A 61032-nucleotide genomic window follows, 5' to 3' on the forward strand; every position below is an offset into this window, starting at 1 on the left:
TTAGGCTTTCTTTGCTTTCAAGTCTTAGATGTCTTTTCATTTTCCTTTAAGGCTGCCATTCAAGTCATCTGTGTCCCATTAGTTGTTATCATATCTCACAGAAGTGTAGCCAGAAACAGAGCCACAGCAACACAGAGCTGTAGCCTGCAGCTGCCAACCCAGTGCCAGTTCTGTGCAGCCATGTTGCCTTCAGCTCTGGCCAGCAGTTCCTCCGATCCTGGAGGCTCTCTGCCTCTTGTTATATTTGCCAAATATTCTAAATTGCTTGGAATAGCTCAGTGAAGAAAGTCAGCACTACGCCCCATTTGGTGAATGTAAACTCAGGAAGGTTGTACACTTTTTATTTTATTATTTATTTGTTTGTTTATTTGATGGGGTCTTACTGTGTCAGCCAGGCTGGAGTGCAGTGGCACATTCATAGCTCATTACAGCCTCTAACTCCTGGGCTCAAGTGATCCTCCCACCTCAACCTCCCAAGTAGCTAGGACTACAGGTGTGTACCACCACGCCTAGCTAATTTTGTAAAAATTATTTTCTGCAAAGACAGGGTCTCACTATGTTGCCCAGGCTGGTCTCAAATTCCTGGCCTCAAGCGATCTTCCCACCTTGGCCTCCCCAAGTGCTGGATTATAGGCGTGAGTCACTGCACCTAGCCTATATAATTTTTAAATTCAAAATTCCATCAATAATAAATACAGTTAATTGCCTAAGTGCCTATATGATGTTATAATTGTGTGTGTGTGTGTGTGTGTGTGTGTGCGTGCATGTGCCATATAAAGACTAAATTAACACATTCTCTGCAAGTTACAGGGGGAAAAGGCCATATTAAATGACCCCACAATGAAATAATCAGACAAATCCTGAATGTAAGACATTATATAATTCAAACAGTTAGCCTGGTCTCTTTAGAAAGTCAATGTCATGAAAATAAAAAGGTGGGAAAACTGTCCTAAAAGCAACTGTATTCATAACAACCAAATGCAGTGTATGAATTCTTTCTATCCTGGAAAAAGAAATCTGGGGACAACTTGAAATGTTTGCTTTGCATACTTTGCATACTTTGCATACTTTGTGTACTTTCACAAAGTCTAAAGTTGTTCACCTCCTTAGAACATTTCCGCTCTTACCACTCTTCTGTCATATGCTATTTTACCTGTCCAAGATTTAAGTTCTACCTTTTAATTTTTTTCAAAATGCCACAAATTAAACACTCCTCTGCGGTGAGACCTTTGATGTGAGTTAAGGGCCTCACCCTGATGTTCTGGAGCATGATCATGAGGCATCTTGATGGGCATTACATTTTTTTATCCTACGTAGGATTCACTGGGCTTCATGAATCTCTGGTGGGAAATGTTGAGCTGTTGTACTTTAAGTGTTTCTCTGTCCCAGTCTTTCTTCTCCTTCCAGAATTCTAGGTAAGCATATATTAGACTTTATTGTCCTACATAGCTTATTTATATATCTTAAATTTTTTCCTGGTTTTTGCTTCTTATCTCTCTGTGCAATGTGCCACATAATTTTTTCTGACATATCTTTGCGTTCATCAAATCTCTCCTTAGCGGTGTCTCATCCACTTTTAAATCCATCCACTTAATTTTTAATTTCTATTATTGCTATGTGTAGAAGTTCCATTTTAGATTATTCTAATAATCTGTATTAATCAATTTTCACTCCATGTTCTTTTTATTTTCTGCTTTATCTATCAAAAATGGAGAAATGAGTACAGATATCTCCATCATGATGGTAGATATATCAATTTATCCATGTAATCCATGAAGAAATCAATTTGTTGTTTTTTTGAAGCTATTTTATGAACGGTAATTTTTTTAAATGTTATAGCTTTCTGGTGATAGATGTCCTTTCTATCACTAATGATATTTTTTTGGCTTTCTTTTGGATAGCATTTTCCTAATATATTCTTTTCATCATTTTACTGTAAATGTTGCCGTGAGCTTATGTTTGGTATATCTCTTGTCAATAGCATGTAACTGTATGTGTGAATTTTTTATTCCAGTCATTACAGTCTCTGTCTTTCATATGGTCCATTGAATCCATTTACATTTATTGTAATTACTGATACATTTGAACTGATATTTCTCCTGTCTTACTTTGTGCTTTATATTTGTCCTGAATTTTTAATAACTCTTTTCTCCTTTTTTTGCTTTCATCAAACTATGCAGGAATATATTGCAGTTAGAATTCTCTGACTATTATATGAATACATACATATAAATGAATTGAAACACTTTTGGAATCATCTATCAAAGCTTAAAATACATACACACTATGTTTCAGCCTTTCTACACATAGACATGCTTGCTCATGTGTACCAGAACACATGTACCAGAATGTTCCAAGCAGCATTTTTCATAATATCCAAAAGCTAAATAATCCAAATATCTATCAATAGTAAAATGGTTAAATAATTTGTAGTTACATAAGAAATACAATACACTGGCCAAGTAAAAACTATAGCTGCAGTATCAACTTAGATGAAACAACAACAAACAAAACATAATGTAAGGCAAAAGAAGTCAGACATCAAAGAATAGCCACTCTATTTTTTCACAATATGAAGTTCAAACACGGGCAAAATTAAGTATAGTGTTTAGGGATTCATGCTTAAGTGGTAAGACCACACAAAAAAGCAAAGAAAGGACTGTCGGCATAGTGGATACTTTTTCAGGGAGAAAGCTAGGATCTGAAAGACACAAGGAGATGATAATTTGTTGAGGTATAGTTTTTTTATGTGTAATTTTCTCTATGTGTATTTCATTATGAAAAGTAAAAAAGAAAAAAATTTAATATAGTTGATATCTTTTTGAGTACTCATTAACATCATTTTCCAAATTTCTCTATTCTCTAACAATATTAATATCCTTAAGTCATCTAGTCTTTATTTAGAAATTACTGTATATCTATATCAGCCTGGGTGTGTAAAGACACAGAGGAAGTTGAAAGCACACACAGTCCTGGCATGGGAAGGGGCTTAGCCAGGAAGAAGGGTCCTCCCTTAACCCCTCCATTATAACAGAAGGGAAAAAGGATGGGTCATGTTTCTGGGTACATTTGACAGAGTGGATTTGTTATAACTTAGGTCTGAGTGCCACACTACTACCTTGTAAGAGGTAAAGGAATGAATGGTGTGATGAGGAACCGAGGTAAGGAATGTGGACCACACAGTTGTCTAAAGATTGATAGTAAGCAGATCTAGAAGGTTTTAAAGATGCTTCTAGTGGAACCTGAGAATGTCGTTAGGCAAACAGCAAGAGAGAGAGAGAGGAAGAAGGGAAGGGAAAGGAAAGGAAAAGAAAAGCCATCAGCAATGTCAGGGAGAGAGGCATGACTGACGGGAGGGATGCTGAAGGCCCAGGAGGGAGTGGGAGCCCACACTCAAGGTGACTGGACAGAAGGGAGAATCTCAGGTAGAGGCCCAGCCTGGGGATAGTTCCCTTAGCCATCTGGGGGATTCCCAAGACCTTTATTATGTCATCAGCGGGTTGAGGAGTATGGAAAGAAAAGTTTGAGGCATATGGAGAAGATCAGGAACCCTGCCCCAGGGCCACAAGAAAGAACCACAGCCAGACGTGGATCACAAAGAAGTAAGCAACAGCAAGGCCCTGCCGAGGCCTCACAATCTATGCTTGCAGAAGATACAGTCATAGCTTTGTGAGACTTTCCAGAAGTCCCTAGCAGCAGTCTGGGGAGCCCAGAAATCCTCAAGTTTGGGTGGCACAGGGCTGAGAAACAGCAAAAGGAACAGAGGGCAAAGATGAATGAGAGGGAGATATGTGGACTTGACCAACCAGGAAGGCCAGGCCAGAGAGGGAGGCATTGGGAAAACAGGGAGGGCCAGAGACAGGGGACCAGTGGGGCAAAGAGCACATTCTGGGGCCCAGGAGACTGAAAGGCAGCAGGAAAGGTAGGGACTGGGGTCCAAAAGATAGTATTAGAGTTTCCCATCTTGCAGCTGAAGTAGCTTGTGGAGCTGGAGCCACTTTCAGCACAGCTGGCCTCCTGCCAGGAGATGATGCCCTGGTCAGCATTGTGAGAGGCAGAGGAGAGGACAGAAGGAAGGTCCCATCTTTCCTTCTCTGAGAACAAAGGGACAGTGTGAGGGACATTACTTTATCCCAAGCAGCTGCCCACAGTCCAGGCCCAGAATGCAAGAGACTGTGGCAAGCATTATTACCAAATTCTTCTCCCAGCTTCCACAAGTCAGAACTGTCCAATGGAACTTTCTGCAGTGATGGAAATGTTCTATGTAAGTGCTGTCCCGACAGTAGCCACTAACCACATGTGGCTATTGTGCTCTTGAAATGTGACTGAGGAACTGAATTTTTAATTGTACTTCATTTTAATTCAAGTTAAGTAAAGATATGTGGCTAGTGGCTACCATATCAGACAGCAAACTCCAGGGCTTCTCTAAAACAAATGTATGGGCTCAGCAGCGGGTTTCTGATAGTTTTGGACCTTAACTTTTTGTCAAATAAAATTCCACACAGAAACACAATACAGGATATCAAGATATGGTGGTGGGGCTACTCTGGTTGGATTCCCACCACCCTGTCCGAGCCTTGGGCACAGTCCTACAGGCACATTCATGAAATTCTAGGGCTCTGTGGCACAGTTCGTGGGCAAGGTCTGTGGTGCCCAATATGGGACATCTGCCACTGGGAGTACCTAAGGTGTTTTGAGGCAGCACCAGACATAGACATTTAAACTTTTTAAATTTTTGTCAATTTATCTTAAATGAATTTAAAAAACACTAGCTTTACGTGTATGCTAGTGATGTAAAATTTTGTTTTTAAATGTATTTAAGTGAAAAGTGAATTAATTTAAAGAAAAATGATAAATAAATAACAGTCCACATGGTTCACAAACATGATAACTATGGCTATTGGCAAAAATGGCAAACATGGTTGGAGAACTGGAGTATCGATGGGTCTGATTTGGAATGAGGGCCTTGGACCAGCAGCACCACCATTCCTTGGGGGCTTGTGGGAAATGCGGAATCGCAGGTGACGTCCCGGACCTACTGAGCCAGGATCTGCATTGGACCAAGACCCCCAGGGGATTCGCTGATGTTTGAGGAGCACTGCTTCAAGGAGCTTGGCAGCTCTGAGACACGGGGGCTCTGAGGCCAGAAGCTCCACTCGCAGCCAAGAGAGTCCCAGGACTCAGGGAAGAGTTGGGGCATTCCCACCTCCTTGGCACCACATACATAGACATACACGCACACATGTGTGCACGTGCACACACAGGTTCTCCTTCACCACCTGAGCTAGGCAAGTCCCCACAGCAGCCCCAGCATTTCCTTTACAGAATCTCCTCCTGGTGGCTTCTACACTCCTATTTGTACTGTGTGAGTCTTTGTGCTCCCTGAGGGATAGTGAGCAAGTGCTTTGGGCAGCAGGGAGAATAGTCATGTCAAGAACTTGAATGTGCTGAAGAAATGTTCTGAAATGCAGACATCTGACTGTTGCTGAAGCTGTGAACAACAGAAATGAACTTGTACTTAAATGCTTAGAACCAGCAGCAGGTTTTTCCTTTACCAGCTGACTTTTATTGAGATTCAACCATGTACCTGGCACTACCGAAAAGGATGAGTAAGGCATGATGCGAGCCATAGTCCAGAGGGGACACATACGATGCACTCTTCATGACAGCACAGCGCTGGCAGGCATTACAAGTAAGCTATGGGCTGGGCGTGGTGGCTCGCACCTGTAATCCCAGCACTTTGGGAGGCCAAGGTGGGTGGATCACGAGGTCAGGAGTTTGAGACCAGCCTGGCCAACACAATGAAACCCCATCTTTACTAAAAATACAAAAATTAGTTGGGTGTGGTGGCACGCACCTGTAATCCCAGCTACTCAGGAGGCTGAGGCAGGAGAATTGCTTGAAACCAGAAGGCAGAGGTTGCAGTGAGCCATTGCACTCCAGGTTGGGCAACAAGAGCAAAACTCCATCTCAAAAAGAAAAGTCAGGTATGTACCCAGGGCCTGGGGGCAGGGAAGAGCAAGCAATATATTCCAGGTGCAGATGGGGTTCTGGGGCTTCTTAAAAAGGGTAAAAGGCCAAGCATAGTGGCTCATGCCTGTAATCCCAGCACTTTAAGAGGCTGAGACTAGAGCATTGCTTGAGCCCAGGAGTTCAAGACCAGCATGGACAACATAGTGAGACCTCATCTCTAAAAAATTAATGTGTTAAAATTTAAATTTTAAAAAGAGGTAATAAATTATCTGGGTCAAGAGAAAGGACAGGATTTTTCTGGGCTGGGAAAGCAGAGGTGCTTTTGGCTGAGAGCCGTCCCAGAAGTATAAAAATGCACATTCCGGAAAGTGAAAAGTTTAGCTTCTCCTGGAGCCTAAGTGTGCAAGAGTTAAATTCCTCAGGGCCCAATTTTAAAAATCCTCGAAACCTTACAAACCAGGCTAAGGAGTTTGGACTTTATCTTGTGGTGACTGGGAACCACTGATGGTGGTTAAGTAACAATGGAATCACTAGGATGAGCAAATTATTGAAAGCGGCATGACCTTCATGGTCAGCAGGGTAATCAGGAACCCTGGCACGGGCCGAGGAGCCCACACCCATACAACTGAGTCAGGGCCCTCCCCAGTGTCTCTACCCCTTCCAGAAATCAGATAACTAAGGCATGCTAGCCTTCTATCCTGCAGGTAAGTCTGTCCTGAGTGACATGGGGCACAGTGAGACCAGTCCACAGGCAGTGTCTTGCATACTAGCAGTGGAGGCCCCAAGGAGCACTCAGAGTGGGGCTCAGCTAAGCTGAAAATCCCATTGCCATGGGGCACCAGACACCACTGAGCTGAACTCACTCCCCTTGTCCCTGCCATGCAGAAGTGATTTCCCCAGCCCCGATCCCCCTGCTGAATGCCAAAGCCAGCTGCCACACACTCTTGAGAGCCAACTGGTAAATTTTCTAGAATTCTGGTTGTTAAACACAGCCACTAAGAATTAAACTACATAAGCTAGCAATTGAATAAACTATTTAAAACAGAGGTAATAAATACACAAAACTTGGCACTTCCTAATCATTGACTGTACTATTATCTATGCCTGTTGTATCTGGACAGTGGAGACACAGTACAGTGGTGTGCTACTGCATGTCTCCACGTTTAGTGACATCACTTTGGTAGCTTAGAATCAGTCACAGTAAGGCCAGGTGAGGTGGCTCATGCCTGTAATCCCAGCACTTTGGGAGGCCAAGGTGGGTGGATCACGTGAGGCCAGGAGTTCAAGACCAGGCTGGCCAACATGGTGAAACCCCATCTCTACCAAAAATAGAAAAATTAGCCAGGCGTGGTGGTGGGCACCTGTAATCTCAGCTACTCAGGAGGCCGAGGCAGGAGAATTGCTTGAACATGGGAGGTGGAGGTTGCAGTGAGCCAAGATTGTGACACTGCACTCCAGCCTGGGCATTGCAGCAAGACTCTGTCCAAAAAAAAAAAAAAAAGTCACAGTAAAAGTGTTTACACCACAGAAATTGGCAAATGTGACAAATCAGAGCTTTTTCTGCAGAGAGCCAGTGGTTACACACCTGCCAGCCTACCACTCCTGTCCACCCTCTGTCTTGCTGACTCTCTGTGGAAGCCCCCCAACCCTTCCAGGCCTGTCCTCTCCACTCTAGGAGTCCCAGCAACACAACTGGCCTTGTCAGATTAGAGCTGTCACATGGGCTTCAGAAAGCCCTGATTATCTGCCCCATTGCATTTACTTACTGCTCTTTGGGATTATCTGGGTGATTCTTCATGCTGCCCAAAGCTACCACACAGGGCCTCACATACTGGATGGGCTCCCAGGGAGTATAGCAGTATGAATGGAAGGAGGTGCTGGCCTGATCTCAGGAGTAGGGAATTAAAGAGAGGCCTTGCTTCCATCAAACCAACAAGGTCCCAGCAGCCTCATGGTCCAGGTGAGGCATCTCTCCAAAGTGCCCAGTTCCTGAAGGTCACTGCATAGCCAGATACCCTCTAGGAATAACTCATATATGAGAACAAGAACATACAAGCAGATAGCTGGAGGCAGCAACAAGCCTTCTGCCTAAACAATACAAAACAACATTAAAAAGGCAGCCCCGTTGAATTGGAGCCCAGGGAACCAGCACAAGAAAATGCTGGCACTCCGGCTGCTGCCATTGCTGTGAGGAGTCCTTTGTAGGGGGAGGGCGGGTAGCCCTATCTATGGATGGCTGAGACTCATTTTGCCTGAGTCTTATATATTCTCAGGGATATCTTCACAGCCTTGGAGTTGATAAAGGAGTGCTTTCTTAAACAGGACATAAGAAAAACCACTAACAGAGGACACTAAAGGAAAAGATTGGGAAATTGGACTTGTTAAAGTTAAAAATATCTCTTCATTAGAAGACACCACTGACAGAATAAAAGGCAACACAGACTGAGAAAAGCAATTTGTAATACACTAAACTGACATAGGACCCATATCCAGAATATATAAAGAACTACAAATCGGTAGGAAAAAATCAGACAACCCAATTAAAAACTGACAAAAAATTTGAACAGGCACTTCATGAAAAAAGATACCTAGGTGGCCCAATTAGCCTATGGAATGGTATGCAGCCTTACTGGTCATAAGGGAAGTTAAAATAAGGCACAATGGGCCAGGTGTGGTGGCTCACGCCTTAATCCCAGTACTTTGGGAGGCTGAGGCAGGTGGATCATGAGGTCAGGAGATTGAGACCATCCTGGCTAACACAGTGAAACCCCATCTCTAATAAAAATACAAAAACAAAATTAGCCGGGCATGGTGATGGGTGCCTGTAGTCCCAGCTACTCAGGAGGCTGAGGCAGGAGAATTGCGTGAACCCGAGGTGGCTCTTGCAGTAAGCCGAGATAGTGCCACTGTGCTCCAGCCTGGGCGACAGAGCAAGACTCCATCCCAAAATCCCAAAAAAAAAGGCACAATGAACTATCACTATACACCCACAAGACTGGGCAGACCTTTAAAAACAGAATGACAAGTCTTAGGATGCAAAGCAACTGAAACCCAAGGGGAGCGTAAGCTGGTACTACCACTCTGGAGAACAGTTTGGCAATATCTGCTAAAGCCAGACACACCTATCCTAAGGCCAAGAAGTTCCCAGCAGTGAGTGCATTCATCTATGGAAGAACGTGCACTAGAATGTGCATCACAGCTCTATTCATGACAGCCCCAAACTGGAGACAACACAGACATCCGTCAGTAGTAGACTGGAGCATATTCACACCACCGACGACTATACTACAGTGAGAGAGAATGACCCACAGCTACACAGCACACTAGAACATGAATGAACCCACAAACAACTGAAAGCAAATGAAGCCAGGCACAAAAAAAGTACACCCCATTTAATTCCATTTTCATCAAGGTCAAAACTAACCCATGGGGTTAGACACCAGGATGGTAGCTTCCTTTGGGGAGGAGGCAATGGATAGGAAAAAACATTTATCTAGAATCTGAAGTTTAAAAAATTAAAGTAGTTTCTCCTGCTGTGCTGCCTTTTTTTTCTACTTTGCTTTTTCGAGGTAGGAAGTTCCAGGACAGGTAATATGTCTGAGGAAGCCTCCACCTCCCTCACCCTACCACCCTTCTCTGGGACCAGACAGGCAGGAACTCCAGGGAAAGCCCAACGAGGAGCTGTCCTAGAGCACTGATTTCATTTTGGCTTCAAGTAAGATTTTCACTAGCAACTCTGCTTTTCATCTCTTTTAAATTTTATTATTATTATTTAGCATTTTCTTATCTCTTACAATGTACCAGGCACTGTTCAAAGCATGGCATTAGTATTAATGTGTTACCCATTCATTCATTCAGCCTGCTGGAGACTTGATAATGGCCTCTTTATTGAGAACTTACTCTGTGCTAGGTAGTAAGCTAAGTTCCCAATTAATCCTCACATGAGCTCTTCCTTGCCGGGCAGGAGAGCAGGGAAGATATCTGTTAGCATTACAGAGGAGTACACAGAGACTCAGAGAAGCCAAGTGCCTTGTCCAAGGTCACACAGCTAAGTCAGTAGCAGAGTTGGTATACAAACCCAGATCCCACATTACCGCAAAGCACCAAGCTCTGTCTTGTCTAGTGACCACTCACAAGCAAATCACATTGTAAGACTGGCAGAAATACGAGGTTTCTTAGTTCCCTACCCTGGCCTAATGAATCAATATTTCTGGCCCCTAGGCTGGCCTGAGCAGTAGAGTACCCCACTGCAGTTCAAAATCTGATTCCGTCCCCGGACCCAGTAGGCGCGCAGGGCCAAACTGTTGGGTGGATGGAGGGGACGGGACTGCCGGGAAGGTCCCTCACTTCTTTCTGGTCCCTGGCAAATGTTATGTTCTCTCCTCTGAGAAGCCCTCCCTAACCATCCCTGGCCACCCCCCGGAACTGCTTACCCCTTTACTTTGCCTTAGGTGTCTTCCTCGCGTCTCTCAGTCTTATACGTGGGCTAGGTTGAACCATATGACATTGTCCTTTCTATAAATTAAAAAATGGTTGCAAATGGGGCATTTCATGCAGTCCAATTCAAGTGTTTCCCTCTACCAGAATGTCAGCTCCAAGAGGGAGCTGGGAAGTGATTCACAGCCGTGTCCCCAGACAATGCCTGGCACACAGTAGGCGCTTGATAAATGACAGGTGAGTGGCCCGAGGGAAGGCGCCCACTCCGAGGAGTTCCGCAGCCTGAAGAAAGGCCCCGCCGAGCCGGAGGACCCCGGGGGACGCCGCCCTGTCCTCCGCAATCTCGGGTGCCTTCCTGGCCGTGACGGTCGGGCGGGGTGGGGCTCGCCGTCATCCATTTACCAGCCTCGCCTCTCGGACGGGCGCGCCGTTAATGAGATTAGCAATTTAAAAACCAGCTAGCTGCCTCGGCGGCGGAGGCGCGGGGCCACCCCCAAGCCGAGCCGGGGCGGGACGGCGCGCCTGGCGACCACGCACCGAGACTGCCGTGCCGGACCCCCGAGCCGGAGCCGAGCGCGCCGAGGCCGGGGCTATGGAGAAAGCGCGGCCGCTGTGGGCCAACCCTCTGCAGTTCGTGTTCGCCTGCATCTCGTACGCCGTGGGCCTGGGCAACGTGTGGCGCTTCCCCTACCTGTGCCAGATGTACGGCGGAGGTGAGTGCTCACCGCGCCCCGGCCCCAGCCCCGCTCTGTGCGCGTCCCCGCGGTCTGTGCGAGCCGGGGTTAGACCCAAGTTACACAACGGCACACTGAGGCCGGGAAAGCGAGCGTGATTTGTCCGAAGTCACAGACCCGGGATTGTTCCCAGGACACCTCGTTCCGGAGCCGGAGCTCTCTCCCAAGCCCTCGGGAACCCCTCGCCCCATCTCGGGGGCGGCCAAGCCCCCAATCCTAACCCTTGGTGGCCAGGCTGCGGCTCTGAGAGCGCAGGGGACGCGGTCTCCTCCTTCGAGAGCCGTGGCAATGGTCTGAAGTCTTAGTGAGTAAACCTTACGTTTAGGTGTAAAAAGTGAGTAGGAAATTGTCTTATTCAACAGAAACTCGTTATACAACTTTCAGATCCGAAACTTAAATCAACGGTTTGAAACTCAGGTTAAGAGGATCTTGAGCCATTTCTTTAAATTTTTTATAAGGAGATTGGTTTGAGTTTGGAACGACAGAAAGCAGGAAATGCAAATCATTCTGTTTTGTTTTGTTTTGTTTTTCTTAAATAAATATTTCCTCCGAAGCATCATGCACGCTCCGGGGACAGCCAGCCAGCCAGCCACGCGCTCTTACCGCACTCCCCTAGCGTTGCGGAACGCTGGGAACACCTTCTACACATGTCAAGAACCTCGTGAAGCCCAAGTACCTTTTTGGAAGGCAATGTGGCAAGAGGGATTTAAGTCTCAGCATTTAAAACACTTTTTTTCTCGGTTGTCTCGTTTCTAGAATTGTATCTAAAGGAAATTGTCAGAGTTCTGACAGAGGTAGAAGGATGGTCACCGTCATTTAATAAGAGCAAAACATTGGCAACTTCCTAAGCCCTCAAATAAAGGGGATTGGTCCAGTAAATTATAGAGCATCCATTCAAGGTTGCTCTTCGCAGCCATTAAGGTGGCATTTTCAAAAAAACAATTGTATTTTCTCGTTAAGTGGAGGGAGGAGAAGTCAGATTCAATGCTATATAAAATGGATTTGACATTTTAAAACAATTGCTTAAAAATATGCAGAGAAAAGAATGGGGAAAAGACATCAAATTGTTAACAAAATTTCTGGGTGATTTTTGTTTACCTTGTGTGTGTGTGTGTGTGTGTGTATGTGTGTGTGTTTTTGTGTGTATGTGTGTGTGTTTGTGTATTAGGACTTCTATAATCAGCATGTTTTTTCATCATAAAAGATCATGAAAGATGTTAGACCAAAGTATTTACGAAAATTAACCCATTTGAGAAGACCAAGAGCTAAACACCGCTCCCTCCTCCCCTTACCCCAAATCAACAAAAGGTTAATTCATAGAGTTTTTAAAACAGTGCATTCTTAATTTTTGGATTCCTTTTTTAAATTTGAAGTGCATAAATACACCATAATGATGTGAGGGGCGTATGTTGCCATATGCTCTAACAGCATTACCATGTGCTCTAACAGCTCTATAACTGACTCTTAAAAAGAATTATTTGTCAGAATGAGATTTCCACATTATTCTGTGCTCAGTAGACCTACCCATGATACCTTTATCTTGGGTACATGTTTCCAAGTCATCAGTCCAGGTGAGCCTCACTGTCACATGACTACTTAATTCCTTGTTTATAATACCACCATCACCTGAATAGTCTGCAGAGGGATGCATATGGGGCCGATAGTTCTGGAGTTGAATATGTATCAAGGGGTTGCTAGGGAAACCTCAAGACCCTCAGGTTCCAAAAAAAAGAAACAAGAAGAAATCCTGTGCCTGGTGCAGAGGATGCTTCGGCTGGATGGGTGGATAGATAGATGAGTGGAAGCCAGGCGAAGCATGGATTGGTGGCTGGGTGTATGCATGGATTAGTGGGTGCACAGACAAAAGGAGGGTGTGGGTCTGGTGGATGGCACCCTCTCAGCCACATGTCTACAGAATAAAGACCAAATGGTCCACCTGGCACAGTAGGCACTTGACCACCTAACTTGACCACTCGTCCAATATTTCCACCTCATTTCCTGCCACACAGCTTCAAACCTCCCCCTGCCTTCCAAACACTTCCATGAACACCTCCTTCTGTGCCTCAACCCTTTACACAAGATTATTTCCTCCACCTGAGGTGCTGTTGCTGCTGGGAGAACGCCCACCGTTCCCTCCAGGTGGGACCAAATGTTGCTTTCTCTCCGTTGTGCTCTCTGACTCTCCTCACTACTTCACAGGCCAAATAAGCACTTGGTCAGAAGAATTGCACATTGTTCTCCAGTTTCTCTGTCTCCTCCCGGCCCAACCTCTGTGATGCGATGGAGTCACAGGAGCCATCCAATAAATATTCGTTGAGTGAATGAGCAAGGTATTAGGAAAAGCCACAGAATAAATGATGCTAGAGGATGCTAGAGGCTTTCCCGAGCCTTTCACTGCACAGTAAAGTCACCTTTAAGAAGTGATTAGCCCCAAAACCAGTTGCCCCAAACCCAGGCAGTTTACAACCCATCCCTTACCGGAAGGTAAAAATCAGCCACATTATGAAAGCCTGCAGAGGAGTGTATAACTTCCTTGTAAGCAGAGCTGCAAATACCCTCAGCAAACAAAGAATTTGTTTATAAATCACAGAGCCAGGCTGTGCCAAGATACTTCCCAGAATAAGACGGATTAGGGATCTGTGCCCCTCTCCATGGGACTCTGCCCATGACTGGAGAGGCTTGTTTCCTTCCTGCTCCCCAGGCCAGGCCCGGCATGAGGAATGTTAATTCTGAAGATTACATTCTAGGTACCAATCATCTCGGTACAGCCCTGGCTGCCTGCTCTAGAAAAAAAAATAAAAGGCAGCTCAAAGAACTTCACAAAATCTCTTTTTGAAAAAGTCAGCAGGTCTTGGGCAACCATGTCAAAATCTAAGGCAGTAGTTGTTCAGGAAGAAATCGGGGATGCAAGTGTGTGTGTACTAAGGTGTAAAAAGCAAATACTACACTAACTATTTTATATAAACATGTGCACGGAAGAAACATGGAGAGATGAGAATAGTTGTGTGGCTGGTGGAAATATGGATTTTTTTTCTCTTAAATTTTCTCTCTGCAATACTGAGGGGGAAATCAGAGGACAACTGACTATGCAGTGGGACAGTGTCACTCTCAGACTGGAATGCTCCACATCCCTGCAAAGCCCCTGCTGTCTGGGACAGGAAGCCAGCTCTTTCAGCTGCCTGTACTGCTTGCCCCAAATTGCTTAGAGAATTGCATGTCAAACTGTAGCCTACCTGAGGATCTTCATAAACTGCAGGTTGCTAGACCCCACTTCCAGGTATTCTGATCAAGATGCCTGTGGGGGAGGACAGGATTCTTCATTTCTAGAAAGCTCCCTAGCAAGGCTAAGGCTTGGTCCATGGACCACACTTCAGGGAAGGGTCAGGGTTGCTTCTGTGGCCCCAGGCCTGGCAGTGGGGTGTCAGTAAATGTTTAACAACTGGCTGTTGATGGAACAGCAGAACCCAATTCCAAGAATTTGCAGATTACCTTGATGTAAATCCTCCCACCATGGCCAGTTTCAGACTGCCAACGTCTTATGCTGGAGTGTGGGGTTGGGGAGAGGTGGGGCCGATTGGCTCTCGTGAGCCGGTCTGGAGCCAAGTGCTGTGGTGGCCACAGCTCTTCAGGCCAGCACCCAGCCTGGGACTGATTCACAGCAGGTCAGTCCATGGATGGATCAGGGAACAGTGCTGCAGCTGTTTACTTGTAAAGTGGGTGGGGGCCCCCAGTAGCTGGGAAATACCATGATCAGGGGCCCCTGCTGCTCACCCAAGGTTTCCAGACTCAATCCTGGTAGCATCTGCCCTGTTGGGCTCCTAGCATGTGCCAGGCATAATGTGAAGCATTTTCTGAAGGAATTCAATTTGGTCTTCACAACATGCCCACAGTTGGTCCTGTCACCCCCATTTACAGATAGGAAACAAGTCAGAGAGAACAAGACTTCTGGAGAAGTAGCTGGGGCTCAAGCCACTTCTGTGACAAGCCAGGGCTCTCTCCCCAGCACCCTGCACTCATCTGCTACAGGCAGGACAGCACTCCTTAGGTGTCCAGGCCTTTCTAGGACCCCCAAATAAGAATTGCCGTGGCTCAGGGTACTTCTTCCTGTGGTTCTCCTGTGACGCTCACCCATGCCTCACCTTGACATTGGAGGAGGGCCTGGCCAGGAGCCTATGCGATGTCCACCTGCAAGGATCCCTTGTCCCTTCTGTTCCAACCTCCTCTCCACCTCTGCCCTTCCCTGAATATACCCCAGAATGTTTGGCATCTTCCCAGTATGGTCTTCATCCTCTCCAGGAAACCTCCTCCCTAAGTTAAAGGTGACTTCTTCCACAAAGCCCTCCTTTGAACCCCGGGCTAAATCCATCTGATATGAGTTGGGTCCCCACCCAAATCTCATGTCAAATTGTAATCCCCAGTGTTGGAGGTGGGGTCTGGTGGGAGGTGATTGGATCATGGGGTGAATTTCCTCTTTGGTGCTGTTCTCGTGATAGTGAGTGAGTTATCAGTGAGATCTGGTTATTTAAAAGTATGTAGCAGCTTCCTACTCTCTCTCTTCCTCCTGCTCCAGCCATGTAAGACGTGCCTACTTCCCCTTCACCTTCTTCCATAATTGTAAGTTTCCTGAGGCCTCCCCAGCCATGCTTCCTGTACAGCCTGTGGAACTGTGAGCCAATTAAACTTCTTTCCTTTATAAATTACCCAGTTTGAGGTATTTCTTTACAGCAGTGTGAGAACAGACTGATACACCATCCCTCCTGTGCCTGTTGCATTGTGGGGTCTGACATGTCTCACTCCCACTTGGTAGGGAGGAAAAGTGACCAGTCAGGAACATAGAGTCTGCCTACTGGTGGAGAAGCCTCTGTTTGTCTGAGTGTTGGAATCAGCCCATAGCTTTAAAAAATACTGATGCTTGTGTCCCACCCCCAGAAATCCTGATTGGATTGGTCTCAGATGTGGCCTGAACAGGAGTTTTACACTCCCCAGAGAGCTCTACTGTCCAACCCAGGTTGAGAATCACTATCTTACAAAAAATATATAATATAAACCTACTAGGCAATTTAAGTCATTCAGTAAATATTCACTGAGTATCTTTTGCAAGCCAGGGACTACGCTGATGGAAGAGTTTACAAATATGGTGATAATGGGGTACAGGGGTTGGGGGTGGACCAAGCAGGAAAAGCTTTAACAAAGCACTGTTCAGAGGCTTCGCTGAAATAAGAAGGACTAACTGCTCAAGAGGATCTAGAAAGCCTTCCAGCAATGGCAACATTTAATAGCAGCTGTGAAAGAGAAGTCAAAGCTCATCACGTAGAATTAGGGGTGAAAATATTCCAGGCAGAAGAAACTGTATGCAAAAGGCACAGAAGAGTACACATTTGAGGGGAGTGGCCAGAAACCCCAGGTGGCTGTGAGAAGTGAGGCGGGGACTAGGGCAATGGCAGGAGAGGAAGCTGGAGATAAAAAGGAGTCAGCATGTCCCTAAGGGCCCCAAATAACAGGCTAAGAAGGTGGAGCTTAGCTCTGACAGCAAAGCCAGATTTTAAGCAGGGAAGTGGCACAGTCAGAGCTGTGGTTTACAGAGATTGCCAGCATGGAGGCCAGGGATGCACTGGGTAGCTGGTGAAGGGGTGATGCTGCCCAAGGGGATGGGCAAGGAGAGCAGAGAACAGATGGGAGGGAATTCTAGAAGTTTTAAACCAGTGAGAGTCAGGAAGAGTAAAGATGGCTTTAATTTTTCTCACCTGTGCCTTTATTCTTGCTTTTCAAAAGGTTGACTGGGTTTGACTCCAAATGGAAAACTTTTGGGGGAAGACCAAGATGGGGGCAAGTGAATGAGGAGAAGGAAGGTGCTGGGGTGGAGAGTCTCACAGAATAGAGCAGTGGTTCCCAAAGTGGAACCCCCAGGCCAGCAGCTTCAGCACCCCCTGGGGGCTTGTGCTCAGTGTTTCTTACATTAAACATGTGTATATGCACACACATACACAAGCACACACATGCCCCAGAAAGAAAAAAAAAAGGTTTACAAAAAATCCCTGCTGTGTTTTTTGTTTGTTTTTTGTTGTTGTTGTTGTTTTTGGAAAAAAAGATATGTAAGTGGAGGGAGAGAAAGAGTTTGGACACCTGAGTAAGCTTTCCCAGGAAAGGCACCGACTCGGGCTGGCATCTCTGTGGCCCTCAAAGGAGACAGAGTATGATGTGAGGGCTTGCAGTGATACATTTCATACAGAAAGGAATGTCTCTTCTAGTGAGATTCTTAGGTTTAGCAAATAGACAACGTACTGGCTATGATAATTAGAAAAATAAGCAACAACATGCTCTAGAATAACATATGGTGTGAGTTTGGGGTTTATAAATGTAATGAGTGTTCATGGTAGAAATTGTGTAAAAGGGCCGGGTGTGGTGGCTCATGCCTGTAATCCCAGCACTTTGGGAGGCCAAGGCAGGAGGATCACTTGAGCTCAGGAGTTCAAGATCAGCCTGGGCAATATAGTGAGACCTCATCTCTACTAAAAATATAAAAGTTAGGAAAAAATTCTGTAAAATGCAGAAATATACAAATAATAAAATACAAAATCACCAGAAATTCCACCACCCAGAGGTTATGACTGTTAACATTTTTGCTGTAAAAAATTAGAACCATATTTTTATATGTGACTTGGTATTTTGCTTTTTCAAAATTAACTTATTTTAATCCTTTCCAAAATCATGTAATATTTTTTGAAAATATAAACTTAAATAGCTCCATAATATGCCATTTACAGAGGTAACATAACTTACTTAACCATTCTCCAGTTGTGGAAGTTTAAGTCACGTAAAGTTTTATGCCATTATAATCCAGTGGTCCTCATGTTTTAGTGGAGGAATTTGATCCATTTATATTTATTATCAGGTTATGTTTGCTGTTATTTTTCATCACATTTTGTACTGCCTTACTTTTCCTTTTTGTTAGTTATTATTGTTGGATTTTGTTTTGATCTTTTATAATATGAAGTATATATTCTTCACTTTTTTTCTCAAGTGATTTAGAATGTATAATTCCTATTTTTTCTATTAGTAGTTAATTTAAATTTGAGGGGAACGTATACTTATTTTCTCTAGTTATCAGTGTCAAGAATGAAATGTCATCTATTGATATCACCCTATGAAAGAAAAAAATTTTAGCACACTTGTACTTCTTGCTTCTTTCCTCATCCCCATTCCACTTAACAACTTTTGTTGATCTAATCTAGGATTTCAGACACATTATGATGATTATTTTACTCTTTATATTTTGTTTCTTTTCATTCAGAAATTACATTTTCCATTTATATAACTTTACAATGATATTAACAGTATGATTTTCAGACTTGATTCTGTTTTGTTGGTTTATTTACCACTAGTTAGTTCTATTATAACACAACCCCATATCTGAGTTCCTTATTTTGATTTAACACTGGTTGGATGCAGTTCATGAGCACTTAAGTTTTTCAGGAATAGTAAATAGGTGGTTCGCTTTCTCAGTATGTCTGAGAACATCGGTCCTTTGTAGCCACATGAGTTGGCTACAATGTTTTTTACACAAAAATCTATAGATGCTTTTCTGTTGTTTTCAGATTTTCATTTCTGCAAAGGAGAACTCTGCAGCCAATTTTATTTTTTATTAGTTATTAGGTATCATGGACCTAGAATATTATATAAATTTATATGGTATTACGTGAATCTTATAATTTCGAAAAGATCACAGGCTATATGTCTAAGTATTAAATGTTTTCATCAAGTTAACCTAGGACTAGTGAGCGCTTTCAATGTACACAACTGGGAAAATGACTTGTAGAATTTGTGATTGTACTTTTCCACCAGTTGTGTCTGCAGTGTTCTTTCTGCAGACACAACTGCTGGAACTGAGTAATGCTTATTAGAGATAGAGTAGCGCTTGGGTTTGCTGTCCATGTCTCTTCTCGTAATCTCCATCTCTTTATCCTTCTCTTCTGAGCTGTGGGATAACTTTCTGTTTCTTTTTCTGTTTTTTTTTTTTTTTTTGGAAACAGGGTCTCACCAAGAGCCAGTATGGATCTCCCCTAACAAAAAATATGGCAGGGCCAGGTGCAGTGGTTCACTGGTTCACCCTGTAATGTCAGCTTAGGCAACATAGTGAGACCCCATCTCTACAAAAAATTGAAAATTAGTCAGGCACAGTGATGCATGCCTTTGGGCCCAGCTACTCATGGGGGCTGAGGCAGGAGGATTGCTTGAGCCTGGGAGGTCGAGGTTGCAGTGAGCCGTGATCACACCACTGCACTCCAGCCTGGGCAACAGAGTGAGACCCTATCCAAAGTTATTCCACAGTTCAGAAGAACAGGATAAAGAGATGGAGATTACAAGAAGAGAAGACACATGGACAGCAAGCCCAAGCATTACACTATACACCACAGCAGAGCCAGTTACTCAACAAACATTTACTGAGCACCTACTCTGTGCCAGGTCCTTCCTTAGGAGCTAGAGATCAACTATGAGCCATGCAGATCCCATCTCTACCCTCGAGGAGCTGACTGTTTAGGAGTTGGAGGTGTGGACAAAGCAGTAGACATTCAGTGTAGCAGCAGGTGCCTCAACAACAGGGGCTTGCAAGACAAGAGGGTGGATCTTAGTTTTGAGTGATCTGGTGGCTCTTGGAGGAAGTGATGCATCTGGAAGATCCAGTGAGACCCTAAGGATTCTTTCCTGCATTCAACAAATATTCACTGGACTCTGGCTGTCTGGCCAGTGCTGTTCTAAGCAGAGCAGAGAACAAGAGGAGAGCTTCCTTGCTAGTAGAGAGGCAGACATCAAGTAAACAAAGAAAATTATAGCATTATTCACATAAGGAACTGTTCAGAAGGTAAATCAAGCAGGGTAAGGAGTTCAAGATGGCAAGAAGGCTGTTCTAGCGAGGGTGGACAGAGAAGGCGGCTCTGGGGAAGCCAAGTCTGGGCGGAGCACTGAAAGAAGAGAGAAAGCATCCTGGGCAGGAGGAACAGCAAGAACCAAGGTGCTAAGGCCAGAACAGCAGGAAGGCCAGCGTGACTGCAGTGGATGGAGAGAGGCCAGTGGCAGGGAAGGGAAGGTGGGAGCCCTGTTCCCCAAGCCTCAGAGGTCAAGGGAGGGAGTGTGGGTTTGATTCCAGGTGGAAGGAGGAGCCAAGGAAGATTTGACCAGGTGAGAGGCTAGGGATGGAAGAGGCAGGTGTGTCATAATCTGAGAACAAACTGCAGGGAGGGGACTGGAGGGTGGAATCACAAAGACCTGCCTGGAGGGCAGTGCAGTGGAGATGTGACAGTGGGTGCCAGGGAGGTGGTGATGAGTAAGGATTCACCAGGCTGAGCTGAGTCTACATCTTCCAATAATTCTGTGACTGTAAGCGTCCCACTCATCTGGGGTAATGTGGACTCACAGTGGCAGAGACATTACCACAGGGCTCAATGTGTGCCTCAGTTACCTATCTATTCATAACAAACCACTCAAAAACTCTAGGACTTAGAAGGAATGATGGAATTAGGAAATCGCCATCTGGCAACCAGTGCGGCAATAATTGTTTTGGGCAAGAATCTTCACTGGATGCCAAAACTACTGGGCAAAAGTATGAGAAACAGGATAGTTACTGAGGCTCAGAATATCTCCAAGAAGATAATCATTTCTAAGGGGAGAATAGTAACTCTCAGCAGAGAAATCCAGCAGACATCACCTCAACCAAGCGAGCAAAGTCTACATCACTGTGAATGGAACACATTGACATCTTGTGCCTCTGGACAAGGACAGAGGATCACTTTAGTGTTTCTGCCAAAACTCCAAATGAGGGACATTCCACAAAGTAACTGGCCAGTGCTCCTCTAAAGCATCATGAAAGGTTATGAAAGACAAAGAAAGGCAAAAAACTCTAAGGAGGTGTCCCAGATTAAAGGAGACTAAAGAAACCTGACAGCTAGAGGCCTTGTGTGCTTGTGAGCTAGAGCCTTTGATGCCTAGAGGACATCAGTGGGACAGTCAAGAAAATTGCAAAAGGGCTACAGATAAAATAATAATTTGATGTTGGTGTTAATTCCCTGATTTTACTCATTGCACTGGGATTATATAAGATAATGTTCTTGCTTTTGGAAATGCACACTGAAAATATTGAGAGGTAAAAAGAAAAAAAATTAGTGACTTAAAGCAACAATAATTAATCATTTCTCACAGTTCTGTGGGCACCTGAGCTGTTCCTTTACTGTTTGTGTCTGACCTTGCTCATGCAGCCAGAAGGTCCCTCACACACCTGGTAGTGGGTGCTGAGCTGGCTGGGCTCCCTCGGTTCTCCTCCTCGTGGCCTCTCATCCTCTGGAGCCTGGTCTGGTATCTGTACATGGCTGTCTCAAGCACACTCCAAGAGGAGGAAGACGAAACTGCAAGGCATCCTGAGGCCTGGGCTCTGGTACCCACATGGACACCACATTCTATTGGACAAAGCCAGCCCCAAGGCCAGCCCAGCCTCACAGCGTGGGGAATAGACTCCCCCTCTTCAGGGGAGGAGCACTGAAGAATGTGTGGCTGTATTTAATCTCCACACATGCCTTTAAGGCATGTAGTTGTATTACTACTGTATTAGGGTTCCCTAGAGGGACAGAACTAATAGGGGGAAGAGAAAGAGAGAGAGAGAAAGGAGAGTTTATTAAGTATTAACTCACACGATTACAAGGTCCCACAATAGGCTGTCTGCAAGCTGAGGAGCAAGGAGAGCCAGTCTGAGTCTCAAAACTGAAGAACTTGGAATCCAATGTTCAACGGCAGGAAGCATCCAGCACAGGAGAAAGATGTAGGCTGGGAGGCTAGGCCAGGCTCACCTTTTCACTTTTTTCTGCCTGCTTTGTATTCACTGTCAGCTGATTAGATTGTATCCACCAGATTAAGGGTGGGTCTGCCTTCCCCAGCCCACTGACTCAAATGTTAATCTCCTTTGGCAACACCCTCACAGACACACCCAGGATCAATACTTTGCATCCCTTAATCCAATCAATTTGACACTTACTTTTAGGCATCACAACTACCACCAAAATCATACCCCTTGTAGTCAACCCCTTCCTACTCCGCTACTCCTGGCCACCACCGACCTGTTTTCTGTCCCTATAGTTTTGCCTTTTCCAGAATGTCATATAAATGGAATCATCCTACTATGGTTTGAATATGTCCTCCAAAGCTCATGTGTTGAAAACTTAATCTCCAATGCAACAGGGTTGAGAGGTGGGACCATTAAGAGGTGATTAGGTCATGAGGACTCTGGCCTCGTGAATGGATTTGTATCATTATCCCGGGAGTGTTTTTGTTATTGAGAGAGTGGGTTTGTTATAAAAGAGAGTTCAGCCCCCTCTTACTCCCTCTTGCTCTCCCACCTCCTGCCATGGGATGATGCAGTAAGAAGGCCCTCTCCAGATACTAGCACCATGCTCTTGGACTTCCCAGCCTCCAGAACCATGAGCCAATAAACTTCTGTTCTTTGTAAATTATCCAGTCTCTGGTATTCTCTTATAGCAGCACAGACTAAGACAGGTATTCTTTGGTGAAATGCCTATTCACTTTTTTTTTTTTTTTACATTTTTTGAAAGGGTTCTTTTTCTTACTTAGTTTTGAGAATCCTTTACATATTCTTGATACAAAGTTTTTCTCAAGATGCGTGTTTTGCAAGTATTTTCTCCCAGTCTATATAGTTTGTGTTTTTATTCTCTTAACAGTGTCTTTCACAAAGAAGTAATGAAATCCAATTTATCAATCTTTTCTTCTATAGTGCTTTTAACATTGTATTTAAGAAATCTTTGCCTCAAACTCAAGTTCATAAAGATTTTCTCCTGTATTCTTATATAAGTTTTATAGCTTTTAGTTGTACATATAGGCCTGTAATCCATTCTGAGATTTGTTTGGTATAAAATTTGTGATATGGGTTGAGTTTCATTTTTCTGCATATGAATGTTCAATTGTTCTAGCATCATTTCTTGAAAAATTTATTGCAGAGCAAATTCACCTGGATTATGTGTTTATTTGAATGGTTGGGGCAGGAGTGACAGAAATGATTAATGCCTAGGGCCAAACAGCCCTCATGTTCCCACTTGGCATCAAGTTTTACATTTCCACCCTACCCATGGGCACTGGGCAGTCAGACCCTGTCAGAGAGACAGTCGTCCCTGGACCTTGCCAGGCCTTACATAGTTACTGTTTAACACCCTGCGTAAAAACAGGATTATCTTATAACCACTGAGGGTTTGAATGTGGCTTCAAAGCCTCAGTGTGTGAGCCCAATATTTATTGTCAGATATTTCATGATTGAGAGCTACCAATGACCTCTTGGACTCCTTTGATAGTGAGAGGAAACTCACAAGGTGCTGAAACAAGGTTCTGAAGGAAAGGAAGGGAGCCTGGCCTAGAGGAGTTATAGCAGTGTCTGGATATGAGAGGGCAGGATTTGTTCTAGGCCCCCACATGAGCAGGACGAAGCTAGGAACTCCAAGCCTGGTGGTGTGGGCACTCATTCACCCATGCAGGCGGCTCGTGCCTTTCTTTCTGTGGTGTGGCCATGGGGGCTCTGCCTGGTCTTTGTCCCAACCATTCCACTTCTGGGATTTGTATCCCAAGGAAATACACAAACAAGTGGACCAGGCTTCGTTTCACAGCTTTGTTTAGGATGGCAGAAAGCTGGAAACAGCCTGAGTGTCTAACAATTGATTAAATGCATTCTGGGCTCATTTTCAGAGCAGAACATCATGCAGCTCTTTAAGGGGTGATGCAAAGGTCTGTGATTGGGAGAGTACCTGGGGAATGCCATAGGGTGAGAAGAGTGGGTTACAGGACAGCACGTGTGTACAATGGAGACATTTTTGGTAAATATTAGATGTTCATGTAAGCATAGTTATTTTGTTGTTTACCTTAACAACTGAGGATCCAGTTTGCTCTGTAATCAGCCCTTAATCTGTGCAGTTGTAGTGTCTGGGTTTTATTTGATCAGAAGTCCTGCCCTCTTTTCCCACTGGACATTTTGTTAGGCTCACCCTGACAAAATTCACACTCCCTGGCTCCCCACCATCACCAACAGCAGGGAACCTCAAGGGCAGGGAGCAGGGTTGCTACTCTCCCATTCCACACCAGCCAGGGGCTGGCCCAGAGTAAGTGCTTAGTAAGTGTCTGTTTCATACACTACCTCATGTGGAGCACCATCAGGGCTGTGCACAAAGCCCAAAGGAAGTGCATAGAGGTGGACAGCTGAATGCATGGGTCCAGGCATGATGTTTGACATATTTAGCAACACAATTGTCTTGGCCCTGATCAACTATTAGTTGCTTAAATAGAAGATGAAATGTGGGGTTTGGCAGAAGGGCAGGGACAGTGGAGGCATTGAGAAAGGCATTCAAGCAGCTTGGGACAGTGGCAGTTTGCCTCCCAGGGAGGATGAATTTAAAGAGTTTAACAACTGACATGGCTGCATGTCATCCACGGATGGATGGACAAACAGACAGGTGGCTGAGTAGGAAGATAAAAAGATGAAAAGATGGATGGAAGGATGCATGGAAGGATGGACAGATGAATGGATGGATGGATGGATGGATGGATGGAAAGATGGAAATACGGATGGATGAATGGAAGGTTGGAAATATAGATGGATGGAAGGATGGATGGATGTAGGGTGGATAGATGGAAGGATGGATGGAAAGTGGGTGAATGAATAGTAGACAGATGAGAGGAATGGCAGCAAGAGGGATGGGTGAAAATGTGGAATAAAAGAAGGATGAAGGATGAGTAGAAAGAGGAGGATGGGTGATAGAAAGGTAGGAGAATGCATGGACAAGTGGAAAGACAGGAGGATGGAAGGATGTTTGCACAGAGGTTGAGTGGTCGTGGAGAAAAGCCTTTTGGTTGTGGCCTGGCTCTCAGCTCTGGACATCCACAGGTAGTTTCCTGGTCCCCTACATCATCATGCTTATTGTGGAGGGAATGCCGCTCTTGTACCTGGAACTGGCTGTGGGGCAGCGCATGCGGCAGGGCAGCATTGGCGCCTGGAGGACCATCAGCCCGTACCTCAGTGGTGTCGGTATGTGGGGCCCCTCCAGTGTTCTCCCACCCAGAGACCTGGGCAGCATAGGGGTGTGGGTGGGATCCCATCAGCAAAGCTGCTGGATCAAGGGTCGAGCACAAGGGCCAAGAGAGAGCCCTTGCCTGGGGTGAACAAATGGCCTGGCAGGGATGTCATAGAATGTGGGCTGAGAGGAGCTGGGTTTCCTACCCACAGGGCAGTAAGACAGGGAGGATGCATGCCCCTTGGGGAACAGATGCCACCCTCCTTCTCTTCTCTGGACCTCAGCTTGGTCACCTGTAAAAGGGAAACAGCTGTAACTCCAAGTCCTAGCTAACAACCATTCTGGAAACTCACCCCACTGCTCCCTGCTAAATAACAGCTCTCTTTTAGCAAGCACCTACTACATGCTGGGAGCCAGCCTATAGGATATATGTGCATGAGCTCATTTAATCTTCTTTACACCGCTGAGGTGTTGTGGAGTGCCATTAATGTCTCTGGGGTGCGGAGGCTGAGGCCCGCACGGATGGCAGGAGAGGACTGTTTCATCTCATGCTTCTCCTGAGTGACCTTGAGCCAGAGCCCCAGGCACTTCCAGGACAGCCTCCACCTGCCCTGCATATTGCTTATGACCCAGGGCTGCCTCTGCATGCAGAAGGAACCCTGACCAGAAGTGGCTATGGCCTGTGATGCTCACCCCTCCTGCCCCAGAAAGGAAGGCAAGCAGGAAAGCAGAGTGACATTTCAGGAGCAAAGAGGGTGGAAGCTTATACGTGACCTGGCTGCAGATGCAGAAGAAATGTGTCCAGTGTTCTCACAAATCATCTCCAAACCCAGACTGCCTCCTTGTCTTGAATGGCTATTAATTTTTTTTTTTTTTTTTTGAGGCAGAGTTTCACTCATATTGCCCAGGCTGGAGTGCAATGGCACAATCTCGGCTCACTGCAACCTCCACTCCCGGATTCAACCGATTCTCCTGCCTCAGCCTCCTGATTAGCTGGAATTACAGGCACCCACCACCACACCTGGCTAATTTTTTGTATTTTTAGTAGAGATGGGGTTTCACTAGGCTATTAATTTTTAACACAGAAGTGTGTGGTTTTACAATCTGCCTGAATAAGCAATCACAGAGGACTTCTCAGAGGCATCTTCTGCATCATAGGAAAGATACCAGATATTTGTGCCAGCCAGGGATGCTGATGAATATTTAACCACCAGCGCTCAGAGTGGAGTGGGGGTGGGGAGGGGAAGCCCTGGTTTATAGTATTTGCCGATGCCTGTGGGGTAAATACGGGCACCATGGCCAGTTTCTACTACTGAATGTCCCAGCACTTGAGGTTGGGGAGAGGAGGGGACACTGGTTCTCAAGGGCTGGTGTGGGCCAGCCCCAGAGCCCTGCTGGCTCCCACCCCTCTCTGTGCTCTCAGGCCCCACCCTGGGTTTTGTGCAGGCCTGACCGAATTACGGGCCACCCCCTCCCCACCGCCTCCTCACACCCCCTCTCCTGGCTACCAGGTGACTCAACCGCTGGTGAGCCAAGGAGGGAGCGTAACTGTACATCTGGCACAAGGTGGCACTTCACAGCAACAGTGCTTCTCACAGCATGAGGTTGTGAACCCAGTTCTGCCACTTACCAGCTGGGTAGTCTTGGGCAGGCTCCAGGCCTCAGTTTTCTCTTCTGTGATATGAAGATAGTACTGTTGTAAGGACCAAAGGTTAATAAAGTACTTACTTAGCACAGTGCCTGGCAGTTAGATCTCAAAAACATGTCATCAGCCTCCTGTCCCAGAAGGTAAGGAGGGAGGTTGGAGAAAAAGAAATCACCCTTACAAAGTGTTCACAGGTGCCTGGTCTCGCTTAATACTCACCACAAAAACCTGGTGGAGGGAGGCCTCGCCGTCCCCGGGGCGGTCGCCACAGGTGCGTCCTGGGAGCACACGCTGGGCCTAGCGGAGGGGGAAGGGTCATCCTCAGTCCTCAGTGCGGCCCTCTGCTTCCTCACAGGGGTCGCCAGCGTGGTGGTCTCTTTCTTCCTCTCCATGTACTACAACGTCATCAACGCCTGGGCCTTCTGGTACCTCTTCCACTCCTTCCAGGTGAGCCGGGGGGCCTGTGCCAGAACAGGAGTGGGAGCGAGAAAGGGAGACAAAAACAGGGCCACCCACTCGGGGAATGGGGTGTGGGGCAAGGTGAGCAGCCTCGGGGTGGGGAGCCAGTGGGTGGTGTGAGGTGGAGGGGAAGCCATGCACCCCAAACCACGTGGAGGGCTTCTGAACCCGGGCTCCACGGACCCCTTACGCAGTAAGCAAGAGTCCACCGGTGAGAGTGTGCGTGTTCTTGGAGAGCAGGTCCATGGCTTTCAGTGGATTCTCTCTGACGGATGTGACCCCACACACACTATTAAGAACTACTGCACAGTGTGCCTAGGAGGAAATCTGTCGGAGGACTGGTGGGGAGGGATTCCCTCAATCCAGCAAGACGGCAACGGCCTGTCCTCTTCCTCCCCATCCCCTTCTCCCGCTTTCCGCAGGGCCACTTGTGCTTCCAGGTTTCTGACTCCAGCCTGAGCCTCTTCTTTTCCCTGCAGACCCCTAAGTTCTCCTAGAAGGGCCACTGTCACCCTGTAACACAATAGGGCCATTCCTAAACATTTTAAACCACACATTTCTGATGATAACTACAGCTGACACTCTGTAGAAAACGTGGAAGGGGCTGGAAATTGTAGAGAAGCAAGAACTCCAATTCCACACAGAGAGCTGGTGTTATATTCAGGACAAGAGGAATTTTCCTCTCCACTGCTCATGCTCATTTCTGTTACCTGGCTCCTACCGTTTCACTCTCAGGAACCCCATCCTCCACTGCCCCTACCTGCTTCCAGGAACCACCTTCACCTTGGCTTCTTCCCAGATGGGAACAGAGGAGGAGGCAGGAGCTAACCAGGCCAATGCCTTACCCTTTGCCCCTTAGCCAGGCCTTCATGGGACATGCCTGTCCCCAAGGTCCGCAAGCAAGATAGGGCTGGCATGGACTATGAACTGAACGGGGTTTGCCTCTGGGGTGCTTGGGCATAGCCTTGACTCTGTGGGGGCGTGAGGAATGCTTGGGTGAATGACTTTAATAATCCTGATTTGGCACACCCCACTCTGGCTTCCCAATGAGCTCCACCAAGCTTGCCCCATTGCACATATCTCTGGCAAGAAAGATGTGCCCTGAGCTTAGTTGCAGTCCCTCCTCCTTTCCCTGGTTCAACCTAGAGTTTCATGAACACTGGCCACAACTCTGCCTCTCCCCAGCCTTCTCTGTGGAAACAGGGCAACTCTTCTCACTCTATAGCCTGGTGACTGTTTCCTGTCCTCTGTGCAGGGCTGCCATGTATGGCTGGGCAGGTTGTGCACTGCACAACAGTACCCCCAACTAAGGGCTTGCCATACGCATTGTAAGCATTATAGATTTGTGTACTTATTAAGACAAGTTTCCAAAAGTGGAAGTAATGTGTCTTGTCCTAACAAAATCAGAATAATTTGCTCATCCTCCAAAAGCAAAAATAAAGTGCCTCAAGAAAAGGGCACCTTTTTCTAATAGTCAGAAGTATGGGGGCCAGCAATTCCTGAAAATCACTTAAATATTCATTCATTCCATCCTTCATAGGTCTGTGGACTTATCCCTTAGTCCCTCTACTTTGAAGCCCTCCTCCATGGTCCCATAATAATGAGAGGAATAGTAGCTGCAGACATTCACTTACATGTGCTTTGGGCCAGACATAGGTCCCAGCACTTCAGAAGTGTTCACTGATGTAATCAAAACAGCCACCCCGTGAGGCTGAGCACACTGAGCACCCAAGCAGAGGGGAGCCGAGTAGCTCATAGCTGGTGGGGTTGGACTCAGGCACCTGGCCCCGGAGTCTGTGCTCCTGTCTACTCACTCCCTGGCCAGGCTTTCCAGCCTTGTGTCCAGCCTTTCTCAGCAGGAGCACCTGGGCTGTTATGCACGCAAATGTGGGGATCCTTGTCCTCACCTGCTGGTTCAGAGGTGGGTGAGGGAGGTCAGACTGGGAACTGGCCCATTTAACAAGTTGTCCTATACTCTAAACCTTCTTCACCCTGGCTGCACACTGGGGAGATGAAGTTGCGGGGTGCGGGGTGCAGGGTGGGGAGGTGTGAAAAATCCAATGACCAGGCCCTATTCCAAACAGATGAAATCAGAGTCACTGGGGGTGCAGCCTGGGGATCACCCCCGGGTGCCTTAGTCATGTAGCCAAGCCTGGGAAGCAGGCCCGGTCTGGCATCAGCAGGTGGTCCAGGGAACAGACTCAGGTCAGTCCCACACAGGCTGTAAATGGCCCAAGGGGATGTCAGCCGGGGCAGCTCAACTGGGCTTCAGGTCTACCAGGACCCCTGTCACCTGCCTGGGACTTGGTGCTGGCTGCCACCGGGCACCTCAGTTCCCTCCACGTGCCTCCCTCTCCCTGCACCCACATCATTCAGGAAGCTAGCCTCGATGTCCCACAGCTGGTCTCCAAGAGGGTAAGAGGCTAGCTACAGGGCTCTGAAGGCCCGGGCCAGGAAGTCACTCACACAGCATCTCTTCACCGTATTCAGTTGGTCAGCGTGCATCAGAGGACAGCCCAGACTCACAAGGTGAGGCAAGAGACGCCACTTCTGGATAGGAGAAATGTGCACATGGGAAGGGGAAGAAATGTTGGTGGCCAGCTTTGAACACGATATGGGTCAAAGCAAGAAACCAACTCACACGTTCCAATAGGCTAGGGTGGCCCTGGGGAGGTATTGCAGGGGTGGGCGTGGAGGTCCTCACCAGGACAGTCCTGAGCACTGTCTGGGTGTGCAGACCTGGGCTCCAGCTGCCTACTGGCACAGTAGCGATGACCCATCAGGTGATACCCCAGGCCTTGGTTCTGTTTCCTGTGAAATATGGGATTGAGCCCAGTGGGGTGGTCAGACTTGCTTCCATTAATGATGCATTTTTGTCTAATTAAATCTGGGCTTGTAGAACCCAGATATGTGCAAAACTGATCAATGTGGGGCTGGTCCTCAAAGAGCAGGGTTGGGGTCTCCTACCCCACAGTCAGAAGTAACTTTTCCTCCCCTCCCTCCCATCTCAGCACCACTGTTTACCGCTTGGCCTTGGGTCATGGTCACGATGCATGCACCATTGAGGCTCCTTTGTTCATAAGTGACACGCCAGCAGACTCCTATGGGGGCACACCTGGAGCCTTCTCTTTTCTCACTAACAAGCTTTCCCAATCCCCGCCTGCCTTGGAGTCCCTGCCAAATGCAAGCGATGCTACTATCTCCCTTGTTGTAGCAATCCCTAAGTAAACAGCCTCTGCTTGTTCTCACTTGGGTGGTCTTTGTTGATTTCCGCAAGTCCCTAGCAAGTCCTGAGATGCATAAGTCTCAGGTTCTGTGCTCACTAAGTGCTGGTGGCGAATGGCATTTCCTGCAATGTACATTGGGTTTGGAAGCTAGCAGGAGATGAGGTTCAGGCCCCACAGCTGTCCTGCCTATCTGAGCCCAAGAGAACCTGGTGCTAGTGGCTTCTTTGAGCTGGAGTCAAGCTATACCTGAAGCAGTTAGACTCCCGGACTTTGCAGGGTGGAGCCAGTAAGACTCTTATCTGCTTAAGCTACTCTGAACTGGGCTCTCTGTCACTTTCTCTGGTTGGTTCTGAGTTGGCCAAGAAATAGGGACTTTCTCAATCATTGACCAAGTCCTAAGCAATCTGGGCCAGTGCTGCAGCGAGTGTGGTTTAAGTGCCTGAGCTGATTGTGCACAGGTTGTGAGTTGGAGTTCCATCATCATAGCTGGCCTGGCCGTGGTCCATTTGCTATTCAGTCTCTGGGACCCACCACAGAGTTCAGTAGTCCGCAAGGAACATCTGTAGAATTGCAACGAGAGTAGAGCCCCCTCCTCCAACCCCTTCCTGCCTCACCCGTGCCCCCTGACAAACTCTCCAACTCCCGGTCTGCCTTCAGGGGCTCCAGCCACCTGCCCTTTGGGGACCAGCACCCTTCTCTTCCAAGAGTCTCCGCTCAGGGCCACCTCCTTCACCCCTGCCACAGCCTTTGTCCTCAGCCTTCACCTCTCTGGATAACACTCACTTTGGTCCCACAGGATCCCCTGCCGTGGTCTGTCTGCCCACTGAATGGTAACCACACGGGCTACGATGAGGAATGCGAGAAGGCGTCCTCCACACAGTACTTCTGGTACAGGAAAACCCTCAATATCTCGCCGTCCCTCCAGGAGAACGGGGGTGTGCAGTGGGAGCCGGCGCTGTGCCTCCTCCTGGCCTGGCTGGTGGTGTACCTGTGCATCCTGCGTGGCACCGAGTCCACTGGCAAGGTGGGACAGTGAGGCACAGAAGCCCGGTGCTCCTGGCGGGTGGGAGGGTGCACCGAGGGGCAGCTGCCTCTGTCTCCAACCCTGGGCAATGCCAAAGGAGTGCCCTCTGCAGTGGAGAGGCAGCAGCTATGTTAGGGCAGAGGGCACAGATGGTGTTGCTGGGACAAGTCACCTACTAGATGACTATAGAGAGGGCCAGAGGTGGTTAAAGTTGCAACCCTAAATCTCAAAACAAGGACTTTCTTAGAAAAAAAAAAAAAAGTTTTTCTGTACCAGTCAGCCCCAAATCCATACCACCCAGACAACCAGACAGTGAGTTTGCTTTTCTTTAAGATTGTATGTGTCCTTGAGACACGCTAGCCACTGGCTTTCCAATTCAGCTGCACGTTGGTATTTTCTGGAGAGCTTTCAGAAATCTCATGCCTTAGCCCTGCCCCTCAAGGTTCTGCAGTAACCAGTCTGGGGTGTGTCCTGAGCACTGGGCGGGGAGGTGGGGGACGTTTAAAAGCTCGCCAGGTGATTCTAATGTGCAGCTGAGTTTGAGACCCTTTGTTCTAAGCTGCTTCCAATCACCCTCCAGAGCTGTCGGGCTTGATCTCCATAATCCTTTCTTGGAGCATCCCAAGGCTCACACTTTCACTGGGGCTGACATGTTCCTTCAGCTCTAGTCTGCTCCATGTAGAAGGTTTGCTTTCAGTGTTCCCATCATCCGCCACCTGCCTGAAGCTTCAGCAGATGTCTCGGAGCCTAGCACGCCCTGTCTCATTCACTGTCACTTCTCACAGTAGACCCACCATGGCTTGAGCACCCACATTGTCTCATTCTGGCAACAGCCCTTCATGGTAGATTTCATGATCCCACTCACCTGAAGCTTAGAGAGGTAAATAGACCTGCCCAAGGGCACAGCTAGTGAGGGCAAAGCCCAGCCTCACCCCAAGACTTCCCATTGTCTTGGTTTGGTAGCCACATAGCTCTCTCTATGCCTTAATGATGTCATCAGTTCCAACTGTCACCTGCTGAGAGTCCTAGGAGGCCACCTGTCCTCACCCTCTGACTACCCGAGTTGCCTCCTCCAGCCACAGCCCACCCCCCATGTATTTCTTGAGGCATTAGACCAGAGCTACCCATGGTATTCCAGGGCCCATGGGACAACTCCAGTATCATGCCTGGTAGGACATTTTATTTTGGTTTCTAAGACCCCCTGATGGCCAGACTCTTAGCCCCCAAAGTCCCCTGTGCCATGGCTGAGGAGAGGGACGAGTGAGCACAGGTGCTCTTTCCCTGAGAGACCTTAGAACCTGCAGCAGCCCACTCAGTCCCATCGTAGAGCCTGGCCATACTGTCATGCTCATAAAAAATGTTTTTGTAATTTATGTTTGCCAGATTATTATGATTATGGTCTAAAAGATCAGAGGGCAACATCTGCAGAGGTAGAGATTAGAGACCATTCCTTTTCCCAATCACTTAGAAATGTGTTGCATGAGACCATGTCATGCCATAAAAACTTATTTATTCTTATCATCTATTTCCTCTGCTTCAGCCACACCCTTCTCCATGGGAAAAGTACCCCAACAGCTCTATGTAAATGGAGCTAATCTTGTCACAGACCATGTGCCATTTCCTGGCATCCTCTGTTGGAATCGCCTTTGTTTCCTGCCAGAATCTCTGCAGAGTGGTCAGAATTGGTTTCTTCCAATAGGTTAGGCTGGATCACGTGTCCAGCAGTTCTGCCCACTTGGGGAGAAGTGAGCCACCTTGGTAGGGACTCCAGGAACCTCCAGGAAACTTGCTTACCTTGGGGGAAGGAGGGAAATTTTTGGGGCTGGCCCTAAGGGTCTGCTTAGTGCCCATTGTGATGGATGTTAGTCACGAGTGAGTGCTCTGTCTTTTCATCTCTGTGTCTTATCTGGTTTCTTATAATCTTGGGTGGATTTATTACTCTTCTCAAATTACAACAACCTCAGCTAAGAAGCAGTGATAAAAGACACACCCCACATTCCACCTGCCGTCCCTTGCGTGATAGCATACAGAGTGCCATTCTGGTGGCCTTGGAAATGGATGAGAAGATGATGCCACACCTCAATAGGAAGGGAGGGCCAAGTGTAATTCAAGCCCACCTAAACATGGGCCACCAGCCATATTTCTCACAGAGAGACTCAAACTTTAAGGGAACTCTTACACAAAAGACAATCTTGCAAAATATTTATTTGCTTTACAAATGAGGCTCTGGTACACATACGAGTTGATTTACAGAAAAAAATCCATTCCTGAATAGGCACACGTGCACTTGAAGGTCTGTATTCTATGGCTTTGTAACAGTTAGAATCACCCAGAGCATGACAGGTGACTACTAAAGCTACCATGAACACCGAAGATATTAACAAAACATCACTGAACTTACGATGCATGTCGGTGGAGAAAGAAGATCTGGTTGACAAAAATGTCCATTCAGGTGTAATGTTAAAGCCTAAGGAAGTAAACCCTTTCTGGAGGGTTGCCATAAAAATCAGATCTGAATTTCCTATTGTGTTTATTATGGGGACATTGTCTTCTACTGTACACCTCGCTGTTTTCCTGCATGAGCACTCATGACCAATCTGCTCTCAGGCCCCAATCCTGGGGAAATCTGTCCTCCTCCAAGCTGCAGATTTTTTTTTCCTTTTAGTTGTGTTCCTGCTTTGTGTGTAGGCCACCAGGAAGCTCAGAGCTGAATCTGGCTCAGAAACTGGGTAGAGACTCATGCACAGATTCTATGGGCTGCTTTTTCCTGTGGGCTCATTACTGGATTGCCCATATGTTTTTTTCATGCTGATTTCTTTAGCAATTTTGAAATGTTAATGTGACTGATGTGTTTTTGTGGGTAACCTCAAATCCTTTCTGGAATAAGATCAGGTTGAAAGGAGGGTGGAAGGCAGAGGCTCGGTACCTGTTTGCCTCTTCTCTACTGAATAAGAAATGTCGTGCTGGTCACAGCTGTGAGCGACCACAACCCACCAGCCCATTTCCCCAGCCCTAACCCAGAGCCTGTGTGTGACCAAGAATCTCCATGCCTTTTCCAGCTGTCAGCAGCTGGGCAGTGCAGCCTGAATACCCCAGATGTGGTGGTGTTCCATGGGGCGCAGGTCTATCCTGTGGACCCCACTGCTCCGGGAAGCCGACTCTGCCCTCTGATGCCCGCAGGTGGTGTATTTCACGGCTTCACTGCCCTATTGCGTGCTCATCATCTACCTCGTCAGGGGCCTCACGCTCCACGGAGCCACCAATGGCCTCATGTACATGTTCACTCCCAAGGTACGGGCTGAAGCGGAAGGGCCCTAAAGGCACCCCTCACTCATCCTGCCACCTTCCAGGATGGGTGGGAAGAGGGAAAGATGGAGAGTGGGCCAACACTGTACCTAGGGAAGCTGATGTGAGCCCACCAGGGTGTGGCAGGAGTGTGGAGTACCTGCAGTCGCTGGATCACCTCCTCAGCCAGGTCATCCCTACTCCCTGTTAATTCTGGAGCATTAAGTCTTTCAGCCTCTCCTCTTCATCCTCACTGCCCCCCAACTGCTGCACCCCTGCCACCGCCTCACCTCAAGCCCCTTTCAGACTGTGGACCAAGCTTTTTGCCATGAGCACCACTCTGGTCATCTTGCTTGCCTGCTCACATGGTTCCACGCACCCGTTTCCCTACAGGGTTTCCCAACCGACCCATTCTCCATGCACCCCACACCCAGGGTTCATCCATGGAGGGTGCACTCTTGCCTTTGGGATGGGGCAAGTTCTTCATTTGGCAAATCTAGCCCCTGGAAATAAAATGACTGTGTCATCCTTCCCCTTCTGCATTCCAAACGCCCCCTGACATCAGTGCCGAGAGTCAACCCACACCTAGACCTCCCCTGCCAGGCCACACCCCCTCCATCTCTGAATGCCCAGACCTGTGCAGTAACTGCCTGTGAATCAGGGCTCCATTTGTGTTTTAATTATTTTACCCTGCAGTATTCCATTGCATACCTGGCGTATAGTCATGAGCATAGCTGCTTCTGGTTACACACCTCCTATGGCTGAGGTGCTGTAGAGGATATGTAGCACCTTATATCCTCTACATAGCACCTGTATTCTCCACAGCACCTTAGCCCTGGGAGGTGTGCAGCTTGAGCTGTGTGTTTCATCTGCCAGGGAGTGGGTGGGGCCAGGAGAGCTGGTCTCCAGCCCTAGGGGTGCCCCTGATGGCTGCGTGCTGTAGGTGAGCTCCTTCCCCTCTCTGGGCCACTCTCCTGTTGCGGGTCTGAGTGTTTGGGATCCCACCCAGGGATCATCAGCCCTGTCCCTGCTGGCCTTCCAGATAGAGCAGCTGGCCAACCCCAAGGCCTGGATCAATGCAGCCACCCAGATCTTCTTCTCACTCGGCCTGGGCTTCGGCAGCCTGATCGCCTTCGCCAGCTACAATGAGCCATCCAACAACTGCCAGAAGCACGCCATCATCGTGTCCCTCATCAACAGCTTCACCTCCATATTTGCCAGCATCGTCACCTTCTCCATCTATGGCTTCAAGGCCACCTTCAATTATGAAAACTGCTTGAAGAAGTAAGCCTGGGCTGTCCCACCAAGTCCCAGGCCTCCCTGAGCTCAGAGCTGAAGGGCCGCCTGGGCAAGGGCTGGGGCAAAGTGCACCAGTTTTGGAATCCTTAATCCAGGGCTCACATTCAGACTCCCTACATCACCACCAGTTGCTGGGGGGCCTGGGGCATGTCAACATCTGCCTGGCGGGGATGAGGGCATGTTAACTTGTTGCGAGCACTTAGCATAAAAGGACATACAACAATCAAATTTTGTTTCTTCTACCCCATCTCCCCCACCTCAAAAGTAACCAAGAAGCCTCTAGCTGAGCCACAGAGATTGCAGGATTCACTTTCTGTAGCCCCTTGCCCAAAATACAAAGACATTATCCAGGAGGTATGCTGTCCAGTTGGGTAGTCACTAGCCACAAGTGGCTATTTACAAATTTACATTTAAATCAATGCAACTTAATTCACATTTAAATAACTTAATTCATATTTCAGTACATTCCCTTGTTACTTTCAATCAGTTGCTCAGTGTCCACCATTAAGTGCTCAGTCGCCATATGTGGCCAGTGAGTACCAAATTGGACAGCCCAGATAGAGAGCATTTTCATCAGCACAGAAACTTCTGCTGGACTATGTTGGTCCAGAGGTTAAAATAGCCTAGCTGTGTGAGTTTGGTGCCTGTTGTCATCACTGTTCATATCTGAGGCTTCTTCAGTGCCATTCAAAATTACCCTGCCCTTTAAAAGATCACCAAGCAACAGACTCCCTTTCCTCACCTAATCAGAAAAGAAGAGCTGACGGGAGGCTTTGGTGACAGCTGCCTTTCTGATCAGTGAAGGTCGATCCGATGGTCTGCTCTGCAGGGTGAGTCTGCTGCTGACCAACACTTTTGACCTTGAAGATGGCTTTTTGACAGCCAGCAACCTGGAGCAGGTAAAGGGCTACCTCGCATCTGCCTACCCAAGCAAATACAGCGAGATGTTCCCGCACATCAAAAACTGCAGCTTGGAGTCGGAGCTAGACACGGTAAGGTGCCCGGGCAAGGTCGAGGACTGGCTTCTCTCCACACACTCATGGGAACCTTGGTGAGCTGCTGACTTGGGAGATAGGCGAGGTCCGTAAAAATAAAGAAAGATCCTGAATTACTTTTCCTGCAACTCCAAGGAGAAGAGAGGCTTTACCACCACTCTCTTGAGGGCTGCTTGAGAACGCTAGTTATAATAAACTTCCTGGCGGACCTCTCTGTCCTTTCTCTCTTTTTCTTTTGTCTTTCTAAGCTTTTAAAATACAGGAAAGTAGAGAGAATAACAAACACCCATATATACCACTCAGAAAGATCAATTGTAAACATTTTGTCATTTTGGGCTCAGATTTTTTTATATAAAAGAAAAGAACGTTTCAGAGATGAAGTTAAAAAGTCCCCTTTTTTCCCCCCCTACTCACCAAAGGCAAGAACCTTCATTTTTATATTTCTATTACCCATCTATGTATTCTTAAATAATATCATTGTTTTGTTGGCAGTTTTTATTTTATTTTTTTCTTTTTTTCAACAAGCCTTTTGCACTCCTATGTCGGCAGTTTTTAAATGGGCATAAATGGTCTGGAAAGATACTTCTCTCATTCAGCATTTTAATTTTGAGATCTGTCCATAATAATACATGTGGAACCTCATTTGTTCATTTAAATACTGCATTTTATTCCATCACATAAGTATACTGCAATTTATTTATCCATTCCCTTACTAATAGACATTTGGAGGTGTTTTTTTTTTAATTTTTGCTACTGAAAGTCATCTTTATTTATATTTTACAGAATTATCTCTGCTGTGCTGGGACCTTTATTTTTTCACGTTGGTTTGAGGATCAGTTTGATAAGTTTCATTGGAAAAAAAAATCTCTGGGGGAATTTTTACTAGACTTGCATTGATTTTATAGTGTAATTTGGGGAGAATTAATATCTTTTGAATTGTGATATTTGACTCAGGAACATACTTTCTCTCATTCAGTCAAGTCTTTTAAAATATTCTTCAGCTAACTTTCTCTATGAACATCTTGGCACATCTTTCATTAGATTTCTATTACCTTACTGTTTTATTGTATTGTGAATAGTGTTTTTTCCCCTCATTTCTATCATTGTTTGTTTTTGTTGCAAAAGAAAGCTAAATATTTTATATGTTGACCTTGTATCTAGCAATCTTGATGAATTCTCTTATTAATTCTCATATTTCTCTATAGATTTGCTTCAGTTTTCTATGTAAGCTATCGTATCGCCTGAAGATCGAATTTTGCATTTTTCTTTTCAATGCTTATATCTCATTCCCTTTTTCTTATTGTATTCACTAGGACTTCTAGCACATGGGAGTAGAAGTGATAGTGGGCATATTTGTCTAGTTCTTATATTTAATGCAAATGCTTCTAGAGATTATTTCTAGAGAGTGTTCCTAGGTAATGCTTTTCAAGGATAGGGAGTAGGGAGGGCCTGTGGCTCTGGTTGCCAGTAAGCTACTTTGGAGGTTGATATTTTTGGGGTGGTTGGTTGGTTTTGGGTTGTTTGGCACTTTGTTTCATGGGTACAACCACTATAGGTCATTTCATGGGTGAGGCAATGCTTTTTTCTCCTGGTTGCTCAGCCCTAGCTCCATGCTTGTACTGGCCTGTGGCATGAGCCTGCTTCCCCAGGCAGGCATCAGACCCCAGCCCCCAAACCCCAGCCTTCAAGGCCTAGGTTCTGTTCAGGTGACCCATGAGGTCCTTTGGCTTCAGCACCTGTTCAGTGCTCTCACTTCAACTTTCCTTTATGGTTTTGGCACCTGGGAGTTTTCCTCACTTACTTTTGAGCTTGGCTCTACAGCCAAGAATTACATGGTTGGTTATTGATTTATCTAGACTTCGTTTTTCCTGTTGCTTTTGTTCTTTTTTTTTTCTTTCTTCTCTTTCCCCATTCCACTTTATTCCCTGCTGTTTGGAATTTGGTTGCTTGATTTCTCTTCTTGAAATTTTCCTTTCATATTTAACTTAATAAAGTCTAAAGTTAAACAGTATCTTGACCTCCTTCCCAAAATTCAAAAGGACTTTAGAATACTTTCATTTTATCTCTCCCATTTCAAATTATTGTTGTCTAGTTCTGTCTCCTTAACCTCATACATTGGACATGACATTATTGTTTATTTTATACAGCTCTTATATTTACCTACATGTTTGCCATTTTATTTGTTCACCATTCTTTCTTGCATCCCAGCATCTCCAAAGGTTTTTCCTTAAAATACTTTCATTTAGAACAGTTTTCTTAAATTTTGTTCTATAATTGGCATCTATCTTTTAAAGACATTGTTTCTTGGAGTAGAAAATTCCAGGTTAACAGTTATTTTCTCTCAACACTTTGAAGATGTTTGCCATGTGATTCAGGCTTCCATTGTTGCTCTTGAAATTTTCTTTTATTCTTTGTAAGCAAGCAGCTTTTTCTCTTTCTCATGATCTTCTCTTTGTCTTTGGCCTCTGCAATCTAGACATGGCATGAATATATTTTTATTTATCCACTCTAGGCCTAGGTGAGGTTGGGCTTCCTGGATCTATGGGTCCAATGTTTCTTATCGGTTTGGGAAAATTCGTACCTATTATCTCATAATCATTGTCTCTGATTCTCTCATTTTTCTCTTGGAACTTCATTAGACATGACTTTTTCATCCTGTCCTACAGGTCTCTTAACCTCTCTTTTATTTTTCCCATCTTCTTATCCTTTTTTATTTTATTGATTCATTTCTGGATATATCTTTCAGTTCACTAACTCTTCAGCTGCATCTAATCTGGTATTTAACAGTCAATTGAGCCTTTTAATTCAATAACTATATTTTTTATATAGATGCTATTTTTTTCAAATTTACTTGTCCATCCCAATAGTTTCTTGATACATGTTTATTTTTGTAATGTTATCCTTTGTTTCTTTAAACATTTCGTACATAACTGTTTCAGTGGTGGCCATAGGCAAGAGAACGAGAGCAGTATTTTAACACTGTTTAGAATTGCTGGCTCATGATAATAATAAAACGTATATCAACTTTTTGTAGATTTTTACTATTGTTTTTAAGTTCTCTACAAGTGATCACTCCCTTGTTGTCAGCACATAAAGCCAACTATTTTCAGTATGCCCCTGAGCAACTGGTATACTATAGAATTGACCTGTGTTCTTGTATTAGTCAGTGCAGCCTGCCAAACAAAATACCATAGGCTGGGTGGCTTAAACAACATAAATTTATTTTCTTTTATTTACTTTTAGTAGAGACAAGGTCTTGCTATGTTGCCCAGGCTGATCTCAAACTCCTGAGCTCAAGTGATCCTCCCACCTAAGCCTCCCAAAGTGCTGGGATTACTGGCATGAGCTGCTGTGCCCAGCAAACAACAGGAATTTATGTCTCACAGTCCTGGAGGCTGAGAAGTCCAAGATCAAGGGCCAGCAGGGTTTGGTTTCTGATGAAGACCTGTTTCCTGGTTCATGAACACCTATCTTCTCACTGTGTCCTCACACAATAGAGAGTTCTCTCTCTCTTCCTCTTGTTATAAGGCTACAGTCTGGTCAGATTAGGGCTCCAATATTATAACTCCATTTAATCTTAATTACCCCCTAAAGACCCTATCTCCAGATACAGTCACATTGGGAGGTAGAGTTTCAACATACAAATTTCGGGTGGACACGGTTCAGTCCATAGCAATTCTGAATCTGACAGTCCAACATCTGCCACCTCGGGGAGGGGTGTTCTAAATCTGATTTCTTATCTTGCTAGTTCATCACTCGTAGTGACTTCTCTCCTTGTGGGTTTGTAAATCCCTGTTTATGAGCACTTTGCTCAATCTCTGGGAATCCTGTGTGTCTAAACTGGGAGGCTTCTACCCAGGGAGGGCTTGTTTTTGCTTCTTCTGTGGGTAGCCAGAGAGTACCACAACCTATTGTCCCTTTTGAGCCCCTTGGGGGATTTGTCTTTAAGCAGGAGTTCCAGCCTCAATTTCCATAGTTTAACATCTCTGCAACAGCATTACCAGCACAGGGACCTGACCACTGAGCACCTGCCCCTCCTGGTTGCCTGCTGACCAAGCTGGCTCCCTACAGTTCTGCTTCCTGCTGCCCTGGCCCCGCCCTCCCTCCTCAGGTCCCAGCCACGGAGGTTTCAGGACACCCAGTCGGTCATCACATTAGAAGCAGAAATTATCCATTGTTTTATTATCTTTCATCCAGAAATTACATAAGTTGGGGCAGGAGAGGGGAACTCAGTGTTGCAGGCTGGCTCCAAGTTCTCACGTGCTTTGCATATATGAGCTCCTGGCAGCTCCCATTTCTTTTCAGCCCAGCTGAGTGTAAGCGGTTGGTCTGCAGATGGAAGCTCCAACCTCACAATGTGGCTTCTCATGGCCACTTCCAAGGTCCCCCATGTTGTTTAGCACTGAGTGCGTGAATAAGACTGTAAGTCCCTCTTGCATGTAACTGGTGTCTTCTCACCCTGGGCAGGCCGTCCAGGGCACTGGCCTGGCATTCATCGTCTACACAGAGGCCATTAAAAACATGGAGGTGTCCCAGCTGTGGTCGGTGCTCTACTTCTTCATGCTGCTGATGCTGGGCATTGGGAGCATGCTGGGGAACACAGCGGCCATCCTCACCCCTCTGACAGACAGCAAGATCATCTCCAGCCACCTGCCCAAGGAGGCCATCTCAGGTCAGCACGGCCAGCCAGTGGAGGAGGCAGGGGTCAGGAGGGCCAGGGCGTGGGGGTGAGCAGGGGAGAGCTCCCTCAGGGGTCATGGGCTGGTTCAGGTGGCTACAGGGGGCTGCAGCCACCTCACCACGGTCCTACCATGTCTTTGCACAACCTGGGACCAGGGCCACGTGATTCACCCTGTGCGTTCCATTCTCCACATCACAGGGAAGTGAAGTGGCCACCCCAACCCAACTCCCCAGCCTGACATTCAAAGTTCTCCAGGCTAGGAGAGAACTCGATTTTGTTTCTGTTTGTTTTCATTGAAGTATATTATATATATTTCAGACGGAGTCTCGCTCTGTTGCCCAGGCTGGAGTGCAGTAGCGTGACCTTGGCTCACTGCAACCTCCGTCTCCCAGGTTCAAGTGATTCTCCTGCCTCACCCTCCCAAGTAGCTGGGATTACAGGTGCACGCCATGACACCTGGCTAATTTTTGTATTTTTAGTAGAGAAGGGGTTTCACCATGTTGGCCAGGCTGGTCTCGAACTCCTGACCCCGGGTGATTCGCCCATCTCAGCCTCCGAAAGTGCTGGGATTATGGGCGTGAGCCACCACACCTGGCCTGAAGTATGACCATTATAAAGTGTACATTTCTTAAGTACAAACTCAGTGGATTTTACATGTGTATCCACCCGAGGGACCACCACCTAGGTCAAGATACAGAACATTTTCCACACCCTAGACAGTTCCTTCACACCCCTTCCCAGGCAGTATGCACCCCTGGAGTTCACCTCTATTCTGACTTCTACATTTTAGGGGTTTTTTTCCTTTTTTTTTTTTTTTAAAAAAAGGAACAGTCTCATTCTGTCACCCAGGCTAGAGTACAATGGTGCGATCTTGGCTCACTGCAACCTCCACCTCCCAGGCTCAAGCTGTTCTCGTGCCTCATCCTCCTGAGTAGCTGGGATTACAGGTGCACACCATGATGCCTGGCTAATTTTTGTATTTTAGTAAAGATGGGGTTTCCCCGTGTTGGCCAGGTTGGTCTCAAACTCCTGACCTCAAGTGATCTGCCTGCCTTGGCCTCCCAAAGTACTGGGATTACAGGCATGAGTCATTGCGCCTGGCCTTCCTGTTCCTGAATTTCATATGAACGAAGTCCTATTGTACACACTCTGTGTCTGTTGTCTTCACTCAGAATCTACCTGTGAGATCCACTCATGTTGTTTCGAGCAGCAATCGTCTGCCCCTTTTTCTGCCTATATAATAATCCATTGTAAGGTGACATACCACAGTTTATCCATTCTGCTGTTGATGGACATTTCAGATCTTAGGAAATGAGCTGGCTTTTCCAATTACATCTCTCATGGTTTCACTCCCTGGCCCATCTGCTCCACTCCAACCAGGCAGTGCCTCAAGGACCCTGTGGCCTGCACTACTCTGTCTCTGAAAACACCATTCCTCGACACGCAGGACAAATCAAACCCAGCGCCCAGGCCATCTCCTTCAAGCCCTGACCACTCCAGTTGGAGTTGCCCCCACCTCTTCAGAGTCCTGCAGCACTTAGACCCTCTCCTCAGGCCTGGTCTTTGTAGCTAACACTAGGTGTGCCCGTAGCCCTCAGCCAGCACATGGCCCCTTTCTCCTTGTGTGTCCCCGTCGGGATAGCAGGAGGGCTCAGTAGCTGGCAGTGTATGGTGTGCTAGTGGAAAGGGCAGGTGTGGGCTCTAGGCTCAGACACGCATGGGGTCCCCAGGGGAGGCAGCTGGAGGGGCCTGGGATGAAGGCCCAGGTTCTGGAGGCTAAAGGGCCTGGGTCTGAATCCTCACTCTGCCATGGATGTGCTATGGGACGTCGGGGGAGCCTTAGACATCCCTGAGCCTTGCCTTCCCATCTGTGAAAGGGGGCTCTGGACACCTGCCTCAGAGGCCTAAGGGTCCAACGCATTGCAAGTGCCTGGCACATGGGAGGATCTGGGTGGACATTTGTCTCTTCCCTGCCCCACCCCCTTCTGGGTGGAGGCAAGTCCTCTCTAGGAAGTCCTCATGGGGCCACCCCATATTCAAGCCTCCTTCCCTGATTCATTTCTCATGAGCTCCAGGGGTGAGTTGTTGGGATAAACAGCGGGGGTTATAATTGCAGACCCACAGCCTGGGCGGGATCCTGGAATGGCAGTGCCCACCATGTCTGCTTGTTCATTGAGATTTAAGCTCTGCCGCCCCTGCAGGGCAGCTCAGTGAGTCAACATCAGTGACCCCTGCCAACACGCTTTGGGACACCATTGTGCCCCCTGCCCCACACACACGGCACACACCTTCAGAGAGTCCAAACCATGACAGCTCTTTCAACCCATGTGGATGAAGCAATCAGCCAAAATTGCCTGAGGGCCGACGGCCCCACTGTCCTGTAGAGAACTGGTGAGCAGTAGTAGGGGGGTCTCGGGCAGGTAAGCAGCTGGTCTTGTGGCCCCCAGGTCTGGTGTGCCTTGTCAACTGTGCCATTGGCATGGTGTTCACCATGGAAGCTGGGAACTACTGGTTTGACATATTCAACGACTACGCGGCCACACTGTCCCTGCTGCTCATCGTGCTGGTGGAGACGATTGGCGTGTGCTATGTGTACGGGCTGAGGAGGTGAGGAGGCCCAGGACCCTCATTTGCATAGGGAAAACACAGCCACAGAGGCCACGCCCCTCAAGGAAAACAGCTGTTTCTTGATGTACATCTTCACCTCTTCTTTAAGCTTCGCATCATGACTCAACATTTGTTCTTTGCCCGCAGATCTCAGCTTATGCTCTGCCTCTATTCCATGCTCAGTTTGCTTCAGCGAATATCTTTTTCTCTATTCCCTGTACTTTTGCTTTGTATCCTAGGCTGTTTTAGGGTTGACCCTGCTGGACCTCCACAGCTTACTGGGACAGGGAATTGTGCCTCCAGGCACTGGATGCTCTGATCATTGGCCAACATCAGTATTTTCCAAGAACCCTGACCAAAGTCCAGTTGATAACTTAGACCTTAGAAAATTTGGCAGATTCAAAATTTAGTCAGTGAGGTTCTCAATCCCAGTGCACAGCATGGGACTGGAATGTTTTAATTCTCCCCAGGTGATGGAATGTGCAGCTGGGGCAAGAGCCACCAGTCTAGAGCAACCTTCAAACTCGAGTGTGCCTCAGAGTCCCTTGGGCTGGTCAAACACAGCTGCGGGACTCACCCCCAAGGTTCTGATCAGGCAGGCCAGGGGGAGGGCCAAGAATTCACATTTCTAGCAGGTTCCCAGATGAGTCTGGCACCCACGCTTTGAGAACCACTGGCCTAGAGAGCTTTGCTACCTCAAGTGTGGTCTCTAGAGCGGGAACAGCAGGAACAAGGCGCTCCTTGGGACTGCAGAAGCTCAGGCCCACCCCGTCCTGCTGAATCAGATCCTGCATCTTCACACTATGTCCAGGGGGCCTGAGGCACATCACAGTTTGGGCAGCGCTGCTCGAGTGGGCGCTGGTTTGGGCAAGGAGGCTGTGCCATGTTGTTTTCTGCCCTCTTCCCCAGTCTTTTTGATCCTCCATGCTGGTTCGGGGTGGGGAGGGAGGCATCCCTGAAGCAGCATTCCCTGCTGTGTCCCTGGGAAGGCCAGGGTCCCGTGCCATGCTGAGGGATCTCCCATGATAGATCAGGACATAAGTTAAACAAAGCCAAATTGATGTCTTTCCCTTAGGACTTCTCAGAGTCTTAAAGACAGTTGCGGATCCCAAAGAAAGGATTAGAATTGCAGCATTTCCAGACTTACTTGGTCAAGAAATGCCTTTTCACCCTCCACTCACCCCACTCCCACCCTTAGCTACTAACATTTTGAGGACACCAGTGTTAGGGGGACCAACTCTCCCTGTTTCCCCAGGATCGAGGGGTTTTCTGGGACGTGGAACTTTCAGTGCTAGAACTGGGAAAATCCCTGGTCACCTAGGAAATGCCAGTCTAGAGGGAGAAAGAGATTGGTCACTGAGAGGGTGAGTGTTTCAGGATAAAAAGAGAAGGTTGGGAGAGAGGAACAGAACCTAGGGCCCGCTGGAGGTCACTAGATGGGTGAGGGGCACAAGTCCATCAAAAAGGGGCTGGTGAAGGGAGACAAAGGCAGAAACAAACGTGCCTTTGAGATGTTGTAGGTGGACTGACCGTGTTAAGTGGCAGGAGGGGAGTGCTTTGGCTTGCTCAGGGGACACCGCCATCTAGTGGCCACCCAGCAACAGTGTCCTGGGGCTTTTCTGCAAACAGCTCTTCCCAGCTTTCTCCGTCCAGGAAAGTGGGTGGTTATGGGGGTGTGAAGGGACAAGAGGACCCCCGACACTTTTTCACCTGTCCGATTTTGAAAGTCCCAGGTTTTCACGTCACATACATGAGACTTCATGGCCTGCAGCCTAGAGTCCAACTACGTCAGCAGCAACAAAGGGCAGGTGGTGGTCGCCACACAGCCTTGCATGGACACCCAGGACATGCAGCAGGTCCCAGGGAGGGAGGGGCTGTGGCTGCAGCTGGTGATGTCACACCCACACCACCCCAGCCCTCCTGCCAAGGCTGCCTCTCCTGCTGTAGGGAGCAGGCTTAAAGGCTCTGGGCTGGAGGTGGGAGGCCAACCCAGGTTCTGGGCCTGGTCTTTACCAAGCCCTAAGGAAGAAGGCATCGCAGCCCTGGGCCTTGGTTCCTCCTGTGTGAAATGGGGAGTTTCATTGAGCCAACGTCTCCCAAAATGCCAAAGATACTTTTTATACTGTGTACGTGTATTCAAAAATACATGTACTTAGTTTGCCAAGTCAATGAGTAACTGGCTGCTGTTGTGCTGCTGCTAACTGTAGGTTTAAAAGTAAAGAAGAGGGAAAAGAGAGAGCTACAGGCATGATGGAGATGGTGATGGTGGCTGTGGGCAACACCTTTGGGACTCACTACCCTGGCCACTCTAGACCAGCTCCAACAGGCCAGGGCTACAGTCCTTCAGTCCGAGGTTGGCTCTTCCTCTGTCCCAGAAAACCTGCTCTGGTTTCAATGGACCAAGTGATTCTGCTCTGTGGTGTTTCTACTGGGAAAGGGAGTCACTGATTGACAGCAGCAGGCTGGGTAGGGGGGTGGGCAAAGCCGCCCAAGAAGCCCCTGTCATTGATGACCAGCCCGACAAATGTCCATCCCCTGCTGCCTGTGCCCACCATTCCTGGAAGCTGCCCTCTGGGCTATGCCAACAGCCTTCATCTGAAGGCTGGCATTAGGAAGGCGTCTTCTGATGTCCACTCTCTGCGGGTTGCTTGCTCCATCACCCCTCCTGGGCAGCCTCAGCCCTTCTCCCCTCCCCACCGCAGCACTCATCTCTCAAGAAGGTGTCACAGAGGAGCCCAGTGGCCAAGCTCAGACATCAGTTACCACCTAGAACAAAATGTTCCTTTGTGAATAGGGACAGGCAAGCTGGATGCCCTGACCTCCGCAGCCTGGATAATCCAGACTTTCTCTCCCTGTTTTCCAAATAGATTTGAAAGTGACCTTAAGGCCATGACCGGCCGAGCTGTAAGCTGGTACTGGAAGGTGATGTGGGCTGGCGTAAGCCCACTACTGATTGTCAGCCTCTTTGTCTTCTACCTGAGTGACTACATCCTCACGGGCACCCTGAAGTATCAAGCCTGGGACGCCTCGCAGGTATCTGCTGTCTCTGTAGGGCTGGCACTGGGCCCCCATGGCCACTCAAAAGCATGGGCCATTCGTTTTCTGAAACCAGGGAATTATTTCCATGGTGTGGGTAGGTTATTTGTCACGACATGGAAATATCACTGAGGTATTTTAGAAATAGTCCAGCACGGAGGAGCTGGGCTTTGAGCTTTTAGGTATGTGCTTCAGTGGGGCGAGAGGAAGGTACTCCTCCAGAGCTTCCCCATCCACCTGTCCCCTGGAAGCTGAGAAAAACTCCCACTGCAAAGGCGCCAGCTCCTGCCTCCTGAGCAGCGCTCTCCTCCGCGCCTACCACAGCAGACAGCACTGACAGAGAACATTGCTACCTTCACGGAAAGTTGCATTCCGGGCTAAGAGTAGTCGCCTACAGTTTAGGTTCCCTGAAAGTTGCCTTAGACATAAGGTGCTTGATTATTACCATGGTTATTCATTATGGGTAGCTCCAAACAATATCTCTACACCCACTGGTTCAAATAGTTACTATTATTCCTAGTTTATGGAAGAAAAAGAAGGTGAGGGCAGTTAGGCTTCTGGCACATTTGCTAGTGAATTGCAGAGCCGGTGGCCCCAGGAGTGAGGACACTGGCCCCACATGCTCTCTGCCCACATCACATAGCCTCCCCATCACAGATGGGCCCTGAGGCCCAGCGGCAGTGCTCTCAGCAGGTGCTCTCTGCTGACACTCAGTCTCTCCTTTCAGGGCCAGCTCGTGACCAAAGATTACCCGGCCTATGCACTGGCTGTCATCGGGCTGCTTGTGGCCTCCTCCACCATGTGCATCCCCCTGGCGGCCCTGGGGACTTTTGTTCGGCGCTGCCTCAAGAGGGGAGACGCAGCCCCCGTGGCCTGAGATGTGGGCTTCCCAGCCACTCACGGTTTTACAGATACTATTTACAGGCAGAAACTCCTCCGTTGCTTTTTCAAATGCTTAAGCCGGGAGTGCTCAGCCCGTCAATTTCCTGAGTGTCTAAAGAAGATGAGGAAGGTGTGCAGGAAGAAAACTCCCTTGGGAGAACGCACACCCTCCCGAGGTGGCCGTTCCTCCCCGTCACCTGCCTGCTCATCATCGAAGGAGGAGGGCTATGAAAGCCAGTCTCAAAGATAACTGCATCCTTCATTCCAGAAAAGTCCTAGAATTAGGGCACATTGCAAACTGAAATATGACTATAATTCTTATGGAACCAAATTTAAGCAATTTTTGTTTTTGGCTAAAGAGACACCAAAATATTAGAGGACAAATATTTTTAGATCCATTTAAGGAGTTTTGAAGTGTCTAAGATGACATGTCAATGGTGCAAAATTAATTCTCTTCTTTTTTGAATTGTAGTGAATATGCAATTTCTGTGTTCCCCTTCCACCCTTTAAATCTTAGGATGACAAGTTATAAAGAAAGAAGATCTTTGTTTGGGACCCCCAAAGGGATCCTTTCTCTAAGGTCTCTGACAGTGGGTCCAGGACCAGACCTCTCTACAAAAAATTACCCCAACTACAGTTTGCAACCCCAAACCACATTAGAAGTCTGTGCAGACATCCCTCTGTGGTGTCTTGGTGCATTGGAAAAGGAGTCAGCAGCCACTGTGAGGTGAGAATGAAAGTGGATCTCAGCTGGGCTTGGTGGCTCACGCCTGTAATCCCAGCACCTTGGGGGTCAAGGCGGGTGGATCACTTGAGGTCAGGAGTTCGAGGCCAGCCTGGCCAACATGGCGAAACCCCATTTCTACTAAAAATACAAAAAAATTAGCTGGGAGTGGTGGCACAGGCCTGTAATCCCAGCTACTCTGGCTGCTGAGGCAGAAGAATCATTTGAACCTAGGAGGTGGCGGTTGCAGTGAGCCGAGATCACGCCACTCCACTGCAGTCTGGGTGACAGAGCAAGACTCTGACTCAAAAAAAAAAAAAAAAAAGGTGGATCTGACTTTCCCTTAGGCTTAATATTACATTTGGACATCGTGGCCAACTCTATGAAGAACACAAATACCACTTTCTAAAATGTATATAATTCAAACAGAGCATCTTGTAACTGAAGACACACCATATCTATGATATCGCATTAGTCCATGCAGGGAAAAGAAAGATCAGATTGTTACTGTGTCTATGTAGAAAAGGAAGATATAAGAAACTCCGTTTTGATCTGTACTAAGAAAAATTGTTTCTGCTTTGAGTTGCTGTTAACCTGTAACTTTAGCCCCAACCCTGTGCTCACAGAAACATGTGCTATAATGAATCAAAGTTTAATGGATTTAGGACTGTACAGGATGTGCCTTGTTAACAATATGTTTGCAGGCAGTATGCTTGGTAGAAGTCATCGCCATTCTCCATTCTCGATTAACCAGGGACACAATGCACGGCAGAAAGCCACAGGGACCTCTGCCCAAGAAAGCCTGGGTATTGTCCAAGGTTTCCCCCCACTGAGACAGCCTGAGATATGGCCTCATGGGAAGGGAAAGACCTGACCGTCCCCTAGCCCGACACCTGTAAAGGGTCGGTGCTGAGGAGGAATAGTGAAAGAGGGAGGCCTCTTTGTGGTTGAGATAAGAGGAAGGCTTCTGTCTCCTGCTCGTCCCTGGTAATGGAATGTCTCGGTGTAAAGCTGACCATTCCCATTCGTTCTATTCTGAGATAGGAGAAAACCGCCCTGTGGCTGGAGGCGAGATATGCTGGCAGCAATACTGCTCTGTTACTCCTTGCTACACTGAGATGTTTGGGTAAAGAGAAACGTAAATCTAGCCTACATGCACATCCGGGCACAGTACCTTTCCTTGAACTTATTCATGATACAGATTCCTTTGCTCACATGTTTCCCTGCTGACCTTCTCCCCACCTGTTGCCCTGCTACACTCCCCTAGCTAAGATAGTAAAAATAATGATCAATAAATACTGAGGGAGCTCAGAGGCCGGCGCCGGTGCGGGTCCTCCATATGCTGAGCGCCGGTCCTGGGCCCACTGTTCTTTCTCTATACTTTGTCTCTGTGTCTTATTTCTTTTCTCAAAAAAAATTTTCTTTTTTTAACTGCAATAAAGTAGGTCAAGGTTACCCCTAAAGTGAGTGAGTCCCTTCCTGCTCTAACGTCCGGTGCTTCCTTGAGATCATGGAATTCCGGAGAGTTTCTGTGGATATATTTGCACAGATATCTTTGAAGACACAAACACTCACTTGGGACATTGGCCGGAGATGTCTTTTTATTTTTATGCTGTAAAATTCTCTTATAGCAAAAATAGGCTTTAGAAAGGTCTTCTACTGTCTTCAGCAACCATCTCATCAATACTTCCAGCTTCACCTGATTATCCAGTTATCAAAAGATCATTTGACTTTCAAATGTATGAACCAGCATGTACCCCATGGATTCAATCTTATCTACCCCATGGATTCAATCTTCTTATCAGAAGGTTCTTTTATGTCAAAAAACCTGCTGTCAAGGCTTGAAGAGCCGGCACACACAATGGCAAACACAGCACCAAGTCTGCTCTGAATCCTGGAGGATCTGGCCTTCCTCTCAACCCCCACTCATGGTTACCGTCTTACAACTCGGGGCCACCTGGGATCAGTCATCAGTCAGGGTGCATAAGCCTTGAACACCAGGTAGCCTCAGGAGTGAAAAGATAAATGTCCTAGATCATTACCTTATTCAGTGTCCCCACGTTGCAGCCCATTACAACCGCCTGGGAGCATTTAAAACTCCAGATGCCCACACCACACCCTGGGGCCACGGATCAGACCTTCTGGAAGCAAGACCTGGGCCTCCATAGCCCCAAAAACTCCCTAGGTGATTCCGATGTGCAGCCAAATCTGAGAGGCCCCCTTTAAAAGAGAAAACATGGGTGGTACATTGAGGAATATTTACATTTTATAAAATGACTTAAAAATTTGAAGGCATTTTTGAGCATTTCCAATTATATGGAAGAGTTACTTCTACGGAATAGTTTTTGCTCATGGAACTCAAACAGATGAAGCACCACTGTTACAGAATAATGTGCTCCAGAATGAAAATGTCTCGTTTCTGTGAATTTCATGAAGAGCAGAACATTTCTCAAGAATCCTCTTGAGCCAGTAATCAAGCCTGTCTCAAAAAATGTTCTTTGCCATTTCCTAGGTACTGCACAAAAGTGGCCATGTCAACATTTGTCCACCCACCCTCCAATAAGCTGGAGCGAAAAAGGGACATTCCATCCCTGTACCCTTAGTGGTAGCCATGACACGATGGCCAGATCATGGACTCCAGAAAGCTTTCTGTTTTTACTGGAAACATAGCAAACCTTGATTTAGCTCCAATAAATTGAGTAGGGAAATGTTTTTTAGCAATTGTCATAGTAAATAAAACTCTAAGCAAGTGTATCTACAGTTTTTGGTTTTTGGTTTTGCTTTTGTCATTTACTGGATACAGTTTAAGACATCTCTCAACACAAGATTTTCTCACATGTAGAAACACAAGCTAATTTTGAAAAAATGGAAAATAAGGGGGGGGGGCAAATCCATCCAACCTTTTTTTGTGTCACCCTTTTCTGCATTTACCTCTTCATGTAACCCGTGAGACCGCACCAATGCAGTAGATGAAGTCTGTCATGGAAAGATGAGAGATAGAGTCCACAAGAAAAGTTAGAAAAAAAATTTCTAAGTGGCCGGATTTAAAACAGAATGTGAGCCCCCTGGAATTGCTGCAGAATCTTGCCACTCCTTTTGAGAGTGTCCCAGGCAGTCTTGCCCATCTCAGCGTCTCTTTTTGGCCAGGGCCGTGCAGAACCACATTAGGTTTGAATGTGACCTCAGAGGGGGGAGTGTGTAAACTATTGTATTTGATTTTTGTATGAGTTACATGGAAAAATTAACTTATGCCACCTTATAGGTAGAAAAGCTGGGGTAGAGAATTAACTAAGCCGATTTTCTGCCCTACTTCAGTCAGGGGAAGAAAAAAATAACAGATTTACACATCCCTTTGCAAGGCAAAAAGTGCATCTACAAATAGCAAATTCTTAACCGGAATTTCCTGACCAGTCTCTTACATGTGGATCACTTTTCTGTCATTCACCCTCCTGCAGGGTGGGTGGATCAGTGTTTTTTGAGATTACCCAACTAGTATATTACAAACCAGTCCCTTGGTATGCGCCGGGGGCAATGGTGAACAGGATAGACACAGTCGCTGGACTTTATGGCACTTACATTCTGGAAAAGGAGAGAGACAATGATGCATAACAAATAAATGATATGATTACAGACTGTGATCATGTCTAAGAAGGAAATAAATGGCCCGATGTGGTGGCGTTAACAGGACAGTACTTTAAGCGGTTGAGGAACTTTGTGAACTGAAATTTGAAGAAGGAACGAGTCATTAAAATTCCTAGAAGGTCTGTCCAGGAGAGGTGACAGCAAGTGCAAAGGCCCTGAGGAGGGAAAGAGCAGAGAGGAGGCCTGTGGTTGGAATGGGAAAGTGAGCGATGGGAAGTGAGCTTGGAGGAGTGAGCGGGGCATAAAGGGAGGCTGGAAAATCACTCCAGAAGCTACTGTAGTAAACCCATGGAAGATGATGGCAGCATGGACGTGGGAATGGATATGGAGAAAAATAGGCAAGCTTGAGCTATACTTTGGAGGGAAAGTTGCCAAGTCTTGCTGATGGGTTGGATTCCCAGCTGAGGGAAAGGGGGATAAAGAGCTTTACCTGCTGGGGGGATGCTGGTGCCACTTCCAGAGATGAGGAAAGTGGGGAACAGAGCTGGCCTACAGAGTAAAACTCAAGAGTGGTTTGACCATGTGAAGTTTGAGATGTGTGTGAATTAGGTGGAAATATCCAGTAACCTGTTGAACATAAGAATCTGGAGGTTGGGTTACGTCTGCGCTAGAGATATACATTTCGGAGTTACAGTGGAGAGATGTTATTTAAAGCCACAGGTCTAAATGAGGTCATCCAGGGTGAGTATACATGAAGAAGAGGGCCTGCGACCAAGGCCTGCAGGAACTCCAATGTGTATTCGGACATGGCCACATGTGCTTTTCCACCTCTCCCATGGAGGGATAGGGTCTGTGTATTTAGGTGGGCTTGTGATTGCTTCAACCAAAAGAGTATGATGGGGAAGGGACACCATTTGACATTCAAGGCTAGATCATGTGGCCATGCAGCTTCAACCTGATTTGTTGGAACATTCACTTGGGGAGCCCTAAGTTGCCATGAATGAAGCTCCACCACCCTGAGGCTGCTGTACTCCAGCTTACAGGACCAGCTGAGTCCACCTTCCAGCCATGCCTGGGCACCAGACCAGCTTGGGCCAGACAGACCAGCCCATCTGTCAAATTAATGCCACTGAGTCACCTCCATCAGTGCCATCTGGAACAGAATCACCCAGCCAAACTCTGCCTGAATTCCTGACTCACAGCATTGTGAAGTAGAGAGAGATCAACAAGGAATGGAGCAGCCAGGTGCGGTGGCTCACGCCTGTCATCCCAACACTGGGAGGCCCAAGCCAGCAGATTGCTTGAGGCCAGGAACTCGAGACCAGCCTGGGCAACATGGCAAAACCTCGTCTCTACAAAAAATACAAAAATTAGCCAAGCCTGGTGATGCATGCCTGGAGTCCCAGCTATTCGGGAGGCTGAGGTGAGAGGATCACTTGAGCCTGGGAAGCAGAGGTTGCACCACTGCGCTGCAGCCTGGGTGACAGAGCAAGACCCTGTCTCAAAACAAAAAACAAAAACAAAAAACAAAAACAGAACCCAGGAGAATGTGTGGTCCCAGAAGCTCAGAGAGAACATCCTAAATTCTGCTAAACATGACTTACCACTTACACTTTCTACTTTTCCTAAGATTAGTCTATAATATTTGAACCCAACTATAATAGGAGCTTGATTTAGGACATAAAATGTTAACACAGTATTTTAGTGGATGATACTTTAGGTTTGTACAACCAGACTAAAGGGCAATAGGCATGCATCACTGAAAATGGTGAATGGAGAAAGGTGAACACCTGGACCTTTGACTAAACAAAAACAAAAAGCAAATTCATGCTCAGAATAATCTACCAAGGCAAGTGTTACGAACAAACAGATAATCTAACTCCTTCACCTGGGACCAGGGAATTCACTTAAACGTGTCACAGCCCCTTACTAATTGGTCCCCCAGTGAGATCACATCATGGAGCCTCTGCATGGATGTTCAGCCCAGAGGAACGAGGCCAGAGGCAGGAAAGGATGAGAGCTGCATACCAGGGAAGACTCCCAACTCGTAGACTTACCCGGATCTCTCAGCAGGTGTGTGCAGATGTGCATGTGTGTGCATGGCTCTTAGGGAATTGCCACCTGGATGAGATTTTTAAAATTTATAACTGAGGGGCCATCAGATTCAACACTCAGGTGAAGTACAAATAGATTATAGCCCATGTTTTTCAGCATCAAGGCCAGAGTAGTCACCTCCATGCTGGCCTTTCACAAAATGAATCCCATGGAAGGCTGGTCCTATAGGATGCTCTAGGAACAAAATATTCCACAGGCTACAAAGTTTAGGTGCTGCTGCATGGCCGATACCTCCTCTAGGAGAGTCACTTTTCAAACCTCTGACCAAAGTCCTGCAGGTTAGATAATTCTGTGTAATTCAGTGTTTGCAAACAGTTCTCACTAGAGATCCACTGTCAGAAAACAAGTGTTAACACAGAGAACCCACATTACTCCAAAACTGCACTGCAGGTCAGGAAAATGCATGGCATCAGGCTCTCTGCCTAACAGATGGAGGAGCCCAGGGCTCATGGCAGGGACAGAACTATCCAACAAGATGCGTTCTCAGCAGTGAAAACATACCGGCAAGTAGACGAGAATAGAAAGCCCCAACACCCACAAGTAGAGCAGACCTGAGAGACAATAGGGGTGGCACTGCAGGCCAGGAGGGACAAGATTCAACAACATTCTCAGCAACTGGCTAACTCTACAGGAAAAAGAACGCTGGACTCTCTGTCAGATGACATCATATGGTCTTACATAAGCACAAAATGTGCTAGGAAAACACTGGTCAATTCAGCACCATTTATACACTTCTTTCACCAAAAGTCATCATAAGAAAATGAAAAGACAAGCTAAAAACAGAGAGAAGATATTTGTAGTATATTAACTAACAGATAATTATTCTCTAAAATATAAAGAATGTCAAAACTATGAAAAGATGCTCAATCTCATTAGTGATCTGAGAAATGCCAAAATTAGATACGATTTTTGTACCTACTGGATTAAAAAGTTAGGAAGTCTGACAGTGCCAAGCATTGGTGATAATGTGGAATTGGGAGCAATATAAATGGCACAAGCAATTTAGAAAAGAATTTCATGTTACCTTATATATTTCAGGCTTATAATTCTACCACTGAGCACGGAGCATAGAGAAATAATTTCCTGTGTGAGCTGGAGACATATACAATGCTCACAGCAGTACTTGGTGCAAAAACAACCAAAAACAACCAGAATATCCATCAATATTAGACTAGACAAAAAATGATTTGTGACCGTCATAAATAGATCCAAATGAATACATATATTGTAATATATTCATTCAAAGTAAACAACAGTTGGCCGGGCCCAGTGGCTCATGCCTGTAATCCCAGCACTTTGGGAGGCCAAGGTGGGTGGATCACTTGAGGCCAGAAGTTTGAGACCAGCCTGGCCAACATGGTGAAACCCTGTCTCTACTAAAAATACAAAAATTAGCTGGGCATGGTGTCGCATGCCTGTAATCCCAGCTACTGGGGAGGCTGAGGCAGGACAATTGCTTGAATCCAGGAGGCGGAGGTTGCAGTGAGCTAGTGCACCACTGCACTCCAGCCTGGGTGACAGAGAGAAACCCTGTCTCAAACAAACAAACAAATAAACAAGGCAGACAACAACAGGGTGGACTCCAGCTATAACCGTCAGTGTAGATGAATCTTAGAACAATGCTGAATTCAAAGGCCAGCTGTATCATGCATATGGAATGATGCCATTTCTAGACACTTCAAAAACAAGCAAAACTAAACAATACAGATATTACATATACATTATATAGATATTATGTATCTAGGGATACATACTATGTACTAAACTAGGAAGAAATGCAAGGCTAGTGGTCATCTCTGGGAAGAGGTAGGGATGGCAGTGGGAAGGAGACCATGGGCTTCCAAGGTGCAAGTTCTGTTCTCCCCAGTCATGATCCAGATGCCCAAAAGCATACAGAGGGAAACAGTAAAGCTTTAGATTGAGGTGGAATATTGAATTCTTACAAGCTAGGTGCCTTTCCCAACACTCCTTCCAAAGAAGGAAACATAGCCAGGAGTTAAGGATAATAGCAGAGTTGTGCCCTGGCTCTGGGGAACTCAACTAGCTGCCTCGGATAGGGTGTTCATGGTACACCTGCTGTGTCTATGTCCCTCTCTCCCTCCTTCATCCTTCCCTCCCCCTCTTTCTTTCTCGGGCTAATTTGCTACACAGCATTAGATAACCAGAACACCTAGGTCCTAGCATAAGCCCCATCTCCTCCAGGAAGCCACCTGACTCCCTCCAGCAATATCTCTGCACTTCACCTTCGTATTCTCTCCTTACTGACTATGGTCAGCAGACTTCTAAGATGCCCCCAAAGATTGCCACCTGGTATTCATGTGCTCGTGTCATCCCTTCCTCTTGAATGAGCTGGACCTAGTGACTTCTAGTGCATAGAATGTGGTAAAAGTGATGGGATAACCATTTCCAGATTAAGTTATAAAAGACACTGTGGGCCGGGTGCGGTGGCTTACACCTGTAATCCCAGCACTTTGGGAGGCTGAGGAGGGTAGATCACCTGATGTCAGGAGTTCGAAACCAGCCTGGCCAATATGATGAAACCCCGTCTCTACTAAAAATAGAAAAATTAGCTGGGCACGGTGGCAGGCGCCTGTAATCCCAGCTACTCAGGACGCTGAGGCAGGAGAATCGCTTGAACCTGGGAGGCGGAGGTTGCAGTGAGCAGAGATCACGCCATCGCACTCCACCCTGGGGGAAAAGAGCGAGACTTTGTCTCAAAAAAAAAAAAAAAGAAAAGAAAAGACACTGTGAATTCCTCCTTGCTAGCAGACTCTCTCTTGCTGACTTGATGAAACAAGTTGCCATGTTGAACAGGCCCACGTGGCAAGGAATTGAGGGAGGGTTTCAGCTAACAGCCAGCAAGTGGACCAGTCCAACAGCCCACAAGGAACTGAATCCTGCTGATATGATTTGGCTGTGTCCCCACCCAAATCTCATCTTGAATTCCCATGTGCTGTGGGTGGGACCCAGTGGGAGATAATTGAATCATGGGAGTGGTTTCCCACGTACTGGTCTAGTGGTAGTGAATAAGTCTCATGAGATCTGATGGTTTTATCAGAGGTTTCCACTTTTGAGTCTTCCTCATTCTCTTTTGCCTGCCACCATCCACGTAAGATGTGACTTGCTCTTCCTTGCCTTCCACCATGATTGTGAGGCTTCCCAAGCCACTTGGAACTGTAAGTCCAGTTAAACCTCTTTCTTTTGTAAATTGCTCAGTCTCATGTATGTCTTTCTCAGCAGTGTGAAAACGAACTAATACACCTGCCAACAACGAGAGTGATCTTTAAAGTGGATCCTGCTCCAGCTGAACCTTGACTGGCGCCTGTGGGAGACCCTGAAATGGGGGACAGAGCTAAATCATGTCCAAATTCCTGACTTACAGGAACTGTGAAATGAGAAATATGAATAAATAGGGGTTGCTTTAAGCCAGTAAGTTTTGGAGTACTTCGTTATGCAGTGATAGATGCACTGAGGTCATTCAGAGCTGGAACGTATCGCATATCCCCTGCAGTCCCTGCTTGGGAGCACAAGGACACCTCATTAATTCTCAAATTAATGACCAAATTTTGAAATTATTTCACTAAGAAACTGGAAAAATGAATTGTGGGAAGACAATATTTTAAATATTTACCCCAAGTTATCCTGAGAGATATATATATAAAATACTTATATATAATTATAATATATATAATTTATCCTCAAGAGAGATATATATATGTTTTCTGATCCACTGTCAGAAAACAACTGTTAATACAGAGAACCCACATTACTCCAAAAGTGCTCCAGAGTTCAGCTGGAGAGAGAGAGAGAACGAGATCGAGCACATGGGCATAAGGAGCGAGCCATTTCCAAGGAATTTCATCTCACTTCCCACATGAGAGTCCTCCTAATGTTACGGGATCTTTGGGGTGTTGGTTTTCTGGCTGGAAACCTCTGTGGCCAGTGGTGCCTTTGCCCGTGTTTTGTTCAGGCCTGCTGGGCTTGTTCCACCCACTCAGCCTGGCAGGCTGAGCTCGGCTCACACTACGGGCCTGGATCCCGTGCCTGCCAAGGGCAAGTCAGGTATGGAGCAGCAAGGGGTGTGTAAGCGTGGGACCCAGCCACTGCAGTTATACACACCGGCTGCTGCAGTGGGGCAGGCAGCTCCAAGTGCTGGCATGGGTGCGGGCCCTCTGCAAAGCTGCAGCTGGACCAGGCATGCATGCAAGCAGCTTCCACGGCTGCCAGTGCGGAAGACGGTAGTGCCCAGAAGCTTGGAGATGCTAGGAACTGCAGGGCCCCAAAGAGGGAGTCACAGCCCTGACTCAGGGAACTCCCAGGTCTGGGTTCCCTGAAGGGCTACAGGTCTTCTCTCCTTCCCGCACAATGTGGTGAGCAAGGGGCATTTCAGCCCTGTTTGTGTTATAGCTCTTTTAGCCTCACCATTTGGCGGGTCCTGAGTTCTTGTCCTGTGGCCAGGAAGAATGAAGTATGTGGACAAGTGGAGGATAAGCAAGATGAAGAGGAGCTTTACTGAGTGATAGAACAGCTCATAGGAGACCTGCAGGGAGTAGCTCCTTTCCGCAGCCAGGGTGTTCCGATGAGTGTTCAGCTCCCAGCAGAGAGGGTAGCTGGTCTCCCCAGGCAGGTCATCCCAAGTGTTCAGCTATCAGCAGAGCGGGTAGCTCTTCTCTGCAGCTGGTTGTCCCATTGTCTTTGCTCTGCTTTGGCTGAGCCCAGGGCCTTTCTGGGCCTCAGGAGGGAGAAACTGCATATGCCAATTGGCCCGTGGGCAGCCATAGGTGGGACCAGAAAAGGCACAAGTTCTCATTCCAGTCAGGTCCACAGAACTGGCAGCCCAGCCCCCAGCTTCCAGGCCGTCCCTGGCCTGAAGGTGGGGCCTCACCAGGGACCCGCCCCCTTCTGCCCAGGAGACTGTCTGCCTCCTGCAGCCATCCATGGTGCCCAGACTGCTTGCACCAAGGGGCACCTGCAGGTCAGCACCAAGACACCCTTAGCCTCCCCGTCAGTTACCCCTCCCCTCCACCAGTGCTTGTTGGTGCCCGAAGTCCAGAGGGGGCCACCGTGGCAGGAGGCTGGCTTTTCAGTGCTGCCCCAAGTGTGCACACACCCTGCTGAGCTGTGACAATGCCCGGCTTCGGCTTCAACCCCACTCTGAGATCTGGCTCCCGAGGGTGCACAGTGCAGATACCCAGGTCCTGTGCCTGGGAAGGCGAGTCTCCCACCTGCTCCATGAAACGTGCAGGCAGCTCTGGCCACGCCTCCTCGCAGTCTGGGGTAGGGGTTCCGGTTCCTTGCTGGGCCCATGCTGGCATCTGAGGCAAGAGTGACGTCACCACAAGTTCTTCCTGTGGTCCCAGTGCTCAGGGGTGGCCTAGGGCTCTCCCTTGCCTGGCTCACAGCCCTGCCCAGCAGGAGTGCCTCCAGGAGCGGATTGCAGGCCCTGGGCCTGGTCCTAGGGAGCATCAGGCTCAGCGGTCACCCACTGTGGGGCAGACCCTGGGGATCCGGCCCTGGGAAACCCTGCGCAGAGCCTCCTCCCAAGGCGCAGGAATCCGGCGCCAGTCTGCAGGGAGGGCGCGGTGGCCGCGCCACTGGCTGGGTCCCCAAAGTGAGCACTGCTCCCACTTCCCACTCCCGGCCCCCAAAGGACAGCCCCAGCTCCGCGCCCCAGGCGCGGCCCCCGTGCTCCATGTGCAAGCGTGGCACCACCCCAGGCCCAGCTCCACCTGTGGCCCTTCTCTGCCTGCTCCTCCATGCACAATCACGCTGCTCCCCCGCCGGCAGGCAACTCAACCTGGCCCCATTGCGGCAGTCCCCCGGGAGACAGGCTCCAGGGGTATCCCTGCGGCAGGCTCCGGGGACTGTCCGCCCTCCTGGCAACAGCAAGCAATAGTGGTGGTAACGCGGACCAGAGTCCAGAGCAGTGGTGGCTCCGGGCCTGGAGGCAGGCCCCACTCAGCCACACAGGGGTGGGGACGGCGCAGTCGTCTGCCGCAGGGACACGGGGCACAGGGGTCTCACCATCACCACTGCTGCTCCTGCAGCCGCTCCTGCCGCCACCACTCACACCTCCCTGCTACTGGCGGCACAATGGCAGCAGCCACTCCAGACGGCCCACTGCTGCCATCACTAGGTACCAGTGTGTTTCCATCACTATTTCCCTCATGCTGACACCTTCCTGTGGAGGTGTCATTTTCTAATAAGCAATATTTTCCCACATCAGCTGGGATTCATAGCATTTTGAAAAACAAATTACAATTTGAAGGTGGGGGA

General features: G+C 47.4%; 1 protein-coding gene across 3 annotated transcripts; it reads left to right on the forward strand.

Moving 5' to 3' along the window:
* The first annotated feature begins 10805 nt into the window (after positions 1–10805).
* Positions 10806–51766, forward strand: SLC6A20 (solute carrier family 6 member 20). Of its 3 annotated transcripts, XM_063661970.1 has the most exons (12): positions 10806–11123; positions 25069–25209; positions 27196–27287; positions 29790–29828; positions 31323–31550; positions 34731–34841; positions 35878–36119; positions 36964–37126; positions 41597–41801; positions 44258–44417; positions 47285–47450; positions 48181–51766. In XM_063661970.1, exons 1-12 carry the CDS (start codon positions 11003–11005, stop codon positions 48328–48330), a joined length of 1818 nt encoding a protein of 605 aa, XP_063518040.1. In that variant the 5' UTR covers positions 10806–11002; the 3' UTR covers positions 48331–51766. The 3 variants fall into 3 exon arrangements, with proteins under 3 accessions (XP_063518040.1, XP_054339101.1, XP_054339102.1); XM_054483126.2 differs by lacking the exon at positions 29790–29828; XM_054483127.2 differs by lacking the exons at positions 29790–29828; positions 34731–34841.
* Positions 51767–61032: the final 9266 nt, after the last annotated feature.

The sequence above is a fragment of the Pongo pygmaeus genome, chromosome 2 (genome assembly GCF_028885625.2).
Source record: "Pongo pygmaeus isolate AG05252 chromosome 2, NHGRI_mPonPyg2-v2.0_pri, whole genome shotgun sequence".
In the NCBI taxonomy this organism is placed as follows: Eukaryota; Metazoa; Chordata; class Mammalia; order Primates; family Hominidae; genus Pongo; species Pongo pygmaeus.

Coding starts and splice junctions, on each gene's coding strand:
- SLC6A20 (XM_063661970.1), top strand. CDS start 11,003: ATGGAGAAAGCGCGGCCGCTGTGGGCCAACCCTCTGCAGTTCGTGTTC. Junction 27,288..29,789: donor ACCTCTTCCACTCCTTCCAG/GTGAGCCGGGGG, acceptor CACCGTATTCAG/TTGGTCAGCGTGCATCAGAG. Junction 31,551..34,730: donor GCACCGAGTCCACTGGCAAG/GTGGGACAGTGA, acceptor TGATGCCCGCAG/GTGGTGTATTTCACGGCTTC.